This window comes from Eublepharis macularius, chromosome 6, assembly GCF_028583425.1.
Source record: "Eublepharis macularius isolate TG4126 chromosome 6, MPM_Emac_v1.0, whole genome shotgun sequence".
In the NCBI taxonomy this organism is placed as follows: Eukaryota; Metazoa; Chordata; class Lepidosauria; order Squamata; family Eublepharidae; genus Eublepharis; species Eublepharis macularius.
Window position 1 is genome coordinate 2,609,800 of NC_072795.1, and position 71,510 is coordinate 2,681,309.

The 71,510-nt window shown below is 47.8% G+C and overlaps 1 protein-coding gene across 1 annotated transcript; it reads left to right on the forward strand.

Moving 5' to 3' along the window:
- Positions 1 to 28,397: 28,397 nt before the first annotated feature.
- Positions 28,398 to 59,253, forward strand: CLDN1 (claudin 1). The gene is made up of 4 exons (XM_054983006.1): positions 28,398 to 28,809; positions 54,785 to 54,949; positions 56,546 to 56,630; positions 57,695 to 59,253. Exons 1-4 carry the CDS (start codon positions 28,587 to 28,589, stop codon positions 57,855 to 57,857), a joined length of 636 nt encoding a protein of 211 aa, XP_054838981.1. The 5' UTR covers positions 28,398 to 28,586; the 3' UTR covers positions 57,858 to 59,253.
- The last annotated feature ends 12,257 nt before the right edge of the window (positions 59,254 to 71,510 follow it).

Genomic DNA, 71,510 nt, shown 5'->3' on the forward strand with positions numbered 1-71,510 from the left:
TAGGATGTCTGACCAGTAAATGCACTTTAATTGTAATAATTATAGCACTTGGAGCACGTGACACTTTAATAGAATAATTACAGGACGTCTGAAATGCCTATATGATTGAGGTTAAGGGGGAGTGCAATATGTGGTGCAGTTCTTGAATGTGCTAAGAGAGATAATTTGAAATACAAGTTGTTTAATATACCCCTTATATATTGGTGAATAAATAATTCTGGAAATAATATTACGTGCTTTATTGTTGATTGTGGAGGCATTATAGTACACGGGAATTGTTTCTTGTCTGATAGCAGTATTACCGTGTTGCTCTATATTTTGGGACTCCTGGAGAAAATGGCAGCTTTGGAGATCGACTCTCTGATATTACACCATGCTGAGATCCCGCTCTCTCCAAAGCCAACTTCCCCAAGCTGTACTCCAAAATCTCCAGGAATTTCCCAACCCAGAGTTGGTAACCCTATTGTGAAGCAAGGCAGTTCAGAGGGGCTGGGGGCGGTTAGAGCAGGAAGAGAGGCAGGGAGCTCATGAGAAGGGTGCCCCCCCAGAGATGTTTTGCTCCCCCAACCCCATTGTGGTTGTCTCTCACAATGGCTGCTTTGTGTTTCTCAAGTTGCAAAAGGCACCTCCAAGATTGCAAAATCCACGGGAAGCAGCTCTGGCTTCTCCAGGCTTTGTTTAAGGGACCGGCAAAGTGCATTTCCTGGGCCAGGCAGGGCAGCTTCGACTCTCTGACTCATGGACCTGCTGCCTGGTTATGGAGCAGTCAGGAAGCCTGGGCTGGATAGACCAGTAGGCACTGGAACCGCTCTGGGCAGGGCCCTTGAGAGAGGTTGGAAAGGCCAGCCAGGTGCTTGGAAGAGGAGATTGGGGCCACTGGGTTAATGTCTGGAAGGTGTCCGAGGCCTTAATCCTGTGCACACTTATGGGCAGTCCAATTGGCACCCAGAATAATTTGCTTCCAAGCATAGGCCTGGGCTCTTTGGGCCTGATGGTGTGTGCGCATGAGCTTCACTGTGTTCTGAAGGGCTAAGGGAGGTGAATTTGTATTCTCCGAATCTGTGTGTATTTCTGCAATACCAAACCTGAATACTAGGAAAATGTAAGGATTCGTTCTTGGCAGGAGGACGGACCCTGGGCGGGGGGGGGGGGGGGACACAAGGTTGAACAGCACTGGACTCAGCAAGCCAAACACACTATTGTGCTAAAATCCATCAAAGCTCAATTTTATAAAGCAAAGTATGAAGAGGTCTGAAGCAGGGAGTGGCTCCCAGCACCAGTGCCAGCAGCCCCCGAGGACCACCAAGGCAGGCGGCAGAGCCGGTGGCTGGTTGCTGGGGGGCTTAATAACTGATATGCTCAGATCACCTTGAATAAGGTAATCCAATGCTGTATGTAAACAATATGACTTAAAGTGGCGTTTGTGTATTGTGTTTGGTTGGTGTGACTGGGATTGCATTATTTTTGCAGGGGTGTAATTCCCCAACAAGAAGACGGGCACCTGGGATACAGCTGCTTCAAATGAGTGAAAAAGGACTCACCACTTCGTGGAATGTTGAACTGCTTTACCTTTTCAAAAACATTGTTGATTTAAAGTTTTCTGTTTGGTTGCACTTATGAGTTAGTTTTTTAAAAAGTTTTAAAAGTTTAAAAGGAAAAAAAAAGAAAAATTCTTTCTTAACATTGTGTGAAAGTTGCTTCCTAAGCCGCCATAGAAGCCATGAAAAGAAAAGTTCCACCTGCAGCAGGTAAGATGACGTGGGCCACAGGTAAGGGCATGACGGTTGCATCACGGGGTCTCTCTGTGCTTGCGATGGGCACCTGCCTTGCCAGCAGAAGGGCTCAGGTTCAGTCATCTCCAGATAGAGAGTTTCAGGTATTGGGAAAGTGGAGAGCTGCTACCAACCAGCTGAGACATGGCTGGGACCGATGACATCAGGGTCTGCCTTCCTAAAAGGCAGCTATGGGTGTTCATATGAATGGGGCTCAGGTTAACCCAATTTACTGGCGAGTAGTGTGGTTTGTCTGAGCCTGAATCAAAGGTGAATGTTGGAAGGAGAGTGCCAATCTACCCAGGAAGTCAAAATTGCTTCAGTCAGTTTGTCAGAATTTGAATGCAATCAGAATTTGGCTTCGGCTGTAGACTGCAACCGGGTCGTCGACTGCGGAGAAGAAAGTTTTTGCTCTCCATTTTCAAAAAGGGAAGGTAGCCAGGCCATCCCTTCAGTCAGCAGCTGAAGCATAACAGTTTGGGGAGGAGCAGCAAAAAAATCACAAGACGGGGAGCAAGCTTTGGAGTTTGATGGGACTCTTCCTGGGTCAGACATGAACTGCCTGCATCCTGAGCATTGACTGCCAGGTGGTGGCAGCAGCAGCCTCGTTCTTCGTGCTCATGTTGGTGTGCGGCTTTTCCAGTCTGAACAGGCCTGAAGAACCAGTGACTGATGCACGAAGCCCAGCGCAGCGCTCTGGCCACACAAAATGGAGGTTTATGAAGGACTCTGATGGGTCAGGTCGATAAGGCCAGGTGCGGAATCATAAATCCCGAATGAAGAGGACTGAATGCTTGAGCGCTTGGCTTAAATCTTCCTCCCTGACAAAGTGCAGTTCCTGGATCAAAATTTTCTTTATTTAAACTATAAACTACACACCACAACACAATAAACAACAAACATAGAGAACAAGAAAAAACACACAATTCTAAACATAACACACTAACAATACATATATCTATAAAATTAAGAGGATGAGAAAAAAGAAAACAAAAAAATACCTAAATTACACTACAAGTTGAGTTCCGATTTTCTCCGCCACAAGTATATATCATTTCTAGAGTCCCACTTATTCTAGGTTAGTCACAAAACCCCTCTTTTTTCTATTGTTCCTGTTTCTTAAACCATAAATCCAGATGTCATCAAATCCTTGTTATCCATTTCATGCAAAAAGTCTATTAACGGTTTCCATTCAGTCAAGAAGTTAACGAATGTCCTTTCTCTGATTAATGCAGTAAATTTCGCCATTGATGTAAACTCCAAAACTTTTGTCAACCATTCCTTCACTATAGGCAATGTTGTAGTTTTCCACTTTTGTGCATAAAGTACTCTGGCTGCTGTAATAAAGTATTAAAACAGTGTTCTAAAGCTTTTTCCCAACTGGCTGTCCATTGTTCCCAACAGAAAAGACAAACTGCAGTTCCAGAGCTGGGGGGGAATTTTTTTAACATGGGGCAGAGTCTTGATATGTTTTCTTCCCTCTCATGCAGTCCACAGGGCTGTACAACATGCAACTTTGAAATATTTGAATAAGTTCTTAGACCTTGCATCTTGAGCAGACTCAATGCTCCAAATTGCTCTGCAGCTTGTTCGGCCCAGTGCCGCTCTGCAGCTATATAGAAGGACAGGGCTTTTTTTCTGGGAAAAGAGGTGGTGGAACTCAGTGGGTTGCCCTTGGAGAAAATGGTCACATGGCTGGTGGCCCCGCCCCCTGATCTCCAGACAGGGGGGAGTTTAGATTGCCCTCTGTGCCGCTCCAGCGGCGTGGAGGGCAATCTCAACTCCCCTCTGTCTGGAGATCAGGGGGCGGGGCCACCAGCCATGTGACCATTTTCAAGAGGTTCCGGAACTCCGTTCCCCCGCGTTCCCCCTGAAAAAAAGCCCTGTAGAAGGGACATTGTCAACACACCTCCTCTGCACCCAACGACTACATTTATTTTTATTTTATTTGTCGTTACTAAAGACCAGCATTAATAACATTATTGAAAGGAGTGATAAAACAGCTTCTTTTCAATTATTCCAAATCAAAAATGAATACATTTCTAAACCAAAAGAATGGCTTATAGGAAAGCTGCAGTTTTTCAGTGGGTTCCCACTTTTTTAAAAGCATTTGCTAAAACTTAGATATAAAGACCATTCTTCCAGGTCGTATTTGCTTCCAAGTGATTCTGGAATTGGGAAATTGCTCACGGGCAAAGGCAATCAGGAGCCATAATAAGGTAAAGAACATCGAAACACAGAGCTAGAAGGAAACCTAAGGGTCATCTAGTCCAGCACCTGCACAGTGCAGGAAATTCACTGCTATCTCCCTCCCTCCCTCACCTCCCTCCCTCTCCCCCACCCCATGCCCAGAGGAAGGAAAAACTCCTCCAGAACCCCCTGTCAATCTGACCCAGAGGAAAATTCCTTTCTGACCCCAAAGTGGCGATCGGCATTATCCTGGGCATGCAAAGAAGGGCCACGAAAGCGTAGCGTCCCTTCACGCTCTCTCTCTCCTGGTCTGTCTAAGTTCATATTGGCCATTTCCACACACATTGAATAATGCAATTTCAATGCACTTTAGCAATTCTTTAGAAGTGGATTTTTTGTTTCATACACGAAAACCCAGTTCCAAATGGTTGTTGTGGATTTTCCAGGCTGTATAGCCGTGGTCTTGGCATTGTAGTTCCTGACGTTTCGCCAGCAGCTGTGGCTGGCATCTGCAGTGGTGTAGCACCAAAAGACAGAGATCTCTCAGAACCCACAACAACCACAAAAATCCACAACAACCATCGTTCTCCGGCTGTAAAAGCCTTCGACAATATACCAGTTCCAAATGATCACTAAAGAGCATTGAAAGTGCATTATCCAACAGGTGTGGAAGCAGCCATGGAGTCACAGAATCTTCATAGGTGTCAGGTGGCCATCCAGCCTCTTCTTAAAGGCCTCCAAGGAAGGAGAGCCCACGTTCTTCGTTCTTAGCTGATTTCACATCTCTTCATTGGGGGAAATCATCCCACGGTTACATACATAGCCACGAAGGATGCATTTTTTCTCTCTAGGCAAACGCTTCCTCTAGAAATGGGCAGCTAGAAGAAGATTCAGCTCTGTGTCTATTTCACAGCTGGGCCGATTCCAGACGGCCCTCTGCATTCCGAAACGTCACGCGTCGTCGCGCGGAAAATGCGAAATATCGCGTTTTCTCGCGCGAGTTTTGTGCGACCTCGCGCAAAACTCGCGCGAGAAAACGCGATATTTCGCGTTTTCCGCACGACGACGCATGACGATGCGCGACATTTCGGAATGCAGAGGGCCGTCTGGAATCGGCCCTGAACAATTTCTCAGGAGAAAGATATTCAAAATGCATCTGAAATTATTCACAGAATTATCACTGCAGGCCATTTCCCTATTGCCTTTTCCCTCTTCAAAAACACCACCTATTTTAGCTCAAGGCAGGCAGGGGTATACAAACCAGGGGAGTGAAGTGCTAAAGGAGCTGGTATGGAACAGGACAGAAATACCGGGCCTGCTTCACATGGGAGCCCATGAATGGATCACCATAGGGGACAAAGCCTCTGGGTGCTTGTGGAAGCCATTTTTTCTGGCAGCTGCAACTACAGCCGGCCCTCTCCTTTCTCACTCTCAGCACCATTGCCCAAATGCCCCCTTCCTTATTCTTCATGTCTGGAAAAAGGGACCCAGGACTATCATAGAGTAACATTAAACAGGTGATGGGTCCGTGCGCAGTGGCTTTGAGGGCAGGACAGGAGTTTGGTGAGTGCTCTCTGGGTGTGGCTGCAGCAGTTCCGAGAACCAGTGGCTTCTACAGGCACTAAGAGGCTTCCAGGCATTTGGAGGCCCATTCACAGGCTCCTCTGACACCTTGCACTTCTTGACACCTTCTCGACTGGAAAGAATTCACCCACGGTCTGCACGCCCCCTTCGCTTGAACTGAATGGCACAGTCTGGTGTTTTCGAATCGGCCTTGATTTTGGCTCGTTTGTGCAGTGCTTGCCCAAACGTGCCTCCTGTTTTCCTTCCTTAAATCCCCCATTAATCGTTACAATCCCCTCTTTAACCAAATTGCTGTTTTGCCCTGAAATTATTGTTGTGTGATGTCTGACTCAGAGCACTTTGTTTCAGCCACCCACACAACTCTCAAGTGCTGGAAGTTAAAAACAAAACTGTGTTGGGCTTCTTACTCATGTGAGCAAGTTCAAACGGGGCTCCATCCCTCCCTTTTCCAAGAAAGTTGCCCTGAATAATTTCTCTCTAAATTCCTTCTGAATAATTTCTTTCTAAAGATAGTAACAGGGAGGGGGGGTGTTTTGCAGAGAGAAGCCTCCTCTTTCAGATAATACTGTGCTGATTAACAGAGTAATCTGGTATAAATATAACACATTCACAAATGATAACGTATGCAGTGATCTACACAATGTTACATATGTCTAAATCAGGGCTCACTTGAATGTACTCACCAGTTTTAATCACCGTTTTCAGCAGGGTAGAAGAACACCTCGCCTCTTTAACCTTTACTGGCATTTTAAATTGTATTTATGTCTGATGTAACCCGCCCTGAGCCTATTCATAGGGAGGCCAGGCTAAAAATTGAATAAAATAATAATGCCTTGCAAATAATACTTCCCCATTTAAGTTGACTTCACTTGCCCTCACCGTCCGTTGTTCTGCCCTCACTGCCACTTCCGCCAGCGACATCATTAAACAGCAGATCTGATTGGCTTCATAGTGTTCCGATGTCATAACTTTTGACTATGTCATCTGGGATTGAGAAAGAACATCCCTATGATTAATTCAGAAAGGAGGAGCAGCTAGAGGGATAAAAGGTCATCGCTAAAACACAGCCCTGGGAAGCCATGATCTCCTGCTCTCCTTCCCAAAGTCTCTCATTCTGCAAACAGAAAATAATCAATATTGACTTATGGAACTGCTTTCTTCTAAGTCAAATCATTGGCCCATCCAGCCAAGTATTGTCGTCCGCTGTGAGTGGCAGCCATTCCCAACACCAGCAACCAGAGATGCCAGAGACTGAACACAGAGCCTTCTAAAGCAAATATAAGGTGCAAAGATATTGAGCTGTCCCATGCACAGTCAGCTGTGTGTTTGTGTGTGCGTGCATGTGTGTGTGTGTGGAGAGAGAGAGGGCAAGGAGAGAATCCTCCTTCTCTCTCACACCTGTAGTTGGGACATACAAGAGGTAGCATACCTACTGATTGCGCACACACAAGATACACAATACACCGCATCCCGCTGTCATGCGCAAGGTACAACCAATGCATCCACACAACAGGGTTGCTGATCTCTAGTGGGGCCTGGAGATCTCCCAGAATTGCAACTGATCTCCAGACTACAGAGTTCCCTGGAGAAAATGGCTGCTTTGGTGGGTAGGCTCCATGGCATTGCACCATCGCAGTCCCTCTATTCCACAAACCCCGCCCTCCCCAGGCTCCACCCCCAACACCCCAGGAATTTCCCAACTCAGCCTTGGTGACCCGAGCTGAGCACCTGGTGTCCCCCTCCCCAGAGGGGCCCTGAGGGTGAGAGAGTGGGAGAACTTGAGGAGGGGCTCTCTCTTCTTGCCTCCCAGGACCATGCGGAAGAGATTTCAATAATGGCAATGAATGGAACATCAACCACCCAGCATCCATCCCCAACAACCTCTGTCCCTTTGGGGCAGCTGTCTGTCAGCTCCGTGACTGGCTCTCTCCTCAGCGACTGCTGTAGGACAAACACTGGTTGCTTTCAAAGGTGCTCCTGGACCTGCATCTTGCCCTTCTCCTGCAGACCAGCACGGCTGCCCACCTGAATCTTGCTTTGAACTGCATCTCTCCGCCCAAGAGCTCCAGGTGACTTTCTTGAAGCCCATTTTATCCTCACAAACACTACTTGGGGAGATCTATGGGGCTCAGAGAGAGCCACCCCCACCCCCCCAAGCTGGCCACCCAGCCAGCTTCATCACTTATGGAATATAGTAAAGAGTCCAGTAGCACCTTTAAGACTGGCCAACTTTATTGTAGCATAAGCATTTGAGAGCCAGAATGCATCTGACAAAGAGAGCTGTGGTTCTCGAAAGCTGACGATGCATCTGACGAAGAGAGCTGTGGTTCACAAAAGCTTGTGCTACTATAAAGTTGGTTAGTCTTAAAGGTGCTACTGGACTCTTTACTATTTTGCGACTACAGACTAACACAGCTAACTCCTCCACTTACGGAGGGATTGTAAATGAAGAGCCTGCAGTTTGGGGCTCAGTGACGAGACGAAACATCCCCTCCCCTTCAGATGATGGGGGCTCTGAGGGCAAGAGACAGATTTAGCCCCAGTGCCAGCAGGGTGGGCAGGGGGCAGTTCCATTGTCCCATAAGGTGGCTTCTAAGTCAAGTCGTTGGGAAAGGTGCGATGTGGGCATATGTAGAATGGAGTTCCAGCACCTCTTTATGGAGTTCTGGCACGTCTTGGGCATTTGGGCATCCTGAGTTCTGGCACCTCCTTTTTTAGGAAAAAAAAGCCCTGGTCATCAGTGTCTGACGTCTCAAGAGAGGGGCAGCGTGCCTAGAAAAACACGTTGCCCTCCAGGAGGAGGAGCAGATGTCACTGCAAGATCCAGGCCCTCCCTCCGCGCATATCCCACCCAATAAGTATTTTGCTTAGTTTGTATATTTTAGACTTGGGAAAACGTCCTTTTGAACTCTGCTTCTCATGCTGCAGTATTCTGGATACAAATGAGCCGAACAGCTCCTCTTGCAAGGCGCAAGTGAGCGTCACGTTCCAGCTGCCAGCGGGTTTTGTTCCTGCAGGTTGATGCACGATGCATGTGTGGGGTTTGCAGACCACCTTGTGTTTCCCCATCGCTACACAGAGGAGTCAAATGCAAACACGAGAAAAATTTCCTATGATTTTCCGGGCCCTTGGCCGAAGAACAAGACTCTGATTGCCGTAAGACATAACTCACTGGGAGAACATCGGCTTTGCATGAAGAAGGTCCCAAGTTCAGTCTCCAGCATTTAAAGGAAGTCTCATGCCAGAGCCCCTGGAGACCAGCTGTCAATCAATGTCGACTACACTCGACTGGGCCGTGAAGATAGAGGAAGTGAGTGACAGACAGTGGAGCAAAACACGAGCATTTATTAAGTGGTAGAGGATGCTCTGAATCTTCCTCAGAGGAAGGCCACTAATCTTTGCAGCCTTTGAACTTCCCTCCCTCTTTCTACAGATGTTTCACTGATATGGAGCTTGACATCAAATTGTGCATTAGGCCGAGCAGTTCCACAACAAAGCTCAGCAAATCCACAGAGTGTCAGCTCCACAAATGATGCAGTCAAGTTTCTCACATGTAGGGAAATCGCTGCTGAAGGGCGGGTCCAGGTAGGAAGCCCTCTTGGCCTGCAGTAGAACAGCAGGGTTTGAGTCCAGTGGCACCTTAGGGACCAGCAAGACGTTTAGAGCGTAAGCTTTCCACGGTCAGAGCTCCCTTCTTCAGATACATGCCTGAAGAAGGGATGTTTGACTCTCAAAAGCTTATTCCCAGAAAATCTTCTCTAAAGTGCCACTGGAATCTTGCAGCTCCATCAGCATTTCCAGACAGGTCTTATTCCCAATGCCAGATAAGATTTTTCCCCTGGATTCCCAACATGGTGGGGATCCTGCCTAGCCAAATTCTCTCAAATTCCTGTGTGCTTCCAAACCACCAAATCTATCTTATCCAAAACATATAATGTCATTACTAATTGTGAGAAACGTTGCATGCCAGATGGTTGTTGTGGATTTTCTGGGCTGTATAGCTGTGGTCTTGGCATTGTAGTTCCTGACGTTTCACCAGCAGCTGTGACTGGCATCTTCCGAGGAAATGTCAGGAACTACAATGCCAAGACCATGGCTATACAGCCCGGAAAATCCACAACAACCATCGCTCTCCAGCCGTGAAAGCCTTCGACAATACGTTGCATGCCAGAGTTTCAGAAACCAAACTGGGTGGGATGCATTCAACTTGCAAGTCGCTCTTGCCTTGACATTCTGCAACTTATTAAAATTGTTTTTTAAAAAAAAGCCTTTGGAAGTCAAGTTTTTAAGCGTCTAAATGTTTCAAAAACATTGCCATGTTTTTTTAAAAAAAAGGTCTGAGCAGATTGTGCTACAATCCCCGCTGCTTCTCCCAAAGTTGTTTTTTTGTAGAGAGGTTGCACAAGTTGCAGCATATAGCTAATGCGATATCAGGTGGCAGCAGTTGGCACATAAAACATCCAAGAAGCCAAAGCAGGTGGGGAAATGGGCTGTTCCCGGCATGCCACTCAAAGTGCTGCAAAGGAGGAGCAGGAGAAATCCAGTCTCACAAACGCCTTCTCAGTTGAAATGCTTTCCAAGCCGCCATGCAGGTGCGGCCTTTCATCTGGAGAAGCACCTCAAGACTAGCTCTTAGCAGACTTCAGAGACTTCTCTGCACTGCATACAAGTTACCTGGCTGTGACCCTTGCAGCTCTTTTGCAAGGGAGGTCCGTGTTACTCTCCCCACATCACAGCAAGGAATGCCTTGCCTCAGGACCACGGTAATGTTCATCGAAGTGGCCTCCCGCTGTTCCCCAAAGAGAACTTGGTGCCCTGTTAAAAATAAGCAGGAAGCTCAGTCTCTCTCTGCTTGAGACATCTGATGTGAAGAACACGTGTCGAGAGATGCAATGGTAGCCGGGAAGGGTAGTTTAAGAAGACAGAGCCGGCAGCTGGGCAAAGGCTTTGCTATACACTGGAGCTGCTGTGTGAAGGGGCCGTGAAATGCCAGAAGGGAAACTTCAGCCCATTAGAACTTCTCCAGGTCCAAGCCCGGCTCTGGAAGGCAGCTCCAGCCCATTTCCGTTCCTCGCTGCCCTCTGGTTGCCATCCCACGCAGTTTTAGGCTGGAGAGGTGAAAGTGACGGAGCCTTCCGGGAGGTGGAAATTAACAAGCCCTTTGAAGAGGGATCTCCAGCGGCTCTGTCTTTTAAAACGATGCTTCCAGGCGAACGTTGCGTCTCCGTACACTTCACGAACACGCATCAAGACATCTTGTGTAGAGAGAGACTCAGAATCCAGCTCCTTGAGCATAACAGAATGCACAGGCGAGATTGCAGGTGTGGGAGGGGTGGATGGAAGAGATTTCCAGAGCTCAGGGCGGGGCTTTAGCATGCCCCACAAGCTGCGGAATTAAGATTTGTTGTCACCAAATCTGAGCTTCATTGGTGGAAACTTTTGGATTCTTTTAGCACAAAATATACACAATCCTGGCCGGCGGCAGCTAGTTTCAGCAAGAGAATACGCAGAATGCCCTATACACGAAGTTTGCAATTATTAGGTTGAATCTAGTGTTTAAAATCCAACATGCTCAGCATGAAAGGGGAGATTTTACAGGGTGGGGGAAGGGATGAAACGTCTCCTGAACTTTCCCCAGTGCTTCTTCGTTTGTTTGGGTTTGTTGCCCTGATCAGCAGACGTGTGTGAACCATTTTCTTTTGCGCTTGTTCTTTTGGGTTGCGCAGAAATGAAGCTGACGTCATGCAGGGCCAGGTGTCACTGGGGCAGGTGGAGCTCTGCTCTCAGTGACCCTGTTGGGCACAAGGCCACATCTGATAGGCTACGTGACAGCTTCGCTTTCTGCAACAACGGAAGGAATGAAGGGGAGTGTAGAGCATTGCCTGACTGTGTCCAGAAAGTGTCGTGGCAGCATTTCGTGGGGTGGGGCGGGGACTGATGCTGGGAGGAAAGAGGGAAGCCGTACGTGAACATTTTATTCCATTTTCAAGCCCGCCCCCCCGTCCAAGGCATACCTTGTAATATCTAAACTTGTAAAATACATAAAAGAAAAATAAAGAATACTGAAAATATACACACAATGATTATCGGGGGAGGGGGGAAACCACTCTAAAGTAAGTTCTGAGAATTATGTTTTGGTTTTGGGAACTGTTGTGTCAACCAGCTCTTCCATTTCCAAAATGGATGCTATAGTTCCTTTGGTGAGGACAATGATCCGAAATTCACGCCCCATTGAACAGGAATGGCACCAGCATGACCTGAACTGGTGCAGCTGCCGGGGCCCAGGAATTCTGGTTGGACCCACTGCCCCTGACCCTACGCGCATGTCTCCCCTTCCACCTATCTGCACCTGTGCTCCCAACTGCCTGGTGTCATTGAGGAAGACTATGTTGAAATTAGATCAAAAGAGTTTTGGAAGAACTTCCTGACAGTCAGAGCGGTCCCTCAGTGGAACAGGCTTCCTCGGGAGGTGGTGGGCTCTCCTTTTTTGGGTTTTTTTAAGCAGAGGCTAGGTGGCCATCTGACAGCAATGCTGATTCTGTGAACCTGGGCAGATCATGAAGGGGAGGGCAGGAAGGGTTACACCAGTGCCTAATTCTTGTGGCCCCTTCTTACATGCCCAGGATAAGGCCAATCACCACCTTGGAGTCAGGTAGCAATTTTCTCCAGGCCAGTTTGGCCAGGGATCCTGGAAGTTTTTTGCCATCTTCTGGGCATGGAGCAAGGGTCACTGGGTGTATTGGGGGGGGGGACTGTGAATTTCCTGCATTGTGCAGGGGGTTGGAACAGATGACCTTAGAAGTCCCTTCCAATCCTATGATTCTAGGATTCTGTGATTCCCACCTCCATGTTTTGTGGGAGGGGGGGTCACTGGGGGCATGGGGGGTAATTGTAATTTTCCTGCATTGTGTAGGGGGTTGGACTGGATGACCCTGGAGATCCCTTCCAACTCTGTGATTCTAAGTGGGTGGTGTACAGCAGTGGGACTCCTGGGGGCAATGGTAGCAGCACTCCCAGTGGCATGTGCCAGCCCATATGGTCAGGGAATGGTGTGCAGGTGGCGCAGGCAACTGAGCATGGGTAGTAGCAGGGCTTGCAAGAGGGAGAAGGTTGTACAGGCATGCTGGGGGCATGCAGGTGTGGATGGGGAAAGAAAGGCAAGAAGGGCCCCGGTGGTGGGCGATGGAGGCCCCTGCTCCATCTGCCAACCCCACCCCAATAGAACCTGCCTTGCTGCATTATTTCATTGTGGTGGGGGGGAGATACTTGTGCAAGCCAGCTTGGAATGGGGACGAGTCTGCATCTCACTGAAAGCGAAAGACAGCGCCTGCATTTCGATCCCTTCGGTTCCCAATGTTCCTGGACTTCTAGGCAGGTCTCCCCCGAAGTAACACCCATTTTATTCAGTGGAGTTTACTCCCAAGAAAGCGTTTTTTGGATTGCAGAGACTGGGGTCCAAGGGGGTCTTACTGAAAGGATCGTATGGATGAATTATGTGTGCCTGTGAAATGAACAGCACACTTCCTGGAGAGGGAGCCGTAAACAAGGCACGTTCTTGATGAAGGATCTTTGAAACGAGGTGGCGAGCCAGCTCCTTCGATTTTGGTTGCACTAGACATACTATTGGTCTTATCTGAGACCTAAAGAGCCCCATGGCGCAGAGTGGTAAGCGGCAGTACTGCAGCCCAAGCTCCGCTCAAGACCTGCGTTCGATCCTGGCGGAAGTCGGGTTCAAGTAGCCGGCTCAAGGTTGACTCAGCCTTCCATCTTTCCAAGGTCAATAAAATGCGTACCCAGTTTCCTGGGGGTAAAGTGTAGATGTCTGGGGAAGGCAATGGCAAACCACCCCATAAATAAGTCTGCCAAGAAAACGTGATGCAACGTCCCCCCATGGGTCAGTAATGACTTGGTGCTTGCACAGGGGGCTACCTTTACCTGAGACCTATAGATTCCAACAACACCGAGAATTTTTAGCAGTATATGAATGAAATTGAGTCTTAACTTAGGGTCTCCTTGGCTGAATCCACACATACCCACATAGCACTAAACTATTGGAATGCCAGCATCTTCCTGGCGCGATTTCTGACATCATCGTGCCACAAGAGCGGCATAGTGGCGCGATGTCGTCAGAAATTGCACCAGGAAGACGCTGGCATTCAAACAGTATGGCGCTATGCGGTACGTTTGGGTTCAGCCCTTATGTGTATATTAACTTTTGCTCGTATTCCATTACAACACTGGAAATTTTTGTGGCCCATACACTTGTTCTATAAATGAAGTGAATAGTATATAATGGTGGTACCTTCTCCAGATTCTTTGGATGTACATTAGAATTTTGATTTATTGTATTTAGTATAATTTCGTGTCTTAGACCTCAGAAGTAAGTAGTGATTTGGATATCTAAGACCCAGCAGCAGAAAACAGAAGCCTGTGGAAATAACACACACAGTTCTCAAGTTTGCTAGGCAGAGGCCTCCCTCTGCCCCGAGCTTATCTCCAGGTTACTGTTCCTTCTGCCCAGATGTTGCTGTTTGAAGTGAAGAGGCATTCCTCTAAAGACTGTAGATTGTGGATGACTTTCCACACACCTCTGCAGCCACCCAAACATGTGTCGCAGTCATGAATGCTTTGGGGATCTCCAGCGAGTTTAGTTGTGGCAATTGCCTCACAGTCATTTGTAGTCTGATGTGATGGATGGAGAATGCCGGATGCAGGTGGCAAAGGAAGTTACTGTCTCTACTAGTCACAGAATTTCCCAAATGTTGACCAACTTCCGTGCCCTTTCGGCTGGGAGCCCTTGATAAACTCTTTCAAAGTTCACACAGTGATCCTGTAGCACAAAATACAGCTGTGCGTCAAAATGAGATAAACAGCATGGATAACTGCAAACAGGTATTTTCCCTTTGGGCACCTCTGGGTGTGTGCGTGCACAAGTGTCTGAGTATTTTTGTGCCTGTGTTTGTACATAACTCTCTTCTTTTCAACCCAGTTCCTAATGACATAAAAGTAGAACAAACCAAACACTGTCAAATGTTTATGTTTCAAGGACAGGTCGACTCGATCGGTTCTGTGTTCATCTAGGCCAGGATTTTGCCTCCCGCAGGAAATTCCTGGACATTTGGGGTGGAACTGAGGAGGGTGGAGTTTGGAGAGGAGAAGAAACTCAGCAAGGATAGGATGCCGCAAAGTCCACCCTACCAAGCTGCCATTTTCTCCAGTGGAACTGATCTCTGTAGACAAGAGACGAGTTGTGATTCTGGGAGAAATCCAGGCCTCACCTGGAGGTTGGCAGCACCAGCAGTGGGCAGTCAGATGGCTTGGGAAGGGTGTCCAGGGGAAAGCTTTGCCTGCCGGATATGTTCAGAACTCAGAGATACGTTACCCATAACCACGAAGGCTCTATCAGGCTCGTCCTTTCTGATATCCCTTAGGAATGTAGTAATCTCCAGGCACTGTGAGCAGGGGGGAGATTCCCTGACCTGCTTCCATTCACCTTCAGTCTTGTTCTCTGGCTAATGCACAGAATCTGGGATCTTTGACACCAGGTCAAAGCACTTGCAAATGAAGAGAGCTCTTGCAAATGAAGAACAAAAATTGACACTGAGAAAGATGACAACTTTGACAACAAATGCTAGGCACCAGTGCAACCCCTCCTACGCAGGCTCTGAGAAGGAAACAGCAACTAGTTCTTGGAGGCTCAGTTAAGCAATGCATGCACGAGGACATCACACACAACCTTCCTATGATGTTTTTTTTAAAAAAATCCCTAAATGGGTCCCCATCATCAGATGTCTGTGTGGTTGTTCTCATAAAGTGACACACTCCATGGCTTATTGAATGGATCCAGCAATTACTTAGTAGAAGCTACATTGTAGAGAAATGTGCCTTGCTCTGCCAATTAACACAGCAGTGCTAATAGCCCAGGCCAGCCTGATCTTGTCAGATTTTGGAAGATAATCAGGGCCAGTAATTGGTTGGGAGGCCACCTAGGAGGGCTGGCAGTGCTATGCAGAGGAAGGCAATGGCAAACCGCCTCTGTTCCTCTCTCGTCTTGACAACCAACTGGACAGAACACTTTAGCTTTTCTATGCTAATTAACACAACTTCCCCAATGTTACCGGTTTGGGTCTGCACCAATAATGCACAACAAATGTTGCTTTTTTATGAAACATTTCAGCACAAGGAAAGAGGGAACATGTTGCCAAAATGAAGACTCATAGGTTAATTTCTTGTTCAACAAAGGAGAAACAAAACTAGAATGACATACAGGACTGTGCGATGTGCTCTGCTGAGGGTGGATTTGTGAATTGTTTCTGCTTTTTTATGCTACTGGTTTTATCTGTTTTATTTTATCTTTTTAAAGTGATGTGATCTGCTCTGTGCCTGCTTGCGGGGAGAGTGGTCTATAAATTTAATAATAAAGTCTTTTTCTTCACCTTTTCTAGCTTTTTGAGATGGGATCAGGGGAAGTTATACATAGCCTTCTAAATGTAGCCACAATGGCATTGTTTTGTTTATTTATTTATTCGTTCGTTCGTTGATTCATTGGTTCGTTCATTGGTTAATTCGTTTGTTTTGTTTATTTATTTATTTATTCGTTCATTCGTTGATTCATTGGTTCGTTCATTGGTTCATTGGTTAATTCGTTTGTTTGTTTGTTCGTTTATTCACTCACTCATTCATTCATTTATAGGCTGTCTTTTTCACTGAAACTCAAGGTGGATTACTCAGTGTAAGTCAATACAAACAACTGAATGGGACCCAACAAACAATAAGAGTATTGGACTGCAATAATAATGAACTGCAGTAATAAGAGTATGGACTGCAGATATCTGAAAACAAGCATCACTCCAAATACAGATATGAAAACATTGCAGAAACAAAATGTAAGTAATTTTACATGAACACATTAAAGAATGAGGCAAATTTCAGGATCAGCATGTCTACAGCAACAGATCGTACTCAGAAGTATAGTCTACAGGCTCTGTCCCTTTACTAAGACAATTGTCTGATCCAACCTGGAGTTGGTCAGCTGTTGCTCTCTCATCACTTTACCTAGAAAGGGGCAGGTTAGAGACTGGGTGATAATCAGTCACATCATTTTTGTCTAGGAATGTTTTTTTAAGTAGAGGGCAGATGACTGCCTCTTTGAGTGGCCAAGGAAAGGCATCAACATGTCGGTCTTTTTTTCTCCAAAGGAAACTCGTCTGGCAGTTGAGCAGGGGGCCTTCTCCCCTCTGTTTATGCCCCCCACTCCAAAGCTCTCTCCTTCCTAAAAAGAAAAGAAAGCTCCAGCCCTTTTCTGCTACAGCAGACTAAGAGCTGTTTGCAAGCCCTGACTAGCAGCTCAGCACATCTGACGGATGTCTAGAGATAAGCAGGATTGTGTTGAGTCAATATGGGTACAGGCAAGACAAGAGGCCCAGAGGCCGAGCCCTCCAATCGTGTCATGGAACACTGCAGAGGCATGCGTCCGAGTGAAGGAAATGTGCAAAAGGTGCTCCGCGCAGCATTCTGGGGATCTCCGACAGTGACGCGCGGCTCTCGATCTCACATTCCCTTTGTGTTACAGAATACATTATGATAACACCTTGGTAAGAAAATTCAAATGACTTACTCAGGCCTCATCTCAGTGTCCTAAGTTCCTAGGCAGGTTGCCTGCAATTTTTGCAAACCCAAGAGATTGTTTCTTCCTGGAACTTTAGGATAGGAGCAAATGAAACTAACATTTCCCTGAGAAGAATGGGGGCACAGGGACAGAACCTTCGCACATACAGTCCAGCTGGAAGAAAGGGGGGGTGACCTGACCCCCTCCTAAGATTGCCAACTCCAGGTTGGGAATTTCCTGGAGATTCGGGGGTTGATCCTGGTAAGGGCAGGGTTTGAGGAGGGGAGGGACCTCAGCAGGGTATAAGAGTTGCCACGTTGTTGCCTGGCACTGGTAGGAGACTCACCCATGGGGTCAGGCTCACTGGTAATATGATGTTGCTGGTGATGCTCTAGTATTCATCCAAAACTCTATGATTGTACCATAAAGTGTTGACGGCTGGAGATGCACTAACATCCAGTCATGCCAGAAGAGATGCCTTTCCATTCGAACACCGGCAATTGCCCTCCACCCATTTTTCTCTTGCCACCCAGCTGAGGGATAGCAGAAAGGGCTGGAGGGATGGGAAGGGAGTTACCAACTTCCAAGTGGGACCTGGAGATCTCCCAGAATTGCAACTCATTTCCAGGCAACAGAGATCAGATCCCCTAGAAAATGGCTACTTTGGAGGATGGTTTCTATGACATCGAAAGCCTGCTGAGCTTCCTCCCTCCCCCAAACTCCATGCTCTCCCATCTCCATCCCAAAATCTACAGGGATTTCGCAACCTGGAGTTGGCAGCCCACTTGGGAGGTCTCCCACTGGCAACAGGTAAATGGCAAGACTAGTAGATCTTTTTAATGGCACCCTGAATATGGCAAAAACAGCTGTTACTCGGAGGCTTCTTGATATTGAACTTCAAAATGAAGAAGCTCTACTTCCCAAGAACTTCAGGTGTTTAAAATCTTGGCCTAATTTTTCAGCTGCCCCATATTTATCCAGTATTACCCATGAGTCCTACAGATGGGCATTTTCTAGAGCCCAGTTTGAGGCATTGCCTTCAGCTGTATTGTACGGCAAATTCTGGCGGATACCAATGCATGAGCGCTTATGTCCATGCATGTCCAATATGGTGGAATCTGTTACTCACATACTGTGAGTATTCTGTGAATTTTATTGTGAATTTTATTGTGAAGAACGGTCTCGCCTCATACTACCTCTTTTGTCTAAATTTATCCCCTTGCAATCCTATTTGGAATTTAGACCAGAAGTTCTGCGCAAATTTCTTTTAGAAGATTCTCAGAGCTCAGTAACCTATGCTGTGGCCAAATTCTGCTCTTTAGCTATCAGAAAACGTAAACTTCTCTTAGTGGAAAACACATTATAATTTTTTTTTCTATTTTCATTACTGTTATTCCATTTTCACTCTTATCCCTTTTATGCCTTTGGTTTTCCTGTACTGATAATATTGATTTATTGCTTGTAATCGTGTTGTTTTATATTGCTGGCTTTTGCTGTAATAAATTGGATTTGGATTTGGAAGACGAGTATAATGCCGTAGAGCCCACCCTCCCCAACAGCCTTTTTCTCCAGGGGAACTTATCTTTGCAGTCTGGAGATCGGTTGGAATTCTGGCTCCAGCTGGAGATTGACAACTCTACTCTACTCCCACCCCTGCTCCCGTTTCTCTTGTATTCGCAGGGATGGCTCTGCGGGTTCAAAGTGGTGAACAAAACAGTGAACAAAGTCAGTGTTAGTATTATCCCCACGATACAGCTGGGGAGCTGGGCTGAGAGGAGTGACTGACCCGAGGTCACCTGCTGAGTTCAGGGCAGTGGTGAGATTCAAACCAGCAGAGTGCTGATTCGCAGCCCAACCACTTAACCACTATGTATAATGGAATGTATGTTTAGGCCCTCAGATATGGATATTGTGTGCTGCTACAGCAACCGTGTCAGAAGCAATTGTTTGTCACAACCGCTTGGATCAATTTAGCTTGCCCAGCGATGGAGACAGGGTCCCTGGGGATGCGAAGGTGCTGGAGGCAAATTGGACCCTTTCCCACTGTGGCTGATTAAGTCCAGCTGATAAGAGCAGGCAGGACTCCCAGCCAGAATTACTAATCGCATAACCAAGAGTTTTGAAAGAGACCCTGGAACATCGTCTTGAAAAAAGCCATTGCTGGGATAGGAGGATCTGGCTGACTTTTGGTTGGGATCAGTTCTTCAAATCCGCTCCCCCTCTGAGTCCTGTGGTCCCAATTAGAGATGGGCATGATCCAAAAAAAATTAACGATCAAGCTGATCGTGGATCAGCACCGGCAATGATCCCGATTTAATGACCCACACCGAGCATCTCCCGTTCCCGATCCGTGGATCGTGGGTCGTGGAGGCAAAAGTGGTGGGGTGCCCCACTGTTCCCAGCGATACAGGAAAGGTGGGTGATGCCGGCGGCATCTGTGTTTTTGTTTGGCCTTCTGTGTTTGGCCGTCAGAGCTGCCTATCAGGGTTTGCAGGGATGAGATTGGAGTGCCCATGGCTACAGAACACCCCCTTCCCCCTCCCTCCCCTGGGTGTCTTCTCCCAACTGGTGACTGCTTTGCTGCTCCGTGGTTGAAAGATGCATCATGCATCTGACGAAGAGAGCTGTGGTTCTCGAAAGCTTATGCTACAATAAAGTTGGTTGATCTTAAAGGTGCTACTGGACTCTTTACTATTTTGCAACTACAGACTAACATGGCTAACTCCTCTGGATCTACAAACAATTTAGCCTATAAAGAGGGGTAAAACAGTAACTCTAGTGGACCACATGTTAACATTCTGTGTAGCTGACGGTTCCAATTTCCTAGTCTGTTATGGATACCTGCTTAGAGACTCAGGTCTCCATTGGCGAGTAGGGCTCTGACTATGGTTGCCAACTCTGGCTGGGAAAATTCCTGGAGATTTCGGGGTGGAGTCTGGGAAGGACATGCTTTAGGGAGAAAGGAAGCTCAGTGGGGTAGACTGCCATCAAGTCCACCATACTCAGGGAAACTGTAGTCTGCAGATTAGTTGTGACTCTAGGAGATCTCCAGGCCCTGCCTGGAGGTTGGCTACCCTAGTTTTGACAGCCAATGCTAGAGATGCTGGATTATCTCTTGGGGCTCTTTTGCATGAGATACCACAAGATGCAACTTGGCCACTGTGCGACCATCCATAGCTTGAGATGGGGCATTTGAGTCAATCCATTGAGACACTCAGTTATACATTTCTTTAGCAATGGAACCACAAGTGACTCCATCTGTCCTGACCTGTTGACTTGGAACTGTGGTTATGGATGAACCAAGAACTGGATCCAAATAAGATGAAGGGGATGATGGTAGGGCACACCAGTTATTCTGGAATAAATCAATTTATTTGCATTAGATTTAATTTAATTTAATTTAATTTATTACATTTATATTCCACCCTCCCTGCATCAGCGGGCTCAGAAGATGGAGGGACGAATCTGGGTTCGGCTGTCCTTAACTTGATCCTAACCAATAAGGAAGACTCAGGGCCAAGCTACAAGTGACGAATGACACTGGAAACGCAAGTGAACAGGCTCACATGCATTCCTCCCTGTTCACTTGTGCTCCACTTGCACTCCACTTGATCATGTAGTGATCGAGTGGAGGGCAAGTGGAGGGCAAGTGAACAGGGAGGAATAAACGTGAGTCTGTTCACTTGCTATTCAAGTGTCATTCGTCACTTATAGCTTGGCCCTCAGTTGATGTGGGGAAAGTAAGGGAAACTGAGGGTACTTCTGGGGAAAGGGACAACTTCATGCTGGAATTGCTCATCTTAAGGAAAGAAAGCGTAGTCAAATGAGTCCCTTGACCTTCAGGAAAAGCGTATTTTAATTGACTTCTGGAAATGCTAGGTAGGATTCCGTGCGTAGATGAGTTATCTGGGAAAGGTTGCACAGGAATTCCTGAGAGAGGAATTAGTAAAGGCAAAACTGCAAAAAATAACAATGACAAAGGAAAATGGGAGATGTATAGAGAAGCCAGCAGGGCTGAATGGAAGGCTAAATGGAAGTGCTTACAATCAAAAAGGGCAAGCCCAGAAAATGGACGGAGACTCAGGTCACTGAGAGCCAAGCTACAAGTGACGCCTTACACAGGTTGGACACTTGTCAGCTTCCCTCAAGTTTTGATGGGAAATGTAGGCATCCTGGTCTTACAGCTTGGCTCTCCATTATAGCTGCAAGACCAGGATGCCTACATTTCCCATCAAAACTTGAGGGAAGCTGACAAGTGTCCAACCTGTGTTTGGCGTCACTTGTAGCTTGGCTCTGAGATGGTCTATTAATTCTATGATCAGCCACTCTCAAGCAGTTATATACTTGCACATAATCCTCAGCAGCAAGGGATCACACCATGCAGAAGTGTGTGTGTGCATGCACACATGCATGTGTGTATATATGCATGTGTGTGTATACGTGTGTGAAGGCAGTTTAGGTAGGTAGCCATGTTGGCCTTTAGTAAAACAGCAGGATTTGAATCCAGTGGCACCTTAGAGTCCAACAAGAGTTTCAGGGTAGAAGCTCTCAAGAGTCAGAGCTCCCTTCTTCAGACACCAGCCTCGAGTCTTATTTAGCTACTAGCAACCCTAGAAAACCCTGGAATGCTGGAATTCCAACTGCCGTGGCTCCCTCTGGAGGCCACATTAGCCACGATGCACTTTTTATCCTGGTACTCCTGCGCAGGTGCACCAGGATAAAAAGTGCGTCATCGGCAACACGGTTTGCCTTTTATATAGAAAGATTTTGTTATCCGTTTGCTAATTTATATCCTACATTCTCTGGAGTTCAAAACAGCTTACGACATATACCACATGATAACAAAACACATAATAAAATGTCAGGAAAAAATAAAATGTATCATAATAAACCTTTTTTAAAAAACACCCGTGAATCTCATTGCAGCTCTGCTATCCTTTTCAGCCAATCAGTCAACAAGAAGTCCTCAATGATCCATGAAAACCTTGGGACGGAGGGCCGCCTTCCAAAGATCATGGTTGGAATCTGCTTGAAGGTGGAACCCGACAGATTTCATTTGGTGATCCATTTCAGAAGGGTAACCTCTTAAAAAGAGGGAGATTTTCCCAAGGCAGAGCAAACGTGGAGGTGGGAAGGCGTGACTATGTCTGTTGCAAAGGAGATCTTGACTTGTGAGTAGGCAGAAGCGGCAATCCTTTGAGTATCTGTGACTTGCATTGTGAAAGGCTTCACAGGGAAAATCTGGCACCTTAGACTGAGCCCATAAACGGACAGGTATCCAACGCAGTGGGTTACTGATGTCATAAGTTTTCAGCAATCCACAACCATCAGCAGATGTGCAGCCCACACTATTTTGTAACAGCTGAACAATTTCTGGGATAGCTTCAAGGGCACCCCACCTAAAGTGCGACACCTAAATCCGGCATTAGAGAGACAAAATCATGGACCGATGCGGCCAGATCAGCCAAGTCGAGGAGGAAGAATAACACAAATCTGCTAGTGTGGGTCCAAGGGGCTCATAGCCCCTAAACCAACTGGACAGTCTTGCGACAAGGAGCACCTCCTATTTCTCAGCCAGATCACTCTTTTCTTGTCTGGATTCAGTTTCAGCTTCTCCTTCCTCATTTCCCTGATTGTAGCCTCCAAACACAGAACAGAGACAGCTGCACCTAGTGGCTTAGCCAAAGCAAGATCCAGTTTGGTGTAGTGGTTAAGAGCACAGGACTCTAATCTGGAGAGCCAGGTTTGATTCCCCACTCCTCCACTTGAAGCCAGCTGGGTGACCTTGGGGCAGTCACAGCTCTCTCAGAGCTCTCTCAGCCCCACCACCTCACAGGGCGTTTTGTTGTGAGGATAATAATGGCATACTTTGTAAACCGCTCTGAGTGGGCATTAAGTTGTCCTGAAGGGTGGCATATGAATCGAATGTTGTTGTGGTGGTGGTAGTTATTATTATTATTATAAGATCATATTCTGATGCTTTGCAAATTAGTAAAGAGTCCAGTAGCACCTTTAAGACTAACCAACGTTATTGTAGCATAAGCTTTTGAGAATCACAGCTCTCTTTGTCAGATGCATCTGACGATGCATCTGACGAAGAGAGCTGTGGTTCTCAAAAGCTTATGCTACAATAACGTTGGTTAGTCTTAAAGGTGCTACTGGACTCTTTACTATTTTGCAACTACAGACTCACACGGCTGACTCCTCTGCATCAAGTGCGAAGGGTTTGTGGACCCTGATGTTCCTAGGAGCCAGCCAAGCACAGTGCACAGGCCAAGCAGCTTCCACACCCCCACACCCCAACCCAGCAGAAGCAAAACACCTCTTAGGATCACAAGAAGCGCCTTTCTGGATCAGACCAGGAGCTCTTCTTGTCTCGCATTCTGTTTCGCATGCAGCCAATCGCTTGCCCTGGAGGGCCAAAAGCAAAGCATAACAGCCAAGATCTTCCCCAATGTTGCCTCCTGGAACTGGGATTCAGAAGTTTACTCTCTGAATGTGGAGGTCCCCGTTGGTCACCACGGCTAGAAGCCACCAATAGACCTATCCTCCATGAACCCGCCTAATCCCCTTTTAAATCTCTCTGTGTCTGTGGCCACCTCTTTTGTGTTTTGCAGCTGAGGGATGGAGAACAGGTATGGGACAGTGGTGTAAGAACATGCACGCGCCGAGCATCCTGGAATACAATCTAGAACACTCTTTGAGAATATAAAAACCCCAATTTGTGCTCACCGTTTGTGATCAAACTGGAAATTGAATTATGGGATGATTGTTTTCCTTGTATGGGTGCAACCATTCCAGATAGAGTTGCCTGCTCCGGATAGGGAAACTCCTGGAGAATTTGGAAGTGGAGCCTGGAGAGGGTAGAATTTGAGGAGAGGACAACCCTCAGTGGGGTGTAATGCTATGGAGTCCACCTTCCGAGGCAACCATTTTCTCCAGGGGAACCGATCTTTGTAACCTGGAGATTAGTTGAAATTCCAGGGGGTCTCTCCAGCCACCACCTGGAGATTGGCAACCCTAGTTGCCAGCTCCAGGTTGAGAAATTCCTGGTAATTGGGGGGGGGGGTGGAGTCTGGAGAGAGTGGGGTTTGGGGACAAGAGGGACTTCTGCAAGCTATAATGTCCACCTTCCAAAGCAGCCCTTTTCTTCAGAGGAATTGATCTCCATCACCTGGAGATCAGCTGTAATTCCAGGAGATCTCCAGCCACCACCTGGACTCTGGCAACCCTCATTCCAGCAAATCTTCAGCTGACATTTGAACTCCCAGAAAAGTTTTGAAGAATATTGACTATCAGTTCTCAGAACAGAGATTTCTGAGAAGGCTTGAGAGCAAATGAGTTTCTGCTTTTAATTTTCGCCAAGCTTTCTTGGTAGGGAATGAAGAAACGTGGCCCACTTTGGCCAGAGGGAAGAGCACAGGATCTGTGCGGTGGAGGGAGGCAGGGAGATGTTTTCTGTGACTGACCCTGTCTTGTTTACTCCTCCTGCCACTGTTTTACCCCTTCCAAATCCTTCTGCGGTTGGGCAAGCCCCGTTAGATAATCACCACTTAGAAGCCCTCCTTTGCAAACCACGGGCAGGAACCCGGCTGAAATCCTCGGAGTCATCAAGATAAAACAAAAGTCAGTCAAAACAGGATACTTGGGCCCCCCTTCTCTTCACAGGGGCCTTGTTTTTCGGCTGCCATTACTTGTTTGCCTTGGAGAAGAAGAACAATTAGGGTGGACGCTGTCTGAGAATTATTTGGCGGAGGATTAAGGAGGAACACAAATATGGGGCAAGGCTGCGGACAGGAGCAAACAAACAGTTATTTTCTAACTCACCAAACATTTGGGGGTTTGTGGAATGCAGAAGGAAGATTATGGAGCAGTTTCACGTTGGCCCGACAAACACCTTTAAGCCTTTCGCCTGCCATCTGAATAAGCACGTGAAATGTTATTATTGAGAGATAGGACGTGGGACAATATTGCAACCAAATGCATTTTTTTAGCCAACCTAGATTGTACATTTGAATTTCAGATGAAGGAAACAGAAAACCGGTTTGAGTTTCACCTGGAAAAGCCGATTGGCCCAAACTAGAATATGTTAGAAGTAAAAGCAACTTTTCACATTCCCAGTCTGGTCCCGAGCTTTCTTTTACTTCCGTGAATAATAAAGATCTAAATCACCCGCCGTAGCTGAACATCAGCATAGAATTTGACCTTCTTTGACCTTTTCATTTCTATCTCTAATTTAGAGTCTAATGTACTGTTGTTGTGTTGACCACCGAAGCAAAAAGCTATTCAATTGAGTCATATTATGCCCACTGCGATGCCGAAAATTCGTTAGACTCCTTAAGAGGTTTGATTTACTCTGCAAAGGAGAAAGCCTCCACACTACACGTTACATATACCACATGATCTCCACGGGACCTGCAACGAGAGGCCACCTGAGAGCCAGTGCAAAGCGGTGGCGGAAGTGATGGGCTGGCAGCTGAGAGACCCGGGTTCGAACCCCTGCTCTGCCATGGAAGCTGGCTGGGTGACCTTGGGCCAGTTACACACTCTGTGCCAAGCCTACCTCACAGGGTTGTTGTGTGGAAGGAAATGGAAGAGAGGAGAATGATGTAAGCCACTGTGGGTGCCTACTGAGAAGAAAGGCGAGGTATAAATAAAGTAAAATAAATAAAAACAAAAAGTTCCCCAGGGCACACTCAGTTTGGGAGGAGGGGCTGAACCTGACCTGAAACAGCCCCAGAGGTGTTATTTGTAGTGATGCCAACTCCAGGTTGGGAAATTCCTGGAGATTTGGGGACAGATCTGAGTGGGGGGCATGGACTGAGGAGCAGAGGGATCCCAGTTGGGCAGAGGTCATTGCGTAGAAAAAGAGCTGGAGGAACTCATTAGCATAACTCATTAGCATATGCCACACCCCTTGCCATCACCGGAAGTGTGTCATTAGCATAACTGATTTGTGTATGCCACACCCCCTGACATCACCTATCCTGGCTGTTTTGGACCCAATCCTGGCCATTCAGGGCAGAAATGGGGCCCAAAATGGCAAAAAGGGGCTTAACATGGCTGAAAAGGGGCCCAAAATGGTCAGGATCCAGCCGCTGATGAAGGAGAGAGTGATCCACCACCCATCAGAGGCCCTATCCAGGCCGTTTTGGCCCCAATCCAGGCTGAAACAGGCCCAAAATGGCCAAGAGTCAGGTGGGCGGGGCCACCTGACATGTGACCTCTTTTGGGAACTGCTGGAACTGTGTTCCTGTGCGTTCCCCCTCAAAATGAGCCCTGCAATAGGGTATAAAAGCATAGAGTAGTGTATAATGATAGCCATTTTTTGCAGGATATCTGATCTCTGTTATCTGGAGATTGGTTGTAATCCCAGGAGATCTCCAGGACCCACTTGAAGGTTGGCAACCTAAGATATTAATCCTATCGGGACTCGCACAGCCAAGCATTCAGTGCATGGGTATCCCCTTGATGGGGCAAGTAACACCCCCCCCCACACACACACACACCTGGGGGGGGGCATTTTAGGTCAGGAAAATGGCAAGGGGAGAAAGACAGGACCCTCCTCCACACATCATGATCCCAGTCTGCATTGGACTCCTGCGGCACTTCCCAATTGAGTTCCCACAGGGAACATGCCACGGCCATATGGCTGCAAGTCACTGTGGCGATCACGGGGTGGGTGTCAGGTATAGCTCGGACATGCCCAGGGCTTTTTTTCTGGGAAAAGAGGTGGTGGAACTCAGTGGTGGAACTCAGGACCACACAATGACATCACTTTGGGTCAGCTGGAACAAGGGGGGAGTTTTTTAAAGTTTATATCACCCTCGGCGAAAATGGTCACATGGCTGGTGGCCCCGCCCCCTGATCTCCAGACAGAGGGGAGTTTAGATTGCCCTCCACACCAGCACGGAGGGCAATCTAAACTCCTCTCTGTCTGGAGATCATGGGGCGGGGCCACCGGCCACGTGACCATTTTCAAGAGGTGCTGGAACTCCGTTCCACCACGTTCCTGCTGAAAAAAAGCCCTGGACATTAATATTACCATGGCCCTTTCAACTCCCAAGCAGCTCAGAGCAAGGGGCATGGAGTGGAGAGGTTGTCCTATTTTAACATCACAGCAATGCTGTGAGGTAGGTTATGCTAAGAAACAGGGCATATTTTCGAGTAAATGCTTTCCCCCTTCCTGTGATGGGTAAAATATGTGGATGTGGCCAGAGGCAGCAGCCCTTGGGCACGAGCTCTTTCCCCTTTGGCTCTTCGGCTGTGGCTTGCAAGCTGGGATCCAGCCAGTGGTTTGTTGGTAGATCGGTTTAGCTCTATTGCATTCTTTACTGCTGTGAGCCACTTGTGGTCCCTTCGGGGAGAAAAGCGAGGTGTAATATTTAAATTAATTAAATATTAAACATTAAATAGTTTAATGAATTAAAATAAAGAGATGCCACCTGCTCCTGTGAGTTCCACAGCTGAGTATGGAATTAAAGCCAGGCTGCCCTGATCAAAGCACCACCGCCTGCTCTCATGAAATATGGGCCTGGCTCTGAAATCTCAAGACAGGGCGTGTGGAAGCGCAATGACACAACTGGCAGCTGATCTTGAGGTTCAGAGTTCCTCGTCCTGCACTTTCAAAATCCAAGCAGTTGAAAACGGGGAGTAGCTTTGGGCATTGCTCTTTGCCTATTTGGATCTTGAAGTTCACCAGACCCACACAGAGCAATAGGAGGAAAGAACTAACATTGACTGCCAACGGTTAGCTCAGGCTCCGATCGGACACGTGTACTGGAGAGAAGGGGCTGTGGAAGCAGCTGGACTTTGGATGATTCCGAGTGGCTGGGTCATGAGTCAGCTCTCATCGGTGCTTGCTGCTCTTCCCTAAAACCAGTGAGGGAGCAGGGTGGATCCTGAAATGGATGTGTCATAAGCAAGGGCGTACTTTATGGACACTCATACACAATGGTGCAATACGCATCACCGACATGCAGATGAGCTGTGTTGATCAAAGCCCTGGGAGAATTCTAGAGAAAAGCTCCTTCTGGAGACAAGTGCTTTCTTTTTCTTCTCTCAAGCCCCATTGCAACACACATTCATTTCATTTTTTTAAAAATGCTCAAGGTTGCCTTCAGGTTTATGCGCCCCTGAAAACAGAAGCGGCCCTGGCAATCTCAAGTGAAACCACCAGGGGGCTCTCCGGGGACTCCTGTTTAAATAGCGAGCCAGAGATGCTCTCCGCTTCAGTGCAGGTGATTCCTCAGCCCAGCAACCAGCTCTGAAGTCTCTTGGATTACAAAAGGAGGAGAAGGGCAAGAAGTTTCCTTTGCTCCAGCAGTGCTAGAAGGACTGAGCTTCAGGGCGGATCCCAGAGGCCCCAACCTAGGAACCCACCAAGCCTCCTCTTTCAAAGCTTCGGGGAGCTCCATCGTTCTGGGGGAAAGATGGCCAGCGGAGGTTTGCAGATGCTGGGCTTCGTTCTGGCGTTCATCGGCTGGATCGGTATCGTCGTGAGCACGGCCATGCCCCAGTGGAAAATCTCCTCCTATGCCGGAGACAACATTGTGACAGCCCAAGCCATCTACGAGGGCCTGTGGATGTCCTGTGTCATGCAGAGCACGGGGCAGATGCAGTGCAAAGTGTACGACTCCCTCCTCAAACTGGAAGGTGAGTAGCCAACCGAATGGAAGGGAGCGCTTGGGGAGCAGGACACTGCTCGGGGGTCACCGCCCAGAAAGGGGTCGTGGAGTGCTTATCCTGGAGCAATTTTGTCTTTCCGGAATGTTGTTGTAGATCAAGACGGGTAGCCGAGTTAGCCTGCCTGTAGCAGCGGAAAAGAGCACGAGTCCAGTAGCACCTATAAGACTAACAAAATTTAGTCTTGGTAGGGGGTGAGCTTTTGTGAGCCGCAACTCCCTTCTTCAGATCATGCAACATTGTGTAACATTGCGTTGACTGATAACAACCCCGTCAGATAGATCACTGGCATTCCATTTCTACAGAGGAGGAAGTGAGTCTGCCAGATCACGACTAACTTAAGGCCACCCAGCAAGGCTGTGGAAGAGCTGGAACTGGAACACGGATCTTCCACGGCTAAGCTTGGATGGCCACGCAGTAACACTGCCTGTGTGCAAGACCCCCGGTACTTAGAAAACTGTCGTTGAGGCTTGTAGGAACAGTCAATGTTTGTGTTTGCAAATCATCTTTGAGTGATTGTATAGTTTGCAACTGCACTCTGCCCTTTTTTTATGACTCATAGGATTGGGTTAGGATGGCAATTCTTTTTCTGGAGCATAATAGTTTTGAAAAAACAAGCTCCTGCGTTGCACAGAACTCCAGCGCCTGTGATAATTTCTATACAACCTTACTCAGACAGGGAGTAAAAAGGTACAGCCAAACTAAGTGATGTCCGATTGGCTGGAACATTAGGAGGGGATGGTGTCCCAGGTAGAGCTTTTGGGGGGGAAGTGATATCAGTTGCAACTCTTGTCTGGGCTGTTAGAACTCAGGAGCCCTGATAGAATAAAGTTGACAATATTCCTCCAGACATGTGTGTGTGTGTTTGAATCACGAGGTTTTGCGGGGCTGATTTTACACCACTGAAAACAGACTCTCCCTGTGACTTAAGTTCTCACAGGATGTTCGAACGGAGGACGTTATTTTGCTCCACTTCCATTTCTTGGCTAACAACATGAGAAGATCTGGGCACTTCGGTTTTTTTCCTCTTCCCATGTGAGCCGTACCTGAGAAAGGTACCGAGCTCCACCCGCGGCACTAGTTGGCACAAGTCGTTTCAAGTGTGCCAAGTCAGCCCATTTTTTTTCAGCCTTGTACTCCTGTCTGTGTTTATTTGCTGTCTGTAACAAAAGTTTAGCTATTATGAGATGAAACAGTTTTATCTCAGGACAGCAACAGAGAATCACGTCTTCTCTTTGCAGAGCTTTGCATCCACTTGGGTCTGCATGCTCAATAACACCCTGAGAAGAACTTTGCGTCCTTTGTCTTTCTTCGCATGAATTCTGTTTCCTCTTTGATCTCAGTTTGTTTTTTCCTAACCAGAAGGAAAACAGGCAGGTTTAGGGACCAAACAAAGCAGTACAGAAATGATGTGTTTCCCTCCAAAATTCTCCTCCAAATTCTTCTCTGGGAACTTCAGAACTGAATTCCCACCAGCTATTCTTTGGATATTTAATTGCTGCATGTTTTGTATCTGGGTTTCTTATTCAATGACACGACAACTGTGATATTTGCTGGTTGGTACAGGGCAGTATCAAATAGGCAGCGTGCTGAACAATTGAACGATTGTAAAGGGATTTTAGAATCCAACAAGCTTTGGAGGATGACATGCAATGGCATTTAGTACCAGACAGACATGCAATGGCATTTAGTATCAGACAGCTTGTAACTGTTGACGTTTTGTGGGAATTAACAAAACCTCAGGAAACGTCAACACATTTAAAACATTCAATGTGTAAAGGCCAATTCCTTGTCCGTATTTTCAAATCTGAAAGTTCCATGTTGGAAATGCAAATGTCAAAATTGAAATTTTAGCAAGTTTCAAATATTCCTGAATATTTCTTTCGCTTTTAGAGGAGCAAAAAACCTCCTTAGAAATCAGTTCATCCCTGGGATATGATGTGAATGAGTACCTCCGAGACACTGAAAGTTAAAGGATGTCTCCCTTTGTCATTTCTGCTCTGGGAAAGACGGAGGCCAGCCCAGGGAAAGGGGGTTTGGTCTTGGCAGTCTGGTTATTTCCATGTCTCTTTGAAGCTGATCAACAGGGTGTGGATTCGGGCCAAGACTCCTTAGCTACACCTGGCAAGGCTGCCTTGTTCAGATTATATAACAGGGGGGTGGACTGGCATGGGAATGAAACCAGTGTGTGGTGGTGTGGATCTAGAAGTTGGGAAACAAACCCAGGAGTTCAGCGTTCATTTGTGTTGCTTCTGTCTGAAGAAGGGAGGAAAACCATTTAGTGAAATGGATTAACCGAGCAGTGGTGGGCGAAGTTTGCAACTTGGCGCGTTCTTTTCCAGTATTTTCATGCTGTTCCTAGAAAGAACTTGCCAAAAAAAAAAAAAAGGTGGGGGAGAGAAACTTCAACCCCAAAAGAACTGGGGAACCCAAAAGACTGGAAGAAAAAAATGTATGACCAATGCCAAAAAACCTAACAAATAGGGGCCAAAATCTTTAATAAAATGCCACTAATTAAAACTACACAAATAAAACAAAATTGTTTTTAATATTGTTATATAAAGTTCCAAGAATCAAAACAGTATGATTAAAACAATGTTGTTAAGCATACAGTTTTAATTCTTGGAATTTTTATTAAAGTTTTTGGTACTTATCTGTTGAGTTTTTTTGGCATTGGTCTTAGCACTTGAATATATGCAGGTTTTTTCCTTTCAACTTTTTAGGTTACTTAGAAAGAACTTGCCAGTTGCCGTCCTTGTTTACATCCGTGTGTGGAGAGGAATGTCACAAACTCCCTCCGTTGTGGCTACCTGAGCAACACCTCATTTGGGCACAGAAATGTGCAAGGGGCCAAGTTGCCCTTTGCGGCATTCTCACACTACAAATGTCCCTGAGTGCTTGCTAACTTCCCTTTGTGTGCTGGAAAGAAAGTCATCGATCCAGAGGAGTTGGCCGTGTTAGTCTGTAGTCGCAAAATAGTAGAGTCCAGTAGCACCTTTAAAACTAACCAACTTTATTGTAGAATAAGCTTTCGAGAACCGCAGCTCTCGAGCTGCGGTTCTCAAAAGCTGATGATGCATCTGACAAAGAGAGCTGTGGTTCTCGAAAGCTGATGATGCATCAGATGAAGAGAACTGTGGTTCTCGAAAGCTGATGATGCATCAGATGAAGAGAACTGTGGTTCTCGAAAGCTGACAATGCATCTGACAAAGAGAGCTATGGTTCTCAAAAGCTGACGATGCATCTGACGAAGAAAGCTGTGGTTCTCGAAAGCTGACAATGCATCTGACAAAGAGAGCTATGGTTCTCAAAAGCTGATGATGCATCTGACGAAGAAAGCTGTGGTTCTCGAAAGCTGACGATGCATCTGACAAAGAGAACTGTGGTTCCCAAAAGCTGATGATGCATCTGATGAAGAGAACTGTGGTTCCTGAAAGCTAACAATGCATCTGACAAAGAGAGCTATGGTTCTTGAAAGCTGACAATGCATCTGACAAAGAGAACTGTGGTTCTCAAAAGCTGACGATGCATCTGATGAAGAGAACTGTGGTTCTTGAAAGCTGAGGATGCATCTGACAAAGAGAACTGTGGTTCTCAAAAGCTGACGATGCATCTGACAAAGAGAACTGCGGTTCTTGAAAGCTGACGATGCATCTGATGAAGAGAGCTGTGGTTCTTGAAAGCTGACAATGCATCTGACTAAGAGAACTGTGTTTCTTGAAAGCTTGTGCTACAATAAAGTTGGTTAGTCTTAAAGATGCTCCTGGACTCTTTACTATTATGGAAAGAAAGTGTGTGGGGCCCTGTGATACACCCTGGCCCAGAAGGGGCTTCTCCTTTTGTGGGAATCTGTCCCATTGTGTGCAAGTGGCAAAGTGGGTATTTTTGCAGCTTGCATTGTCTATTCTGTGGGTGAATGGGGGTAAGTGTCCGGGAAGATGTTCGCCAGGAGGCAGGAGGCACCCCCATATGTGTGAACTGGCCTCATGCATGCAGTCTCCAATATGAACTCCGCAAGCTGTGTTTTCAAATTTCAGTTGACTTTTAACTGAACATCAGAGAGCCTTCTGGAATTCGTAGTCTGTGCGTTTGTGGAAAACATGGCTTCGTTAGAGGAGCTGATGAATTCCTAATGATATAGAGGGCCTTCAAGTCCCTTTTGTCTCCAGCTGAATGCTTTATTGATGACATGATGTGTGCTGAAGTCCAATTCATCCCAAAATTGCATCCTTGAACTTAGTTTCATGCGGGTAGCTGTGTTGGTCTGTAGTAGAAGAGCAAGATATTCAGGGGATATGACCTTTCCAGAGTCCAAGCTCCCTTCATCTTACAAAGGGACTCTGACTCTCAAAAGCTCATACCCTGGAAATCTAGTTGGCCTTTAACATGCTATTAGACTTGAATCTTAATATCCTTGAACTTGTTACCTCTCTCCCTGCTCCCCAATGAGGGAAAAGCACTCTGCATAGGCTCAGAGGCTCTCTTGCTCTCACCTCCTGGACCTGAAACTTGACCTGAACAAAGGTTCTGAGGCTGGGAGTGGGGAGAGCTGTTCTCTGTGGAGTCAGGGCCAAGCTACAAGTGACGAATGACACTTGAACGGCAAGTGGATCGAGTGGAGGGCAAGTGAACAGGGAGAAATACACTTGCCCTTCAAGTGTCATTCGTCACTTGTAGCTTGGCCCTCAGTGGTTCAGAGAGTTTCAGCAAGTGTCTCTGTTACAGATTTTTTCTGTCTGTTGCTGGTGACCCTCAGGAACCCAGCAAAATGTTTGCAGCTGAGCTCTGCCCTTATCAGTCAACCACCTCACTAGCTAAACACCAGACAGGCTGACAAATGTATTGTGGCAAAGCTTCGATGAGCAAACCCACTTTGCCAGATGCAGGAAAGCTTCTGCCGCAATATAGCCTCAAGATGATGCAAGACTTTAGGGTACAACAGACTGCAGGGGGTCCCCTTATCACCAGATAAGGTGGCCCTCCCCACCAGCTGGGGCTTTTTGAACCATGAGATCTCTCTGCCTGCCAGAATGCTGTTGCTGGCCCCAGAAGCCACCTGGTTGAGTAGACAGGAGGAATGCTACATGGAAGCTGGACTTTGCTTCGGTAACAAAAGGCACCCGGGCAGTGGAGCCTTCCTGACTGCAGGTGTGTGGATTCATCTAAGGCTTAAATCATCCAGAGAAGCTTGAGGTTCAGCATCTTGGGCAAATTAACAACAACAGCAACAACATTCGATTTATATACCGCCCTTCAGGACAACTTAATGCCCACTCAAAGCAGTTTACAAAGTAATGCCATTATTATCCCCACAACAAAACACCCTGTGAGGTGGGTGAAGCTGAGAGAGCTCTGAGAGAGCTGTGACTAGCCCAAGGTCACCCAGCTGGCTTCAAGTGGCAGAGTGGGGAATCAATCCCGGCTCTCCAGATTAGAGTCCCACGTTCTTAACCACGACACCAAACTGGCTCTCATCCTGGAAACTGAGTAGCCTGCACAGGAATGCTCTTTCTGTCCGTCTGACAAGTTGATTAGACGGCCGTAATTATACACCCACCCTCCCCTCTCTGATCTCCCAAGGGATCAACAGGCAATTTCTTCTCGAGACGGGAAAAGGAGATCATGTACAACGATTATTTGGCTGCATGAGTCACCATTTCTCTGTCCCTGGGTGTTGCCGCTGAACATCCCGGTGCGTCCAGATTCATTCTCGGGAGGAACCTGTCTTGGTGCTGGTGCCACACCTCGATGAGGTATACCTGTCCTCAACGGTGCACGTATGAAAATAAGGATGGGCTTGGGACACTCCTGTCTGCATACGGCAGCCCATTCCCTGAGCCCCCAATTCTTCCAGATCGCTGAAAGCTCTTCTCCACCCACTCGCTGTCGCTTCTTTACTCTTCACTGGACTTTTCTCCCTGATTCACAAGCCAATCGTCCATCTGATCTTTGGTTAAACCAATCCATAATTGGCCTTCAAGATTATATCAGCAGTTCAAAATATACCTTGTCCGCTTTAATGTGTGAAATGGCATGCCTTGTATCAGCCGGTCACCTGACTGTCCGAGCACATGTATTTAACACCAAGGAGCATTATAGCTGAGAGGGATCCGTTCCCTGTTGAGAGATTTAGTGTCCAGAGATCCTGACAAGGAAGCAAAACCTTTAAAGACAGCCAAGAAAGTCAAAGGAAAAAATATGACAGAAGGAAAGACAAAAGTACGGACATAATAAGGATTTGCTAGGGGCAAGGACCAGAACATTGATTTATTATTTTATTTGTTGGATTTATATCCCACCCTGCCCACAAGTGGGCTCAGGGCGGGTCACAACAATATGTTTAACATAGAATAAGTGAGACTTTGAAAATAATGTATATTTGTTGTGGAGAAAATCAGAGCTCAGTTCGAAGTTTAGTTTTAGGGTGGGTTTTTTTTCTTGTTTGTTATTTTATATGTTTATAAAACATATTTTAAACAATGTTTAAAATACAATAAATAACAGTTTAAATCATAAAACAATAAAATCATCAGATCTCATTGGACAATGGAGCGGAACAAAACAAAACAGGCCAAGGACCAGCAGGACAGTTTGCCAGGTCCTCAATCCCTCTCATAGACCTGGTGGAACATCTCCGTTTTACATGCCCGGCGGAACTATAATAAGTCCCACGGGTCCTGTGTCTCAAGTGGGAGAGTGTTCCACCAGGCTGGAGCCAGAGCCAAAAAGGCTCTGGCACTGGTTGAGGCCAAGAGAACATCCTTGGAGCCAGGGGGACCACCAGCAGATTTTGATCTACAGAGCGTAACCCCTTCTGGGGAAAAGAAAGGGAGTAGGGTTGCCAGCTTGAAGTTGGGAAATTCCTGGAGATTTGGGGGACAAAGCCTGGAGAAGGCAGGGTTTGGGAACGGAAAGGACCTCAGCAGGATATAATGCCATAGAGTCCACCCACCAAAGCAGCCATTTTCTTCAGGGGAAATTATCTCTGTGACCTGGAGATAAGTTGTCATTCCAGGAGATTCTCCAGCCACCACCTGGAGGGGGGCAACCCTAACAGGGAGAGACGGTCCCAAAGATATATTTGAGTAGCATCCCCTGCTGAAATGTGGAATCATGGAAGGCCAGGGAAGTGTCCCAGTTTTGTGGTGACAGCTTGGGCTTTTGGGCAGCACGGCTCTGCACTCTCACCTCTGTGCCTAAATTAGGGTTGCCAACTCTGGGTTGAAAAATTCCTGGAGATTTGGGGATGGAGGCTTGGGAGGGACCTCAGAGAGAGATAATGCTATAGAGTCCACCCTCCAAAGCAGCCATCTTCTCTAGGGGAACTGACCTCTGTAGCCTGGAGATCAGTTGTCATTCTAGGAGAACTGCAGCCACCATCTGGATGTTGGCAATGGCAGCCCTAGCTGAACTCTTGCTGCCAGGCAAACACTGTGGCACACCCAGGCCTTCATGGGCACGAACATGAACAATGAACAACGAACACTGATGAACATGATCCTGTCATGAACATGTTCGCTGTTCGTTCTCCTCCAGCCATCAAGATCCCTACCACACCACTCCCAGAAACCTGACCTGAGCAGGCAGCAGGAAAAGTACCAATAATAAATAATAGCTTGGCCCCAGAGCCTGGCAGCAGCCCTGGAACCTGAAGCGGTAGATCCCTATCCCACCACACACAAAGAAAATTCAAGCTCCAATGCACTCTCCCTGTCTCTCTCTCAAAATGCCAACAGCAACTGTCTCTCTCTCTCCACTGTCTGCAAAAACTAGCCAGAGCTGGGAGCCCCCCTCCCCCCCGGTCTTTGCTCCCTTGTTGTAACAAATTTGGAGCTCCACACCTGAAAGGAAGACCTGCCCATCAAGCTAAATTGGGCTTAGATTGGGGTTTCCAGGGCAACAGCAGGAGTTCAGACAGAGTTCAGACAATCCCTGCCTATGTTGCCAAGGGAATTGATTGCAGGTGCCAGACTGTCTGGCTTGACGAACAGCAACGAACAGCAACGAACGAGGCTTGCAACGACCACCTGTTCGTTTAGAATGGGGCCTCACAAACAGCTTGTTCGCAAACAGCAGATTGGGCTGTTCGTGGCGGGTTTTTTTAGTTTGTATTGCTGTTTGTGCCCATCTCTATCTATGATTTATAGGACTTTGAAGCTCTCCTCCAAGGAACCAGGGACACTTTTGTCATCTGTGCAGCACCTAGCACATTGCTGACCCTGCGCAAATATTACCTAAATCTCATCTCAGGGGCTTCTATAGTTTTGGGGCTTTGCCGGTTGAGTTCCAGATCAAGTTCAAGGTTTGGGTTTTTTGACCTTTAAAGCCAGGACTAATAAACCTATGGGATTGTCTCTCCCAATATGTCCCTTGGAGGGCTTTACTAGGGTTGCCAGCCTCCAGGTAGTGGCTGGAGATCTGGAATTGCAACTGGCCTCCAGGCCACAGAGATCAGTTCATCTGGAGAAAATGGCTATTTTGGGGGGTGGGAGTGGACTCTATGGAATTATGCAGTGCCAAGGTCCTTTCCCTCCCCAAACCCCACTTTCTCCAGGTTTCTCCAAGTTTCACCCCCCCAAATCTCCAGAAATTTCCCAACTTGGAGCTGGCAACCCTAGGCTTTACGCTCCTCTGATAAACATCTACTGGTTGTCCCTGGCCCAAAGGATGTTCACCTGGCCTCAACCAGGGCTGGAGCTTTTTCAGCTCTGGCATTGGCTTGGTGGAACACTCTCCGGGTGGACATCAAGGCCTTCTGGGACATGTTACAGCTCCACAGGGCCTGTAAAACAGAGATATTCTGCTGGGCCTATGGCTGAGGTGATCTGTCCTTCCTGGCCTCCCTTGCTCTGCTCTGCCTGCCCCCAATTTCTTGGGCGAATATATCCCTCTAGCTGCATTGCTGGGTTTTTCTACCGCTGTCTTATTTAGATGTGTTAGCAGTCACCTTCAACTGTTTGAATTTATCTCATATTTTATATTGTAGATTGTTATTTTAATCTAATTGTATGCTATATTTTAGCCTGATTGCAGAGTGGGTGGGCTATAAATTGAAATAAATAAATAAATAATGAATAAATACCAGGAAGGAAGAGAGCCAGGCAGGTGTTAGCAGGTAGGCAAGGCGAGACTGTGTTGTATGAGGCGATGTGGGTGTTAGAACGAAAGCTGAGCATGTTATGAATCCAAACAAGCCAAGGTGCATCATTTAGCAAAGAAGTCAAGCTTGCTCAGGTTCTGCAGCATGAGGGGTTCCATATCTGTGCCATTAATAGGCTTGAAGCACATTGCTCTCCTCTGAAACAGGCCATCATTTTGCCAGTGCGTTGCTCTCTTTTGTATGATATTGTCCCTTGTGACAGTTTTACAGCTGGAGAGCTGAGGGGGGCAGAATTGCCCATGGACACTCGGTAGCCGCCACTCAACAAGTATGGGTATGATGTTTAACGCATGTTAAGGGGCTGTAAATGCTTGCTGGTTCCTGGCCAATGAGACCAGAGCAGAGACGGGACCCTGACTGAAAGTATCACTTGACAGTAAGGCTCAGGGTAGCGCTGAGGCCTCTAGATCACTGTATGGTGGGACGTTGGATCTGCCCCAACTAAATAGCGGCCATCCCATAAAACCATTTTTTGTGGACACCTTAAGACTTCTCAATGCCTGCACTGGCTTTCCCTCCATGATGTCTATTAGAGGCGACTGGGACTGAGATGTGCTGAGCTCTGCACGGACATTTGCAGCAGTGCAGAAAGGCACCTGTTTCCGTGATTGGGCCCAGAAGGATGAAAGTGCTGGGCCACCGAAAACAAGGGAATGGAAGCTGATCTTCCAGAAAGCTGTTTGGCTGGCCCTCGGTGACATCAGCACAGCAGCACAAATCAGATCGGTTATGTGTTGCTGTCTCCTCACCCTGTTTGTTAAGTAATCCCTGATTAGCCGGCATCACCCATGAAGCTTTTTCCTCTCTCCCATACGCTTTCCTTTGCACTCAGTGGCTTAGCTGCACAGCCAAATCTGATTGGCTATATTGCATTGGGACATTATAACACTCAGTATGCTTAAAGCACATTAAGGGGCTGGTCCTTGATCATTTGTAATCTACCTGAAAAATTATAAGCATCAGGGAATGCATTACAACAGAGGAATCAATAACAGCAAACTGCGGGGGGTGGGGGGGTGGCCGTTCTTGTCATCGGAGGGCTTTTCAGGAAATATTTTCCCCTCCCTCCCCAAATTGTCCCCAAAATTAAATAGAAGTCATCTCAGCCTTAGAAACAAGTTGGCCACCTGTAATCCTAGGCTGAGTCGGATTCGACAACACTTCCCCCCCTCCAACATCTACACACCACTGTCATCAAGGGATGGAAGCCGATGCAAGTTGGACGACCTGAAGAGCTCTAATGAGTTGTGGGTTTCATACACAAGAACGCAGGAGCTTAAAGGTGGAGCTGGAAAATGTTGTGAGCGGCTTGAGAATGGGTGTGGTAGCAACTGTGATAAATAAATCACACTGGGTGGCAAGGTGGCTTGTTCACTTAGATAATTTATACCCTGCTTTTCTCCACGAGATTGTACAAGGCACTAGCTAGGCTGAAAGAAATTTGGTGCACAATGCACTACGCTTCCGACCCAGCCAGGTCCCCATAGGAATGAAAAATCCAGAGGGTACGATCCAATTTCTCCCCCGTCCTCATTCAACTCCAAAATCTCCAATTTGATTTTGCTATCCCTTTTGCAAATTGAATGTGTATCATTTTATGTTTCCTTGAGCCGAATTTTTCAGTGTTATGTTTGCATTAAATGCTTATCAATGGACTGAGTCTCTCCAATAGACCTGTCCACACATCTGCTTGAGGTGGCACAGTAAGGGAGCTCAGTCTCCCAGCCAGCAGCAGCAGAGGAGCTAATGGGCATCCTCTCCTGGGCAGGCACTGCTGCCTGCTAAGTCAAAAAACTAAGCCCCTGGGCAGTGACCACTGGTTTGGCTGCAGCCAGCACTGGCACAGGCCCAAGGAGATGAGTGGTCCTTGCTTGGAATACCTTGTATTCCAGCCCTTAAATAAACACCAAGAAATGGTGTAAAATAATTCAGTGGATCTGTGGCAGCAGCAATGGAAAGGTTCCCCTTGACACTTGTGAAATTCACCACCAGTTGAAGTAATGATGGACTCAAGCTTGGATCGCTTTAAAAAGGGGGAGGGGAGGTCCACCAAGATTGCCTAGCCATGGTGAGCAAAGGAAAAGGCAGCAAACCTCTGGAACGCAGAGAGGGCTTAGGCTTGACAACCTCCAGGTAGAGTCTGGAGCTCTCCTGGAACTACAAATGATCTCCTGATGAAAGAGATCTGTTCCCCCTGGAGAAAGCAGCTCCTTTGGAGGCCATTATATACAGCTGCGGCCCCTCCCCTCTCCAAACCCCGCCTTCCCCAGGATCCACCTCCAAGTTTCCAGGACTTTCCCAAACCAGAATTGGCAACCTTTGCAGCATCTTGGTCTTTGTTTCTTGGCCCTCTGGAGTAAGTGGTTGGTTGTAGTGTGAGAAAGAAGGCCGGACTAGGTGGATGCTTGCTGGCCTGATCCAGCATGGTTAAGAGCGCGGGACTCTAATCTGGAGAGCCGGGTTTGATTCCCCACTCCTCCGCTTGAAGCCAGCTGGGTGACCTTGGCTCAGTCACAGCTCTCTCAGAGCTCTCTCAGCCCCACCCACCTCACAGGGTGATCGTTGTTGTGGGGATAATAATAGCATTCTTTGTAAACCACTCTGAGTGGGTGTTAAGTTGTCCTGAAGGGCAGTATATAAATCGAATGTTGTTTGTTGTTGTTGTTGTTGTTGTTGTTATTCAGAGGAGTTAGCCGTGTTAGTCTGTTAGCAAAGAGTTCAGTAGCACCTTTAAGACTAACCAACTTTATTGTAGCATAAGCTTTCAAGAGCCACAGCTCTCTTAGTCAGATGCATCTTAAAGGTGCTACTGGACTCTTTGCTATTATCATTATCATTATCATTATCTGAATTATCCAAAACACAATCAACAATAAGTAGAGGTCACATGTTATTATTGATTGGCCTTGCTAAGCTGATACAAGTTTTCGCCGGAGACCTAAGTATCAGCCAGGTATCGGTGTAAAATGTATGCTGTTCCAAGAAACGTCATCTTTTGTAGTTCTGTAGGTGTTGTGTCAGAAAGCTGCAGTTTTTCCATATGAATTGCAAAGTTTTTCGAGATGGTTCCCAGTGCCCCGATGGCAAAGGAGACTACTGTTGCATTCTTCTTCCATAGTCCGGTGGTTTCTATAGCCAGATATCTATATTTTATCATTTTTTCTTGTTCTTTTTCTTCGACTCTGGCATTCCCAGGAATTGCAAAGTCGATTATCCAGACTTTCCGATTTTCCACGACTGTTGTGTCTGGTGTATTGTGTTCAAAGTGTTGATCAGTCGGAATTCTGAAATCCCACAAGATCTTGACTTGTTCATTTTCTAGCACCTTTTCCACCTGATGTGTCCATGAATTCAGTGGCTGGAAGAACAAACCCTTACATGGGCAACACCTAAAAGATAATGATGATGATGATGATGATGATGATGATGATGATGATGATGATGATGTTCTTAGGTAAAAACCCCAAAAGCAACACACAAAATGAAATATTTATACCTCCCAAGAATACGCATAGGCCCCTTTTGTGATGTTACAGAAGATTTGGCATACAGAAGAGTGGTGGTGGTGGTGGTGTTTTCTGGGTCAGATGACGTTACACTGAGACTGGATTCTAACATTACTTCCAGCATTTGGGACAAGCGGTGGGAAAGACTCGGTGCTGGGCCCAGGCAGTGCTGTCTGAGGAACTACCCGGACTTCCCCGCTCACTGCAGCCACTGAGCCAAGGCAGGGCCCTCCCCTCCACCCCCTCCTTCCACAAGGCACAAGCTGTGCACTTTGATGTCCCTGCGTGCCTCTGCTTGCCTCTGAGGATCCGCCCCTGCGTGGAATTCCAACCCTCCTTCCATTTCAGTAGCCAGACCCCACGTCTGTCCTTCCCCCCACCCAGAATATCTTTTCATGCGCATTCTCCTTGCAAACGTCCTCCCAAGGCCTCCGCCAAGAAAGGAATCCAAAGCAGGGGCTTGGCTAGGGCCAGAAGTGGGACATGGAAGGCTTTCGCTTGGCTTAATGTAGCTGGTAGTCAAAAAGCAATGCCAGTCCCCCTCTCAACTGGGGTGGGGGAACAGAGTCTTAGGTACATGGGCCTAAGGTTGCCTGATCCAGGTTGGGGAATTCCTAGAGATTTGGGGGGGAGGACCTGGAGAAGGCAGGGATTGGGGAGGGGAGGGACCTCAGTAGGATATACAGCCATACAGTCCACCCACCAAAGCAGCCATTTTCTCCAAGGCAACTGAGCTCTATGGCCTGGACATCAGTTATAATTCCTGGAGATCTCCTGCCACCACCTGGAGGCTGGCAACCCTAGTAGGGCCCAAAGGCAAACCAGACTGAGAGGTTGTCCGGTGTCTGCTTCATCGTGGCCATGAATGGCAGCTGCAGAGAAATTTGCCGAGGTTCTCTTTAGGAATCTGTATCGGAGCAAGGAAAGGGTCAAAGCAGGACTGCAGCTGTCTGGGATGCCACTCCGCCTTGCCCCAAACCATCTTCTTAGGCTGCATTAGCTCTATACTCAATACAGATCAGTAGGGAAAGTCCGTGGCTCAGTGGAAGAACATCTGCTTGGCATGCAGAAGATTCCAGGTTCGATTCTCGGCAGCCTCTCCAGTAGGGACCAGGTGACACGAAAGACCCTGAAGAGCTGCTGCCAGTCAGAGCAGACAATTCCGACCCTGACAGACGAACGGTCAGACTCAGTATAAGGCAGCTTGAAGTGATCTTCTGTGTTCAGAGGCAGTATCTCTCTGTGAGCTGTGGGGATGAAGGCGGGCTTCCACCGTCATTCCAGATCCCGAACTGGGTGGACCATAGGTCTGAGCTCCAAGATGCTCAGCGGAGTTGTGGGGTGCGGGTGTGATAATAGGACTGTGCATAATACCAGGAAGACAATGAGAGAGTGTCCAGATCCTCCTAATTTGTGCGTGCATGCGAGTGCATTTTTTGTGTAAAAGCTGCACCCTTGGAACAATCGTTCAAAGCAGCCCTATGTAAGATATTTTTACAGCCAATTATCCATTTTATGGCCGTTTCCCTTGTACTGCTCTGTTCACAGAGGAACGGCGGACATCATCCAATGCAGTAGCCGGAAAAAAACACCGCTTTAAAAATAACTTTGGCGGGGCATCAGTAGTAGCTGGGACAGGACAAGGGGAGGGTGTGGAAGGCACGGAACCTCAGGCTCGCCTCCCGTGCTTCAAAAACCCCGAATCCCGAATGATGTCTATATTCTTCCTATGGTGAAATTCTCAAACAGCCTGGAACAATTCCGATCTCTCAATCCATCCAGAGACAGGAATTTTCCATGCCTATTTGTGTTAGGAAAATTTGCTCAGGAAATACCACCCCCCCCTTCATCCCATATTCACAGCATCACTAGGCAAGCCCCCCAGGGTCAAGGAAACATTCGGAAAGCGAGCAACTTGGGTCCCTTAGGGTGAGATCTCTTTCCCACCATCTAAACTAACCACACGTCACATACAGATACATGCTGGGTTGTAGGGGGCAGTTTTTTTAAATTGAAAAGCAGTCCCAGAAGGCTGCAGTCTTGAGTGAACAGAGCAGCAGCGGAGGCAGGAAGGAGGAAATCTCCTTTTTCCTTCTTACCTGTTCTGCTTTAGGTCTTCTGCAGTTGCTTTTCCCACCCTAGTGGTGGGGAGGCATGCATACTCTCAGGGCGAAAGGGGGGGGGGGGTGAATGTGCGGTAAACCCAGCAAGCAAAAAGCCAGGTTTCCCCCACCCTCACCCCAGCTTTGTCTCCTCCTTGAAGCCTACGGAGGCTGCTTTTCGCTAACAAAAATAGTCAGGACAAATACAGGGTTGGGATGCATCGCGAGTGACGTTTGTTCCAGAGAGCATCCATTTCAGCAGGGCAGCCCTTGGTGGAGGCTTCACCTGTTCCGTGTGGCCCTTTGGCTGTTTCCAGCTCCCCCCGCCCTGGAGTTTCAGGCTTAGTTTAAAGATAGCCCTGCGGAAGCCAAGGCACTTTCCCATCAGACGTGGCGTTTGTGCAGCACTCTGCAGAGCAGGTGGCAGCTGAGTTTCGGTGAGAGGCAAAAGCCCGGCTCGGGGCGGTGCTTTAGCCTTGCCAACATCTTGCAGCCGTTGCAAAAGGCAGACACTGTGTTTAAAGTCTGCAGTAGCCAAAATAAGGATTGCAGCAATACTTCAGGGGACTGCAGTGAAGCGATGTGCAATCCACACACTGTGGCCCTCAGGAGCACATGGACACACAAAGTTGCCTTATGTGGAATCAGACCATCGGTCCATTGAGATCAGGGTCTCCTGGAAACCCTCCTACCTGGTCCTTTTAACTGGAGATGCCGGGGATAGAACCTGGCACCTTCTGCATATAAAGAAGATCCTCTACTGCTAAGCAGCTGCCCCCTCCTGAGCCTTGGCTATTCGTCCGTCCGTCCATCTGTCCATCCGTTGGTCAGTCGGTCGTCCCGTTGTCCTCCTATCATTGTCATTCTGTCCTATCATTTTCCTATCATCTATGTCTCTGGAAGGGGACGTCAGGGAACTCACAAAAATTCAGTTAAATATCCCCTTAAGATAGGATAAAGAAATGGGCCCAGACAGACCCAATCCTGCAGTGTCAAATCTCAGAGGACGCTGTTGGGCAGTTTGATGAACTCCTCCCACAATCCATGTGCTGGGCTTTAAGGTGGCACAGAAATGGTTTGCACACATGTGCGAAGAGCTGGCACACGGAGGGAGTTTCATGTGGTGCCTGTAAAGCATACTTTAGCCCTGAAGATGTATTTTGCACCTGCTTGTCCTTGCTAAGAAATCCAGTGAAAGTTCAGGCCCACAACAGAAGTTACTAGCCACCTGGCAGCTAATATATATAATAGCTATTTGGCCGCCTGAAAGGAGGGAAAGTCCTCTTTTCATCTTCCAGGTTTGTCGCCAGGAGGCAACGATGGTTCCCCACAGGCGACCAGAGCAAGCCTTTGTGTGTGTAATTGGTGTAAGACAGACACACATCTAAGTTTTAGGTAGGCAGCTGTGTAGGTCTGCAGTAGAACAGCAAGATTTGAGTCCAGTGGCCCCTTAGAGACCAGCAGGATTTTCAGGGTGGGAGCTTTTGAGAGGCAAAGGAAGGAAGAAAGGAATTTTGACTCATGACCGCTTATATACCCTGAAAATCTTGTCCGTCTCTAAGGTATCACTGGACTCAAATCCTGCACATCTAATTTTAAAAAATCAGGGCTTTGATTTACTTTTAAAAATGCAGCTCTGCGGTCCCAGCTACCTAGCTCTCAGTGAGGCATAAGCCTGTATCTGGGGTGTATCAGCTCGCCAGAGGGGATTCACATGACGGAACGGTGCCTCCTCCCTGCATGTATGTCATGGAGAAAGCTAGCTTAGATCCTTTGCCTGAAATGCTACATTTCCCCCCTCCTTTCGGAGAGTGGAGGTGGCTTTGGCCACGCACGACCCACCTGCAAGCTGAAATGACAACGCCCGGGACAAGTTGATTGCTTCTGCTGGATGTATAGACTGGCACTTAGAAAGAAGGGTGGATTGGGACGGTCAAATGATCCTGGAGCCTGCCTAGCACTTGGCTCAGCCGGCTCCTGGCTGCCAACAGCCCCCCAAGGCCAGCAGACTGCTTGGAGCTTGGCTGGTAGGTTAAAGGGCCACCCCACACCGGTGGTGGCAGCTACAAGCATTGCCAGCTTCAAGAGGGGACTGGACAAATATATGGAGCAGAGGTCCATCAGTGGCTATTAGCCACAGGAGATAGATGGTATTCTCTTTGTGGGGAGGTGGTGCTCTGTTGTCTTGGTGCTGGAAGGAAGGCAGTGGGAGGGCATCTGGTGTCCTGGCCTCACTGACAGTCCTTTAGATGGCACTGGATTTCTAGCCACTGTGTGTGACAGAATGTTGGACTGGATGGGCCACTGGCCTGATCCAACATGGCTTTGCTTATGTTGCTTATGTTCTTATGTTTAGAAACAGCAACAACCATTCACAAACTTGGAGGGCATAAAAAGCCCATCCAAATTTATGTCTGCACACAGAACTGGGCACGCCTAGTTCAAGCAACGCGGACTGCTCTGCTGCGGGAGGGTTCTGCCTTGCAAGATTGGTTCTGCCTCAGAACTGCTGGCAGCCAAGTTTCCAGCCCCATCACCATTGCCTGGCCTATCTGACGTGAAAGGGTGCCTCTGTGCCTACCTATGACGGCCACAGTCCTGACTTTTGCATTGAGTGCCTGGGAACAACTGATGCTTGCTGGCCTTTTTTCTCCCATCAGGAAGGCCTGGGGGAGGCAGGGACCCCAGCGAGTCGGTGGGGTCAGAGGCCATCTTCGCCTAGGGTTGCCAACCTCCAGGCAGTGGCTGGAGATCTCCCGGAATTACAACTGGTCTCCAGGCCACAGAGATCAGTTCATCTGGAGAAAATGGCTACATTGGGGGGGGGTGGACTCTATGGAATTATGCCATGCCAAGGTCCTTTCCCTCCCCAAACCCCACTTTCTCCAGGTTTCTCCAGGGGCCAAGCTACAAGTGAGGAACGACACTTGAACGGCAAGTGTATTTCTCCCTGTTCACTTGCCCTCCACTCAATCCGCTTGCCGTTCAAGTGTCATTTGTCACTTGTAGCTTGGCCCCAGGTTTCACCCCGCCCAGATCTCCAGGAATTTCCTAACCTGGACCTGGCAACCCTGTCTTCGCCTGGGGTGTCTCTCAACAGTTCTGCCCGCTGAAAATTCTCCACGCTGTTTTGAAGGGACTCTGCGGCTCCTTTTTCCAGAGGAGCTCAAGGGAACAGGGCTTTCTTCTGAGATGCGGTTCTTTTTCTTGAAGGCAAAGCCTGCCTTCCCTCCTGCTCGGTGCCGTGTTGTTTATGACCAGGATTCGGCAGCTCCTGCGTCTGGACTCTGCAGTGAACTCCCCAGGCACATCCTCGGCCAAAGTGCAGCAATCGTGTAGGTGGAAGCTGCATCCGCTGGACACGTGCCCGGGCAGCTGAAACGCCAAAGAGCCACACTTCTGGCCAGCAGCTTGTGTGGCCTTAGGAAAGCGCGGCTCGCATTTCTGGCCGCTTGTTGACCCAGCTCTGCATGGGTGTTGCAGGAAATTGTCTGTTGGAAGCATGATTCGGTCACCCAAATGACACCCCGTGCGATAAATATTAGGCTTGGTGTGCAGTCATTTTTTAAAAAAAAAATCACCCACACAATTCATTTTTCCCTGTATAAGTCATTTCCTGTGTGATTTTATAAAACTTGTTAAAAATACCTCTGTCAAAAAGGGTATTTTGAAAAACAGCTCTTCATAGGGCTTTACTGTGTTTTATTTTGCAACAATAGACTAACATGGCCACCCACTCGCACGTCTGTCTGTCTGTCTGTCTGTCTGTCTGTCTCTCTCTCTCTCTCTCTATATATCTCTGTCTGCCTGCCTGCCTGCCTGCCTGTCTATGGTGTAGTGGTTAAGAGCGGCAGGACTCTAATCTGGAGAGCTGGGTTCGATTCCCCACTCCTCCACTTGAAGCCAGCTGGGTGACCTTGATTCTGTCTCAGCTCTCTCAGAGCTCTCTCAGCCCCACCCACCTCACAGGGTGTTTTGTTGTGGGGATAATAATAACATACTTTGTTAAGTTGGGTGTTAAGTTATCTTGAAGGGCAGTATATAAATCGAATGTTGTTATTGTTGTTGCTGTTGCTGTTGTTGTTGTTATATCTATCTGCCCCGACCTGCCTGAACTTGTCAGATCTCAGAAGCTAAGCAGCGTCGGCCTTGGTTAGTAGTTAGATGGTAGACCACCAATGAAGACCAGGGCTGCAGAGGCAGGCAATGGCAAGCCACCTCTCTTAGTCTCTTGCCCTGAAAACCCCATCAGGGGGTCACCATAACTCAGCTATGACTTGAGGGCACTACGCACACACCTGTCTATCTATTTGCCCCTCTGGCCAAGACTCTCAGCCCTCCCTGCTGGCCCTCAGAAGGGCCTTGTGGCTTGCACTGGGGGACATTCCAGTCTGAGGTCATTCTGGCTACGAGGCCCTGAAAACACGTACCCTCCACAACCATGCTCAATTCTATTTTTTAAAAAAAATCCTTCTGGCTCATAAAACATTTCACAGCAATGAGCTAATTGAGGAAATTACAAAGAAATCCCATGTTATTTTATGAAGGAATACCATTTTGTGTATCCAGAACCCACAGCCAGCCAAGTTCGCCGGATGACTCTGAGAGTTGAGCTGCAGCTTCCTCCTGATGTACCCTGGTTTGAGGCAGCAGTTTTAAAAACGTTTGCTCGGTTTGTCATCTGGATTTCTAATCGGAGGGAGGGGGGTATTGAGGAATCCTGTTTAGGGGTTGGAAAGGGGGTGATGCCCAGCTTTACGATTCCGTAGCCCCAGCAGGCCTCAAGTGTCTGAGGCTGAGCACTCCAGAAAAGGAAGAGAAGGAAGTTTGTCTATACGTAGCAAATTGCCTCTTGGCCACCAGGGTCCATGACTGAAGTTCCTCTGGTTTTTTACAAATATTCCCCCTGGCTTCACTGCGCCAGAGGTCACTTGCATGCAAAGTTGCGTAGGGACCGTTCCCAGGCCAAGCCATCCAGGCCGCTGTTCCAGGTGGAAGAGTGAGGAAGGTGCCGCGCCAGACGGCTGGGGTTCAGCTTGCTCTCAGCCGTCAGAAAAGCCCCCACCTCCCCAATTTTAGAGGCAGTTAAAATCCTCAAATGCACAGACTGCTCAAGGGAGGTGCGTGCTTCTGCTTTGCTGGCATCACGTTTATGCCAGTCCTAAAGCCTGGCAGAAGGCAGGGTGGAGCTCCTCTCTCCTTGGTGGAAAAACAGACCTCTTCTAGTCCACAAAGCCCTGCCTGGTTATTGGTACAAACAAGACATTGCTGGCAGGAGAGACAAAGCCCTGGTGTGCCCCCCACCCCAGCATTCAGAGCACTAGGGGTTATATAAGTCAAGCTTTGGCTTTGCTCAGCTGGCACAGCCCCCAGTAGTGAAACAGACCACACACAAAAAATAATGACTGATGCTTATAGAGGACTAGAAAGTCCTGCCCAAGCCTCTGAGATGGCAAAATGAGTGGTGGAAAGAGGAAGCGGTGGGCACAGAAATGCCAATCCAGACAATCCTATTTGGTGGGAACACTGGCAAACTGTTCTGGCTGGATGAGTCCCCTGTCAGGAAGAATGCTTCTCCTCTCCTCTTGCGGCACCAGCGATCCCTGAAGCCAGGTAGCAAGGCAGCCAAACCGTGGTCAGCACCAAACATTTCCAAAAGTACTTAAATGCTGTAAAGAATGGGCGTGAGTTTGGTTGGGTCTTAGTTACTATTCAATTATATGCTCCTAATTATTGGTGGACAAGGGTAAAAATTCAGTTGGGCGCACGAATGAGTCCTGCAGTTCTCTGAACCACAGTCCTTTTCTTGGCAAGCGGGAGGTCTAAAGCCAACACCCCAAACAACAGAACTACTTTGAACATTAAAGAGGAATCAGAATTCTGATCCAAGCAAACCAGGACCCTGCCGGCAAAACGCCCTGAGAGGCCAGAGACAGATTCTGTTCTTGGGAAGGGCTTGTGGTCTGGAAGAATCCAGATGCCTCCTCTGTTTGGTTTCTCGCTGCATGGGACATTCCACTCCTACAGGCCTCTCCTAAAGATGTTTGCTCAGGAACAAGAGACACTGAGCTCATCGGACTGGGTGTCCTTAAGAGAGCTTCTCTTTGCAATGTTCTCAAAGAGGAAGGATTTGGGAGGGGTCCGTGACATCTTGCTGCCTCCCCAAAGTAGGATTGCCAACCTCCAGGTAGTGGCTGGAGATCTCACAGAATTACAGCTGATCTTCAGGCCACAGAGATCAGTTCCCCTGGAGAAAATGGCTGCTTTGGAGGGGGGACTCCATGGCATTATACCATGCTGAAGTCTCTTCCCTCCCCAAACCCTGCACTCTCCAGCCTTTACCCTCCAAATCTCCAGGTATTTCCGAACCCAGAGTTGGCAACCCTACCTCGAAGTGAGTGGTCATGTCCTGAGAGCGAAGGCCCCAGCACTCCCTAAGGATGAGACTCCTGGGCCGTGCCCCTTGGGCTTTGCACTGTTGGGTCAGAACCCCCAAAGGATTGGGTATCCCAGGCAGTCGCTGACCCTGTAGCCAGGTCAGGACCCTGCCAGTAATGCAGTGAGAACAGGCCAATTCTACCATCATTTTCTTACGAGATACTTTGAAGTTCTCTCTCATGTTATTTGTACTAATGCAGCGTAGAAGAAGGCAGAAGAGAATTTTTTGGCTGAAGGAGGCAATTTTGGATTGAAGAGTAAATGTTTTCCGTCAAGCTGACCTTTTTTTGCTTCGTAGCTGCTCTCCACTATTGCTGCCGCTGGTCTGTTGTTTTAACTTTTAAAAATGTTTCCAAAGTTATGCATCACTCCAAGCATCTTTTGTGGAGAATGAGCATATACCAATGACCAAATGTAAAGACGAGCAAAGGCTCAGGGTTTTTTTTAAAAAAATAGTCCTTATGGTCCAATTTTACACAATCCCCAAAAAGACAAGCAGAAGATACAGAGCGAAGTGACTTCTGTCTTGCCTGCCTGCCACCTTTTGAAAACGAAAGATACAGTACCAGTGTTAAGTTCACAAGACGGTTTCTGGCAAAGTTTTCATCTCGCTTCATTGGTAACGCATATCTAACCTGGGATGAATAACACTTAAAATGCTTGAGGACATGGGTGGGGCCTACACAAGCTCAGACCAAGGATTATTCCTTTGCAAGAATCCCAGAAACCAGCAGGCACCAGGTGGTCCCCTGGAAATTGGCCCATCGTTTCCCACGGCCTCAGCATCCCTTCTGGCAATCCCAGGCAAGCTCAAGGAATCAATGTGCATCCCCTACGAGATGGCACTTACTAATACAATGTATGCCCCTTGGACATTTATCCTGACGTCTGGAAACAGCCTCAACCACTCCATTTTTTTATTGGAACATTTTATGCCACCTCTCCAGGGAACCTGCACAAGGCAGCTTACAAAATAAAGGGTTGAGTCTCTCTGAGCAAAGAGGAGTCTATAGTCATCTAGACAATCTGAACTGCTACGACCAGCAAGAGGCAAATGGTGGCAAGCTGGACAGGGTGGAGGTGCTGGCATTACAAAAATCAAAAATGATGTCAGGATGTGAGAGTGCTCTAGGATTTGGGGGGAAATCTATGGTTTAAGATAGAGTTTTTGTTTGAATCCTAGAGCTCCCTCTCTCATAGTGTAGTGACATCATGCCTGTGTTTTGTCAGAAGTGATGTTGCACGCTGGTGCAATGCTGCCACGCCCGTCTCTGCTCCCAAAGTGCTCTTAAGGGCTCCAGAGTGCAGCTTGTTAACTCTATGATCATCTGATCCAATCCCACTTATTTCACAACTGAATTAGCTTTCTGGGCGCAAAGGAAGGGTACTTAGATGTGAGCTCCAAATACTTTTAAGTCCTAAATGCAGGGCTTTTTTTCAGCTGGAACGCGGTGGAACGGAATTCCGGCACCTCTTGAAAATGGTCACATGGCCGGTGGCCCCACCCCCTTATCTCCAAACAGAGGAGAGGGGCAATCTAAACTCCCCTCTGTCTGGAGATCAGGGGGTGGGGCCACCGGCCATGTGACCATTTTCGCCGAGGGTGATTTAAACTTTTAAAAACTCCCCCCTTGTTCCAGCTGACCCAAAATGACGTCATTGTGCGGTCCTGAGTTCCACCACCTCTTTTCCCAGAAAAAAAGCCTTCCCTAAATGTGTCATTCTTACGCAGAAGAGGAGCTACCTCTCAACAGAGACTCATTCCCAGTCACTCTCGTCAAGAGGCAACAGTTAAAATAAGCCTTATAGAAATGAGAGACACATTTACTGAAAGGTATAACCCCATTTAGGCCAGGGGTCTCTGTGACACTTGTTGACACCTTTCCTCAAGCCCACAAAGTGTTTTTAGGAAGTAGGCCTGGCCAGGTGGGACTTTTTGAGTTTTCGATGTTTATGGCATCATGCTGACAGTAACTTTATGGAATACGCTTTGCCGGTGCAAATTATTCTTAAAACACAGCGGGACTTGATTCTAAGTAAACACGATTGGGCTGCGCAGCTAAAATAGTTAACCGGAGGTTCTAATGAAGTCATCACATCGTCCCAGTTTTAATGTATTTTTATCATTCGAGCAGAAGTGGATAATAACATCACTACGTCAGATTTTGTTCACTTTTTAGAGAGCATTTGTGCTCCTTTCAAAATCCGTCCAGAATATCTCTCTTACTGTACACAGCACCAACTGTCATTGTTGCAAGTAATAGTGCAAGTTAAAAATGACAGGGCTCATGAGGAAAGGGCTTGTGTAATGGAGAAGAAGCATCCTGCCCCCCCCCCGCCCTTTTCCTTTTGCAAAATGGACATGAAGATCAGGGTTTCTTAGCTTGCTCAGTATGTATACTTATTTTGTGCATACGCGAGAAAATACTTTTAATTACAATATGCTAATTTTAAAAGGCATCTTGTTAAACCAAGCTTCTGTCTAAAATGTTGAATTCCTACAGTCAGAGTTACGCATAACCTCAATCTCTGACATTTTGTGGTTGGCTCTGCCTCCTGTGGTTGCTCCCACCACCTACTGTCAGAATTTTAAAGGTTCCTCCAGGTTGAAAAAGTTGGGGATTCCTGCCTTAGGTTTTGGGTTGGCACCAATGACCATCCCATTAAGTTCGTAGTCCTATGTAAGACGCTTCCATGGAAGCGAAGTTCACAGCAATTGATAGGACATTTCTATGTGGGTGTGTGGGTGTGTGCACGGAATACTTCCAAAAATTACAGAAAACAAAGCTCTAAGAAGAGCAAGGAAAAATAACAAATACGACTTTAATATTAGCTGCATATCAAGTCCAATAAGACTAACACAATTGGTGGTAGGATATGAGCTTTTGCGAGTCACACAGCTCACTTCTTCAGAGGAAGAAGTAAGCTGTGACTCACGAAAGCTCATACCCTACCACAAATTTTGTGAGTCTTATAGTTGCTACTGGACTCTCCCTCTTTTCTGCTGCCACAGACAGACTAACACAGCTACCTATCTTCATCTATCAAGACCAAGACCCTGAAATAGTATCAAAGCTGTAGTTAATATTAACAAAACAAATTCTGCCACATGATAGACTGTGACCAGCCGTTCTCCTTCAGACTCAACTTCCTGTTGCAATCTGGGAGAACGGCATTGGCCTACCTTACAGGCTTGCTGTAAAGACAACGTGAACTTCTTTGAGTACTTCAGGCCACTACTTGAATGCTAAGTATTATTATCAAGAATTAGGTGCATGCAGGAAGTACCACCAAAACGGCAGAGATTGTTAGAGGGACAAGCCCATGACCATTGAACAACACACCTCTGACGCTCATGGGAAACAGGCAACTCCCACTTTGAGGTATGGCTGGGATCCAGCCTCTGAAACTTCCAGCTTGGGTTCACGTTATGAATCCTGACTCAGCCCACCATTCAAAGCTTCTCTAGAATGGAGTGAGTCATAGATTTGGACCAGGGTTGGCTCTGGGGCTTGCGGTGCAAAACGCTTCCAGTGCGTCTTTTCCCTTAGCATGCCGTACCATCATGCGCAGGCGCAAACACATATCCTTGCGGGTGCGGGAACAGAGCGTGATGCTCTTGGCACACTGCCAAGGCTGAAAGCAGTGCAAAAGAGACGTGCTCGATTTCCCCCAGGAGCCTCTCCCAGAATGGGACAGGGAAATGCCCCAGACGTCCCCTCTGGCCCTTCAAGGGTGATCTCTGGTTCCTGGTGGGAGCAGACGGGCCAAGTATTTTACTTGGCAGTGGGCCCACTGCTAGGCAGTCAGCCTCAGTAAATGCCCCGTCCTGCCAACCCCTGACACTGGCGCCAACCTGGGCAGTTTCCTCACTTCCTTAAAATAGCGGCATGCTCCCAGAACACTGGCAGCTTCTTCGTGTGTTAGTCTGTAACAGCAAAATAGAAAAGAGTCCAGTAACACCTTTAAGACTAACCAACTTTATTGTAGCATAAGCTTTCGAGAACCACAGCTCTCTTCGTCAGCTGCATCTGTAGCATAAGCTTTCGAGAACCACAGCTCTCTTCGTCAGATGCATCTGTAGCATAAGCTTTCGAGAGCCACAGCTCTCTTCGTCAGATGCATCTGTAGCATAGGCTTTCGAGAACCACAGCTCTCTTCGTCAGTTGCATCTGTAGCATAAGCTTCCGAGAGCCACAGCTCTCTTCGTCAGATGCATCTGTAGCATAAGCTTTCGAGAACCACAGCTCTCTTCGTCAGATGCATCTGTAGCATAAGCTTCCGAGAACCACAGCTCTCTTCGTCAGATGCATCTGTAGCATAAGCTTCCGAGAACCACAGCTCTCTTCGTCAGATGCACCTGTAGCATAAGCTTTCGAGAACCACAGCTCTCTTCGTCAGATGCACCTGTAGCATAAGCTTTCGAGAACCACAGCTCTCTTCGTCAGATGCATCTGTAGCATAAGCTTCCGAGAACCACAGCTCTCTTCGTCAGATGCATCTGTAGCATAAGCTTCCGAGAACCACAGCTCTCTTCGTCAGATGCATCTGACGATGCATCTGATGAAGAGAGCTGTGGTTCTCGAAAGCTTATGCTGCAATAAAGTTGGTTCATCTTACCGGTGCTGCTGGACTCTTTTCGATTGCAGCAGAGCACCCCAGTGCCTGGAGATGGGTCCAGACGTGCGCAGGGTATCTCCTTGCCTTAGTGACGGAGGATGGTGATGTCTCTTTTGCAGGCAGTCTTCAGGCCACCCGGGCCTTGATGGTGGCGAGCATCCTCCTGGGCATCATTGCGTCTTTCGTTGCGATGATCGGAATGAAGTGCATGAAGTGCATGGAAAGCGATGAACCCAAGAAGATGTTGATGGCTGTGATTGGCGGCATCGTCTTCTTGGTCTCAGGTGAGTCACGTTTCCAGACAGAAGGAAGCCCATCTTCAGCCGGGGGTTTTCTTTTCTGTGAAACATGGTCGGTGAGAGATGTCATACATGATTCCTAAAAGCTAAAACTCCGCATGTGGGGTGGTGGTGGCAGTAGGGTTGCCAGGCCTCAGCCGATAACCCTTGGAAGCAGGGCTCATTTTGAGGGGGAACGCGCCAGAATGCAGTTCTGGCAGTTCCCCAAAGAGGTCATGTAACAGGTGGTGCCGCCCACCTGACTCTCAGCCATTTTGGACCCGTTTCAGCCTGGATTGGGGCCGAAACGGCCCGGACTGGGCCTCTGACGGGTGGTGGATCACTCTCCTGCTCATCAGCGGCCTGATCCTGACCATTTGGGGCCCCTTTTTGGCCATTTTCAGCCCCTTTTTGCCATTTTCGGCCCTGAATAGCCAGGATTGGGTCCCAAGCCACCAGGATAGGTGATGTCAGGGGGTGTGGCATATGCAAATCAGTTATGTTAATGACACATTTCTGGTAATGGCAAGAGGCGTGGCATATGCTAATGAGTTGTGCTAATGAGTTCCTCCTGCTCTTTTTCTACAAAATGACCCTTGTTTTCACACTGATGCCAGTTCAAGTAAAACCGGTGACCTCATGGGATGCTCTTGGGTTAACAAAAACTCTGCGGTAAAACCATAGCGATTTTGCAAATCCTAGCATGTCTGTGTTGTCAAGTTGTGTTTGGTGTAGTGGTTAAGAGCGCGGGACTCTAATCTGGAGAGCCAGGTTTGATTCCCCACTCCGCCACTTGAAGCCAGCTGGGTGACCTTGGGCTAGTCACAGCTCTCTCAGAGCTCTCTCAGCCCCACCCACCTCACAGGGTGATTGTCGTGAGGATAATAATAACACACTTTGTAAACCACTTTGAGTGGGCATTAAGTTGTCCTGAAGGGCGGTATATAAATCGAATGTTGTTGTTGTTGTTGTTGTTATACCAGAACTGATGGCAGTATGCCAACACAATGCCCAGTGCATGTCCCAGTACCTCATGGGCAAAACAACAGTGTCAGGAGGTCTCCCACTATGGCAGGAGACCCGGCCACCTTGGTATCTAGTGTGCACTCACCTGTACAAACACAGCTCCTGTTTTAATTTGCTGCAGCTCTTTTTAAACATACCTACTTTATTAATGATTAGAATTTTTTTAAAAAAATCAGCTCAGTGAAGTGTTCCGCATGACATCGTGGAGGGATAAGTGTGAGGGTCTCACCTACTAGGAAATTCTGGCAGGGCTGTAAAGGCAGCAGTTCCAGTTACGGTTGTGCTGCATTTGGGAAATAAATTGAATTACTGGAAATGTCAGATGCACCCAAGAGTGCTTAAAAGATGCCATTTTTCTCTGGCTGCCAATAGGATTCATACAAATGCCGTTAGGGCTTCGGTTTGTCATCTCCAAGCTCTGGTATTGAGCAGCCCATATTGTAGGTTCTATAGACAGATCTCCTCGTGCACTCTTGAACCCATTGCCTGACAAAGCTATGCAGGCTGCATGCCTCTTTTTCAAAACTTTGCCTGTTGACTGACTGCCCGTTCTCTTTGTCCCATATCTGCTCCCAGGATTTGCAGCCTTGGTGGCCACATCTTGGTATGGAAACCGCGTGGCTCGGGACTTCTTCAACCCTTATACACCAGTCAACACCAGGTAATTGGATCCTGACAGCAACAATACAGGGTCATGGGTGAGCACTGGGTCTCCAAGGTTTACTTCCAGACTCCAGAAGTCCAAAGGGTCATCTCCTTAAAGTCATGGGGACAATTGCAGGAATTTTCAAATGGTTTGTGAAGAACGTGGATTTTCTCTTTCCTCTCCCTCCCCTAGACACTGATAGAAAAATTGAAATATGTATAGCAGATACATTTATATTGCCCTGACCTGGACAGCCCAGGTGAGCCTGATCTCATCAAATCTTAGAAGCTAAGTAGGGTTGTCCTTGGTTAGTAATTGGATGGGAGACCTCCAACGAAGACCAGGGTTGCAGAGGCAGGCAATGGCAAACCACCCCTGTTAGTCTCTTGACATGAAAACCCCACCAGAGGTTGCTGTAAGTCAGCTATGACTTGAGGGCACTCTTCAGTACCACGTTTATATTGCCTAGGCTTGGAATATTCCAGCCTCAAAGATTTGGGTCCAGTAACACCTTAAAGACCAACTAGATTTCCAGAGCAAGAGTCCAGTAGCACCTCTACGACTAACAAAATTTGTGGTAGGGTATCTGAAGAAGTGAGCTGTGAGTCTGTGACTCACAAAAGTTCATACCCTGCCACAAATTTTGTTAGTTTTATAGGTGCCACTGGGCTCATGCTCTTTTCAGGTGAAAAAACATGTCACATAAAAGACGAGTTTTTAAAAACTCTGTTGATATTCCTTACCAATTACCAGCCTGGGAAATTCCTGGAGATTTGGGAGTGGAGCCTTGGGAGGGTGGGGTTTCAGGAGGGGAGTGACTTCAGCAGGCTAAAATACCATAGAGTCCACCCTCCAAAGCAGTCATTTTCTCCAGGGGAACTGATCTCGGTAGTCTAAAAGGCAGGGATGACTCAGACCAATGAAATCTCCCGGTGTAAATGTTGTACCAGTTAAACTTTTTATCAGTGCTGAAAATATGTCAGTTTGACTTATTGATCTTCAGGAATGAGCGGCAGTGGGAAATATAGGGAATGGTTAGCAGTGGCTAATGTGTAATTGAATTTTCGTCCTTCCTCCAGATTTGAATTTGGGCAAGCTCTCTTCATTGGCTGGGCAGCCGCTTCTCTGACCATCTTGGGAGGGGCCTTCCTGTGCTGTTCTTGTCCACGAAGGGAGACCTCCTACCCACCGTCCCGGCCGTACCCAAAGAGCGCCCCCTCTGGAGGAAAAGATTACGTATAATACCAAACGGAGACGGAGTTTGAGCCACTTCCTTGGCACTGAAGAAGGAACCCCAAGGGATGGCGCCTTCCTGCCTTCCCTCCCGGAGCAGAGCAGACAGCTTTGGCCCCCGGCTCTCCCTTTCGTAAAAGAAATGTGTATATTTATATATATAAGGGGTGTGTGTATGTGTGTGTACGTGTGGTGTGTGCATTGTGTATGTTATATAACCACCGCTGATCCGGGTTGTATGATTCTTCCTTGCCCTTCTGTTTGATAAGGAAGCCCAGCCCCGGGCATGTAGATAGTCGCTACGCAATATCAGCAAGGAATCCAGACTTAAGGGAAATTTCACTTTGGTTGGGAGTACAGAAGAAGCAACTAAGTTGTGTTTTCTCGGCTCCTCCTCTTCCCAAAGAGGGCTGTACTGCCGACTTCCTTGTCACCCAAGTCCCTTTGTACATATTCCTTTATAAAAGCACTAGAAGATGTTTGTGTTGTGCAGGAGGCCAGGCGTGTCCAATCAGAGACAAGGCTTTTAGAGGGGGCATCTGTTCCTCTCTTCTCGGTATGCAGACAAATCAGGAAAAAAAATTAACTGTAGAGCACAGGATGGGACCATACCGATTCTTCACAGACCTGGAGCTTTCAAGCTTCCAGAAAAAACCCAGTGAAGGAGGTCCCAAAGCTCCTGCTGCAGAAAAAAAGCCCAAACCCAAACACACTTTTCTTAGGGCCAGACACTGAGAAAAACTTCACTTGAACGAGGATTGAGGTTTATAGGCCAACTCAGCTAGGGTTGTACTCGCTGAAAAACGTGGTTTACAAATCTGTAAAATGACATGACAGTCAGTCCGGGAAGATCAATCAGAGGAGATAAAGAATGGAGTTGATGGCCTTGGTAGGCCATAAATCAAAACCCTTTGATCCGGTCTCTACAGCATCCACCACACTGTGGGATCTAAAGAGCCACCTAGTCAACATGCAAGCCAATGCAGTCATGTACGTATATACTAGAATTGGTTTACTCTTTTACCAATGTTGTGAATGTCTAGAGAGCCTTCAAAAATTCTCTAGGTGCTACATTGGAGAGACCTAACTTGGACTTTCCATTGATAGTATCAGCACACAATAAATGGAAGTATTTCCCACCTTCCCTACCCCTGAACTGAGTTGGCGCTGGTGTGAATATTTGAGGCCCGGATTCAGTTATCCGCACTGCTATGAACCCCACTGGGCCTCTTTGGGGAAGTCACTTTGCTTTCAGTCAAACTCGCCTCCCTTTGCAAAAATCAGGTTGCAGATCAGACCAAGTCTATGCCCAGAAAAACCTGAGGGGGGAAGATTTTTCTATGGGGAACTTGTATAAAGTGTTAAGCATTTTCAATAAAAGTAATCTTTTTATAAAGAAATCATGTCCCACGTTTGGTGTTTATGTCTGTATTTGCGTCTGGCAAGAAGGACCATGTATGGGCTTGATTCAACATTTGGGGGGAGACTGCTCTTGGAACCGGCTCCTGAGTGCTGCAATGAAGTTGGGTCAGGAAAAAAGAGCCCAAAGTTGTAGTTATCCAATACGGCTGTGGGACAATAGATTCAGGATTAGAGATGGGCACGAACCAGAAAAATACCGAACTGTGCAGTTCGTGGTTCATCGCGTATCGCAAGCAAAAAACCATGAATTTTCACAAACTTGCCCCGGTTCGTGAACTGATTCATTTGGTTTGTGAAAACATTTCTAGGGCAGCAGAAGGTCTGCAGAAAGCGCCCCCCCCTTGCCTAGGAAACTGATTGATTGGCACCAGGCTGTCTGCAGTGACAAACCGAAAAATGAACCAAACGAACCGGCCTAAAGTTCATGGCATTTCGTTAGAAATGGGCTCTGATGAACCACCGGTTTGCGAACCACGAACCGGCCCTGTTCATGACAAACTTTGGTTCGTATTTCGGTTCGTGCCTGTTTCTATTCAGGATGGAAAAACGAAAGTACTTCTTTGAACTACATTTCAGTGCTGTTAAGATGTAGCCTAGACGGCATTAAGGGAGGATTAGGCAAATTCTGGGGTGCAGGATCCATTTGTGGCTGCTAGTCAGAACCGCTAAATGGATCCTCTGTGCTGTCTACACATTTCTGGCTTCTTTTTGCACACAACCTGAGATATACGAAGAAGAATCAGGATGGGGAGGACCCTGCAGGACGCCGTCGGTATGTGCTACAGTTCAGTGAGCCTGGGAGCTGTGGGTGTTGGACAGTGAGCAGCCAGAACAGAGCTGACAACTAGGCACAGAGGAAGCAAGTTGCCAGCAGGCTGGCACTGGGCCCATTTCCCCCTTCCTATCGCTGCAAGAACTGTCTAGAGAACCTCTTTACATACGTGAGACAAACCAAACCACCTTCAAATCCCTAATTAGGGATGAAGGAAACTGCAGAGAAACCTGAAGAGCTGGCTCTTGGCCGAGCTTGTTGGAGCTGTTTGTTTCCACCCTGGCAGAGTTTGGGGCCCAGGATGGGGTTTTTGTTCCTAGTTTCAGCCTGTCAATTAGGCCTGGATTCCCACTGCGACGAAATGTTTCTGGTGTCCATCGCTCCCTTCAAAGACTCCTTGAAGTTTCCTGGGCCTGACACAAAAGTGCCCACTCCATCAGAGTAGCTAGGCCAGGAACGGGTGAAAGGGTAACGCTGTGCTTGCCAAAAACTTTGCAAGAGCCCTCCTGGGTCAGACAAAGAGGCCATCGAGTCTAGCAACCTGCCGGGGCACAGCCAAATGCCATCACAGTGCATGCAAACAGGTCTGTAGGCAAAAGCCTGCTCCCACCATCTATCGCCAGCACCCAGTATTCATAGGTAGACTGCCTCTGAACATGGAAGCTCCATTTAGCCATCATGGCTAAAAGCCTCCAGTGAGCCTTTCTTCTTAGAACCTGCCCGTGAACCTGTCTCATCTCCTTTTAAAGTCATCTAAGTTAGTTAAGGCTATCCCCCCATCATGAGAGTTCCACAAGTTTTAATTATGTTTTGTGTAAAAAATTACTTTTTTTCTTCTCTCCTGAATCTACTCAACTTCATTGAGCGCCCCCAAATTCTAGTAATATGGAAGAGGGAGGGAAAGAGTCTCTTTATCCACTTTCTCTACCTCGTGTACAATTTTATAAACCTCTGTCGTGTCCCCGCAAGGAATCTTTTTTCTAGACTGCAAAGTCTCCTCGGAAATATTTTTAGGTGGGTAGCTGTGTCTGTCTACAGGAGAGCAGCAAGATTTGAGTCCAGTGGCATCTTAAGAGACCAACAAGATATAAATTTAGAGCTCCCTAGTATCTGAAGAAATCGAATACCCTGAAACTCTTGTTGGTCTCTAAGGTGCCACTGGACGCAAATCCTGCTGCACTCCTAAGAAGGCTGCTCCAACCTTCTGATCATTTTGGTTGCCCTGTCAGGTCCTGGCAGTCAGATCCCCACAATACTCCACTACACACACGCCAGTGTATGAGTTAAAGTTCCTTTATTAGCGATCCATCAGTATCAGCATACACAGACAAGGGTATTGGCAGAAGCGATGTGTAGAAGTTTGGAGGGGTTAGTTATAGGCAGGGCTTTTTTTCAGTGGGAACGCGGGGGAACGGAGTTCCAGAACCTCTTGAAAATGGTCACATGGCTGAGAGGCGCGGAGGGTGATCTAAACTCCCCTCTGTCTGGAGATCAGGGGGCGGGGGCACCAGCCATGTGACCATTTTCTCCGAGGGCAACCCACTGAGTTCCACCACCTCTTTTCCCAGAAAAAAAGCCCTAGTTATAGGGAAAGTCCCCGCTTTTAGGATATGGACGGATTCTGGTGTGAAGAAGCCAGAAAAGGGGGGGGGGAAGAGGTTTGAGACAGTAGGAGAGAAGAACTGCAGGAGAGATGAAGTCATTTTCAGTTCCCAGGGAGAAGCCGACACTCAAGGACACATTCTCAAGCAGCTGTGAAAACTAAAGTAGACATCACAGCAGGCATCTGTAAGATAAGCAACTCCCAGCTAGACAGGCCCCCCAAAATGCCACTTCCCATATTCTCAGAGGATCAGCACATAATACAGAGCACAGGAATACTCATGGCAGATACATAGACAGACATTTATGACATGCCCTTTTTGACCTCGTTTCCGTACACAGTATGCCCAATGTCAGCCACCCCATTGATTTACATATATGACTGGCTCTGTTGATTCTGGTCCCTTTCCTGGGAATGTGTGCCCTGAAAGTTGTCTCAGAAATCAGAGCTGGCATAGCAAATGGAGACTTCCCCTTTGTTCATGATTCCCACCCCCACTCCCCACCCCACAGGGACCTGGCTACAAAACCGGAGCGTGGGCCCCCAGAGATGCACTGACCCCATCGACCTGCTGTTACCCCACACACATGAGCAAGACCTCACGCAAGAGGGAGTGGCTGCATTTTTATTCTAATGCACACGCTCCCCTCCTTGCTCAAGAGTGAGTGTCACCTCCTCTCCCTCCCCGGGACAAGGAAGTGAGCTTGGGCAATGCTTGGTTTCTGTACAGCTCGTCATGGCAGCTGAGATTCGGGGCCAAGAGATTCTTCAGCCCCAATTTCTTCGTCTTCTTAAAACACATTCGGAAAGACAATGGAAAAGGTTGCAGCCTGCAGCAAAAGGCAAACCTGGTGGGGAAAGGGGGTGCTTAACCCTTTGGCAGCTGGCTGCTTTTTTTTTCCTGATAAGATTCTTTCTTCCTACTAAAAGCTTTCGCCCTCCTGTAAAGGAAAAGATCTGTTACTGGGGGGGCATATGGCTGATGGGTGATGAAGGGGGGGTATGGTGATGTCATGTCTGGCAAATACCTTGTGATGTCATTTTGCCAGGATCTGGCCAAAATTCTTTGAAACGACAGTGTTTTGCCGAAATCGAAGAGCATTGTGTCGGCAGGATGCTGGCAAGGCAACATTGCTTCTAAATATTCACTGGAAGTGACGTGACGCTGCTTGTGCAGTGCCATTTTTTAAAAAACTATTTTCCTCCCACCAGCACTCAGCGGGCTGGCAGGCAATGAACGGGGAGTGTGCCCAGTTGCCACCGGCCTGATGTCAAAAGGTGAAGGCATCCAAAGCAAAAAGATGACTGTACCCAGGTGAGCCTGACCTCGTCAGATCTCAGAAGCTAAGCAGGGTCAGCCTTGGTTAGTAATTGGATGGGAGACCTCCAACAAAGACCAGGGCTGCAGAGGCAGGCAATGGCAAACCTCTTCTGTCAGCCTCTTTCCATGAAAACCCCAGCAGGGGTCGCCATAAGTCAGCTATAACTTGAGGGCACTCTCCACCAGTGGTCAGGAAGGTTCATAATGGAGAATGGGTCCATCAGTGGGTAACTGGCCCTGGATAATAAAGGGAACTTCCAAAGCTGTGAAGCCCAGTGCTAAGAGGCAACCTCAGGGGGAAACCTTGGCCTACCTGTACTGCCCATTGCCTCTCCAGGGGAACTGATCGCCCACCGTGTGCTGGGCTTGAGGGGCCTTCACTGATCAGATCCAGCAGGGGTCTAATTTTGCTGTTACGTTGATCGAAACAAATTTGTTTAAGTAGGGACCCCCGCCCCCACCCCACTGTGCAGTGTCACTTAGGAGGCAGTTAATGGTTTTAATTCGAGAGAGGAGGAGTGGAAGAGGCCTGGGATAACGCAGCAGGCAGGCCTGGTTCGACTGGTTTCCCTCCACAGCACTGGGCCTCCGCATTCCAAGCCCGGGTTTCTCATTCCAATCCGTTCTTGCAGCATCCTGCAATTACAGCCCGGGATTTTGTTGTGGCTCACATCATGAACAATCCAGACAGGTAAAGTCCGTTGCTAGGCAAGAGACAGACTACAGTCTGGCTTGAGGAGGCTTGCCAGTTCCAGCTTGGGCGACTCCTGGATTGTGGCGCAGACCTGGGGAAGGTGGAGTTTGGGGAGGGGAAGGGACTCAGCAGGGATTAGAGGCCCCCGAGTCTGCCCTCCAAAGCTGCCTTTTTCTCCCAGGGCCCTGATCTCTGTACTCTGGAGATCAGTCGTCGTTTGGGGGGAACTCTAGACCCCACCTGGAGGTTGGTAAGCCTAGGATTTGGCTAAGGTGAAGAATGGCATTCTCCATTAATTTTAATTTTTTAATGTTTTTACTATATTTATTCAAGCAATAAACAATAAACATAAAAACACAATCATCTAAGAACGAAACCAAACTAACAATGTATATAAATATGAAAAAGAAAAAAGAAAAGGCAACAAGAATAAGAACAAGATGTAAGGAAGAAAAATAAAAGAAAGACTAAACTACAAGCTGGGTTCCGATTTTCTTCACGATAAATCTATATCATTTTCAAATTCTCACTTATACTGTGTTAAGAATAAAAGTCCCTTTTTTTCTATCGTTCATATTCCTTAATCCATAAATCCACATACCATCAAATCATTATCGTCTATTTCATGTAAAAAGTCTACAAATAGCATTCTCAACTATTGAAATATTTAAAACATTGCGCTTCTTCTGAGTAGGTTTACTAAGCCCCTGGTGGTAGGAAGCACTTCCTGCTGCCATTCAGCTGGCCAGCCACTGGGGAATTGGTGGGAAGGGGGGGGGTTGTAAGCAGCACCCGGATGTGCTGACATCACTTCCTGTTTGCCTGGAAGTGATGTCACCAGAGACTCTGGAGAGCAGCTGCCAGTCTGACGAAAATACTGACCTTGGCCTGACTCAAGGCTAAGCTACAAGTGATAGCAGACACATGTTTTTTAACATGTTGGGGGCACAGTTTTACCTGGGAACTGTAGTTGAAAACAGCTTTACGGTCCTAGCTCAGAGAGGCAGGGGAGAGGAAAAGCTTTTCAAAGACAGCCGTGTGGGATCTCTGGGGGAGAAGAACTTTGCAATTGTTTTCTTGCAGTCTCAAGGAAGAGATGGACTATCAGCTCTTCCCCTCCTCTGCCTCCCCATGCTAGGGACAGGGTCCTGTATTTCTCTCTGTGTTAACACTGCAAGAAAACAATTTTAAAGTTCCTCTCCCCCAACCAAGTGATGATGTTGCTTGCTCTGTGCTGCTCTGGTTAGACCTCACCTAGAGTATTGTGTTCAGTTTGGGGCACCACAATTTAAGAAGGATATAGACAAGCTGGAGTGAGTCCAGAGGAGGGCAAGGAAGATGGTGAGGGGTCTGGAGACCAAGTCCTAGGAGGAAAGGTTGAAGGAGCTCAGTATGTTTAGCCTGGAGAGGAGATGACTGAGAGGTGATAGGATCACCATCTTCAAGTACATGAAGGGCTGCCATATAGAGGACGGTGTGGAGTTGTTTTCTGCTGCCCCAGAAGGTCGGACAAGAACCAACAGGTTGAAATGAAATCAAAAGAGTTTTCGGCTAAACAATTAGGAAGAACTTCCTGAAAGGTAGAGCAGTTCCTCAGTGGAACAGGCTTCCTTGGGAGGTGGTGGGCTCTCCATCTTTGGAGCTTTTTAAGCAGAGGCTAGATGGCCGTTTGACAGCAATGCTGATTCTGTGAAACTGGGCAGATCATGAAGGGGAGGGCAGGAAGGGTTACATCAGGGCTTAGTTCTCCTGGCCCCTTCTTACATGCCCAGGGTAAGGCCGATCGCCACCTTGGGGTCAGGTAGCAATTTTCTCCAGGCCAGTTTAGCTAGGGATCCTGGAGGTGTTTTGCCATCTTCTGGGCATGGAGCAGGGGTCACTGGGTGTGTGGGGGGGGGGAGGTAGTTGTGAATTTCCTGCATTGCGCAAGGGGTTGGACTAGATGACCCTGGTGGTCCATTCCAACCCTATGATTCTATGACATCAGCAAATAACCAAGGACATCTCCAAGCAAGAAACAGTTTTGCCTTGATTTTTCCCAGCTGGGCTACGTTTTTCTTGGTTAGCTGGCAACTCTAAGAAGCCAGCTAGCAAATCCCCATCGTCTCTTGCCATGCTGCTCAGAGGTTCACACAGCCCCTGGAGTTATTTGCTCTAGTAGCTCCTCTGGAATCCAGGGAGACTCTCTCTGATTTAGCCACATAAATAGAAACCTTCTAATGATTTCCATACAAATTTGTTTCAAGTCCGTTTTTGACCTTTGAACCCAATGGGGGAGAGGGGGGGGGAGTGAATGAATTCTTCCACTTTTCTATTTTGCCTTGTCCCCTCTGCATTGCTTGCAGAGAGAGAGGCACGTTCCCTCTCTCCCCCGCCCCCAAACATGGCACTCCTTTCTCTCAGTGGGATCCGGCCACTGGACTGAAGCCTGCTGCACCTGATGTTCCCTGCCCTGCCCAGCCTCTCCCGCTCTCCCTGTGCAGAAGGGGTGGCCGCCCCGCCCCACCCATTCTTCCCAGGCCGTGTGCTGTATCTGCACACAGACAAGCCTCAACACAGCTTGTGGGAATTGGAGAATGTAGCCATGAATTCAAAGATAACACGGAGGGGCTCAGGGAGTGGCAGGGCGAGCCGCAAGTCAGAACAGACACCTGCTGAGAGTGGGATCTCTCCGTGTCGCAAGAGCCAGCCCACCCACCCGTTCTTGGCATGCAGCTCCTCGGGGTCTGGAAGAGGCAGAAGATCCACCCACACTTTATGGGCTAGAGGAAGGAAGGAGGCTTTGCACAGGCAGTCCTTTCAGTAATCGTTTGCCCTTGTCCATAGATGCATGGGATTAATAGGGTTGCCAGTCTCCAGGTGGGGGGGGGGAAGGGGGGAGAGAGTCACGGAGTAACATGCAAAAAATAAACAAAACCGTGACCGACTAACTAAAGCAATTAAAGAGACAGCAATATCAAAATACAATCAATAAATAATTAAAGTGAATAGTACAGCAGGTACAAAATTACTGGGGATGTAAAGAGTCCCATGTAAATACTCAAAATTGATTACAAAGTGCAAATGCTGAACTCTTAATGGTACAAAGATACAAGGGCTCACAATCCCATCAACATACAAATCAGTTTCAGTGCAGCTGAAATCTTGCGTACGAACAAAAGATTAGAAGGTGACAACCCAAGTAATTAACGTAGCAGCTAAACAGCTTGCAAAAAAGACTAGCAGTAACCGCTACGGGTTTGCATGCGAGGAGTGCCCATTTCTGGTATCCCCTTCTTCCTGACAGTTACAAATAAAGATTCCAAGGTAAGTCACACATATTTCCAAAAGCACAATGGCCGTTCGCTCAAAGACGGCCTGCGGGGTCCTGCGGGGTCCTGTGGGGTCCTCCCCATCCTGCTGTCCTATTCACTTTAATTATTTATTGATTGTATTTTGATATTACTGTCTCTTTAATTGCTTTAGTTAGTCGGTCACGGTTTTGTTTATTTTTTGCAAGTCTCCAGGTGGGGGCTGGAGATCTGCTGGAATTACAGTTAATTTCCAGACAACAGATACCTGTTCCCCTGGAGAAAAGGGCTGCTTTGGAGGGTGGGCTCCGTGGCATTAGACCATGCTGAGGTCTCTCCTCTCCTCTGCCCTCCCCAGGCTTCATTCCCAACATCTCCAGGAATTTTCCAACCTGGAGCTGGCAACCCATGATGATTTCTTTCTGAACAGCTTCCAGGATGTAGCCCTGAATTCAAAGCATGGTCCTGAGATCCAGCTCTGTCTTAAATTAAACCTAGCGGGTTTCCCCATGGCCTGACGTCTCCTGTGTGTGCCGCACACAGAGACACAGGAAATCACACACACTCCAGCTACCATCGGGTGCACTTACGGGCCTGGCCGAGGAATGCTGGATGGCCCCTCTGCTTGGACCACAATTTGTTTTAAATTGGAAAATAAAACAGGAGTCCTGCGGCACGTTAAAGGCTAACAGGCTCTAACAGGAAAAAAAGAGCAAGAGTCCAGTAGCATCTATAAGACAAAAAAAAATTGTGGCAGGGTATGAACTTTCATGAGTTCTGAAGAAGTGAGCTGTGACTCAAGAAATCTATCACAAATTTTGTTAATTATAGGTGCTACTAGACTCTTGCTCTTTTCTGCTGCTACAGCCAAACTAACTGAAGAAGTGAGCTGTGACTCACAAACGCTCCTACCCTACCACAAATTTTGTTAGTCTTAGAGGTGCTACTGGACTCTTGCTCTTTTCTACTGCTACAAATTAACTTGTTTGTAGTGTAGTGGTTAAGAGCAGCGGGACTCTAATCTGGAGAGCTGGGTTTGATTCCCCACTCCTCCACTTGAAGCCAGCTGGGTGACCTTGGGCTAGTCACAGCTCTCTCAGAGCTCTCTCAGCCTCACCCACCTCACAGGGTGTTTTGGTGTGGGGATAATAATGACATACTTTGTAAACCACTCTGAGTGGACATTAAGTTGTCCTGAAGGGTGATATATAAAAGTTGTTGTTGTTGTTGTTGTTGTTGTTGTTGTTGTTGTTGTTGGGCTACCCACAGGGGTTTTTTTCTGGGAAAAGAGGTGGTGGAACTCTCAAGAGGGAAATGAGGAAGAAACACACGGAATTCTTTGAAATCATATTATTTTCAAGTACTATTGTCGAGTATTTTCAAGAAGTGCCGGAACTCCATTCCCCTGCATTCCCCCTGAAAAAAAGCCCTGCCCATCTTGATCTACATTCTAACATACTTTATTCCAGCACAAGTGTTCATCACAGAATCACAGACGGGAGTCAGAAAGGAGCGAAGAGCATGTGGTGAGCTTACTTCTTTAGCTGCTATGAAGAAGACAGCTTTATCAGGAAGTCGGGGGGGGGGAGTTAAAGCCCCCTTCCAAAGTTTGAAAATGAATTGAAAATACTCTGAGGTTACATATTCTCACATTGCATTAGGGTGGCAACTCTGGGTTGGAAAATTCCAAGAGATTTGGGGAGAGGGAACTTAGCAGGATGGGCTTTGAGGAGGGGAGGGGCCTCAGTGGGGAATACAGCCCACCCTCCAAAAACAGTCATTTTTACCATCGGAACTGGTCTCTGTTTTCTGCAGATCAGTTGTAATTCTGGGAGAGTTCCAGACCGCACCTGGAAGTTGGCAACCACCCATTACTTCCCTGTGCCTATCCCTGACCCTGTTATTTTTGTGTTTAAAACATGCACTAAAATAAAAAATAAAAATAATTGTTTCAACCCAGCCCTCTGCCTGGCTGGGTCTGGGTCTCAAATCTTTGCCCTGGCTGTTCCCCTCCCTTCATCCCTTTGCCCATCACTTTCACAGTTTGCAAAAGAGGTGCTTTCCTGTAGGAATGTGGGAGCTACAAGGGTCCACTCTCAGGCGTTCCAGCCTTGCCCTCTCTGTCTGAGACTCTCTCTACCCAAGACATCTTTCACAGGGACACTCAAGTGTAGGGAGATGCAATGTTAGCCAGGAGGCAAAGATGAAATTAACAATCCCTCTGATCTCTTCTAAATTAATTATTCTATTTGTGTCCATTATTTTTTTTTGCTTTCTTGCATGTCCACCACGTATGGTAAAAATTTCCTTCATGTTGTTCACATTTCCAACATAGATGCAAAATACCTTTATTCTGGCCCGTGCCTAAGGATGCAGAGAACTGTGTGGCCCACACAGTCAATAGCTGAACTTGCCGTGTTTGACAGCTAGAGTCTCCAGCGAGCCAAACATCAGCTCTGTTCACCTGTCCACCATCTCTCTTGAGTGGCGGTCGGCCCGGCCTCCGCCATTTTAATAGCAGTTTTAGATATGGCTGCTTTTGATATTAAAGATGTTCAGTCTTCTGGAGTTAAAATGGCTGCGGTGTTGCCACTAGAGAGCCTCTATCAGTCGCTGAGTCCACCCAGGAAAACACGGCATGCATGGAATGCTGCACAGGAATGCGGAGTGATTAAGATTTACCCGCTATTTTGCAGGTAAAATCTTGTCCCTTCGCCGTGGCCTGCCACCCACTGTTGATACAGTAAGGGAACTGGAGACCCCTTGGCCGTCTTCTGGGTCCGTATTAGAGCATTTCAGCCTGCTCTCTCAGGACGATGTTGACAGGATCCTGCAGGGGATGAGGCCAACCACCTGTCCTCTGGACCCCTGCCCACCCTGGCTGGTGAAGGCCAGCTCGGAGGGGCTACGGGACCATCTGGAGGCCATTGTTAACATCTCCCTGAGCTCTGGGGTTTTTCCAGGAGTGTTAAAGGAGGCAGTAGTGCGGCCCCTCCTGAAAAAACCATCTTTGGACCCCACCGACCCGTCCAGTTACCGCCCAGTGTCGAACCTCCCGTTCCTGGGCAAGGTGATTGAGCGGGCGGTGGCGGTACAACTGCAGGAATTCCTGAATGATGCTCTAGTCCTGGACCCATTCCAGTCTGGCTTCCGTCCTGGCCATGGGACGGAGACAGCCTTGGTTGCCCTCACAGACGACCTTCGCAGGCATCTGGATCGAGGCGGGTCAGCGCTGCTTGTGTTACTTGATCTCACAGCAGCGTTTGACACGGTTGACTATGATTTGTTGGCCAGCCGCCTTGCCGACGTGGGGATTAGGGGGACAGTCTTACAGTGGCTGGTCTCCTTTCTCCAGGGTCGGGGACAGAGGGTGGCACTCGGGGGAGATCTATCGGCCCATCACCCTTTGGTGTGCGGGGTTCCCCAAGGGGCGATACTCTCCCCAATGTTATTTAACATCTATATGCGCCCCCTCGCCCAGTTGGTGCGGAGGTTTGGGCTGGGTTGTCATCAATACGCGGATGACACCCAACTTTTTCTGTTGATGGACGGCCGGCCAGACACGGCCCCAGACAATCTGGCCAGAGCTTTGGAGGCTGTGACGGCATGGTTGAAACAGAGCAGGCTGAAATTGAACCCAGTGAAGACGGAGGTCCTGCAGCTGGGATGGGGGCTGCCAGATGTTGGGATCCAGCTCCCTGCCCTGGATGGGACACCACTGGCAACTTTGCCAGTGGTGAAGAGTCTGGGCGTGCTCCTGGATGCCTCCCTGTCGATGGAGGCCCAGGTCACGGCGGTTGCCAAGTCTGTATTTTCCCATCTCCGTCAGATCAGGCAACTTGCCCCCTACCTGACGCCCCAGGACCTGGCTACAGTGACCCATGCAACGGTCACCTCCAGGCTAGATTACTGTAACTCACTCTACGCTGGGCTACCCCTGGGCCTGATCCGGAAACTACAACTGGTCCAGAATGCGGCGGCGCGGGTCCTGACTGGTATACCTTACCAGTCACACATCACACCTGTCCTGTGCCAGCTGCACTGGCTTCCGGTTGAATTCCGAATCAGGTTCAAAGTGTTGGTTCTTACCTTTAAAGCCCTGAGTGGGTTGGGACCGGCATATCTTCGGGACCGCCTCTCCCTGTACGTTCCCCAGAGATCGCTCCGATCAGCGAATAAATATTTACTTGTGGTCCCCGGCCCTAAGGAAGCCCGCCTCGCTTCAACCAGGGCCAGGGCTTTTTCAGTCCTGGCCCCAGCCTGGTGGAACGCTCTGTCAATGGAAACCCGGGCCCAGCGGGACATATTATCGTTCCGCCGGGCCTGTAAGACAGAGCTGTTCCGCCAGGCGTTTGGTGATTGAAGGGGGCGGTGCCATGTCGGCCTCCCACCTTTGGGGTGGGGAAGGTTCTCCCCACCACTGCACCTTGTTAATTTGTTTTATTATTTGTATATTGATTTTAGTTTTTGTTTTTATCAATTTTAACTGTTCACCGCCCAGAGCCCCTGGGATGGGCGGTATATAAATTGAATAAATAAATAAATAAATAAATAAATAAG

What these genes read in the sequence shown, in the direction of transcription:
- CLDN1 (XM_054983006.1), top strand. Translation starts at nt 28,587, where the DNA reads ATGGCCAGCGGAGGTTTGCAGATGCTGGGCTTCGTTCTGGCGTTCATC. An exon ending in CATCGTCTTCTTGGTCTCAG is followed by an intron (nt 54,950 to 56,545) that starts GTGAGTCACGTT and finishes ATCTGCTCCCAG; the next exon opens with GATTTGCAGCCTTGGTGGCC. An exon ending in TATACACCAGTCAACACCAG is followed by an intron (nt 56,631 to 57,694) that starts GTAATTGGATCC and finishes TCCTTCCTCCAG; the next exon opens with ATTTGAATTTGGGCAAGCTC.